The sequence below is a fragment of the Patiria miniata genome, unplaced genomic scaffold (assembly GCF_015706575.1).
Source record: "Patiria miniata isolate m_02_andy unplaced genomic scaffold, ASM1570657v1 HiC_scaffold_7, whole genome shotgun sequence".
Taxonomy (NCBI): Eukaryota; Metazoa; Echinodermata; class Asteroidea; order Valvatida; family Asterinidae; genus Patiria; species Patiria miniata.
In genome coordinates, this window is record NW_024037074.1 from 3905632 (window position 1) to 3977403 (window position 71772).

General features: G+C 42.5%; 5 protein-coding genes across 5 annotated transcripts; 1 reads left to right on the plus strand and 4 right to left on the minus strand.

Moving 5' to 3' along the window:
* Positions 1-1544: 1544 nt before the first annotated feature.
* LOC119746530 lies at positions 1545-16126 on the minus strand. Its single transcript, XM_038223511.1, has 7 exons — positions 16106-16126; positions 15146-15163; positions 13592-13695; positions 8634-8692; positions 6404-6564; positions 5690-5788; positions 1545-5556 (listed from the first exon to the last, which is right to left on the minus strand). Exons 2-7 carry the CDS (start codon positions 15159-15161, stop codon positions 3209-3211), a joined length of 2787 nt encoding a protein of 928 aa, XP_038079439.1. The 5' UTR covers positions 15162-15163; positions 16106-16126; the 3' UTR covers positions 1545-3208.
* Positions 16127-16654: 528 nt separating this feature from the next.
* On the minus strand, positions 16655-25546 carry LOC119718866. The gene is made up of 3 exons (XM_038188290.1): positions 25320-25546; positions 17276-17558; positions 16655-16713 (listed from the first exon to the last, which is right to left on the minus strand). Exons 1-3 carry the CDS (start codon positions 25344-25346, stop codon positions 16655-16657), a joined length of 369 nt encoding a protein of 122 aa, XP_038044218.1. The 5' UTR covers positions 25347-25546.
* Positions 25547-29088: 3542 nt separating this feature from the next.
* LOC119718868 lies at positions 29089-29619 on the plus strand. The gene has a single exon (XM_038188291.1). It carries the CDS (start codon positions 29089-29091, stop codon positions 29617-29619), a length of 531 nt encoding a protein of 176 aa, XP_038044219.1.
* A 6432-nt stretch (positions 29620-36051) lies between these two features.
* LOC119746395 lies at positions 36052-56218 on the minus strand. The gene is made up of 9 exons (XM_038223308.1): positions 56074-56218; positions 50193-50475; positions 49405-49431; positions 48982-48999; positions 44990-45093; positions 43561-43619; positions 40964-41124; positions 40249-40347; positions 36052-40114 (listed from the first exon to the last, which is right to left on the minus strand). The coding sequence occupies exons 1-9, from the start codon at positions 56098-56100 to the stop codon at positions 37725-37727; spliced, it is 3168 nt and encodes a 1055-aa protein (XP_038079236.1). The 5' UTR covers positions 56101-56218; the 3' UTR covers positions 36052-37724.
* A 6440-nt stretch (positions 56219-62658) lies between these two features.
* Positions 62659-64579, minus strand: LOC119744411. The gene is made up of 2 exons (XM_038220335.1): positions 64386-64579; positions 62659-63687 (listed from the first exon to the last, which is right to left on the minus strand). The coding sequence occupies exons 1-2, from the start codon at positions 64386-64388 to the stop codon at positions 63106-63108; spliced, it is 585 nt and encodes a 194-aa protein (XP_038076263.1). The 5' UTR covers positions 64389-64579; the 3' UTR covers positions 62659-63105.
* Between the last annotated feature and the right edge of the window lie 7193 nt (positions 64580-71772).

Below are 71772 nucleotides of genomic sequence, written 5' to 3' on the forward strand. Positions count from 1 at the left end.
CTGGAAAGATGTCTTAAGGACCTTAAAACAATTCTATTCGATTTCTGGATAGATGGGCTTCTCAAAATGAAATGTCGACGAAACTTTGGGGTAAAGTCAGTCAAAAATGATGATTTCTTTTCTCTAAAAATCGATGATTTTCCCCAAAATATTGGGTGTTTGAAGGTTGATTGATGCTCCTCTTGCCATGACAAGAATTTCTTCATTGTTTTGAGGAAAGTTTATTTTTGGACAAACTTTGTTAAAAAAGTAAGGCCTCGTTTTTTTTTCTTCAATTTTTGCCAAAAAAAAAAAATACTTCAAAGTTGCTGAGAAAATGCCTAAAGGACCTTAGAACACAATTCTATTCGATTTCTGGACAGATGGGCTTCTCAAAATGAAATGTCGACAAAACTTTGGGGTGAAATAATAATTTGTTTATTCGTGCTAAAGTATGATAATAAGGAAATTATAATAGAGTACAGGAAAAATCTAAAATTAATATGTACAATGCATACATCTGGATGAAGTGGACTTACAACCTTGTTTAGGCCAAAAAAAGTCTCCGGTTTCTGGTATGGAGCTTGCCCAAAAATTGGTGCGGCAACGCGGCTTTTTTTTTTTTTACCCTTTTTTTTTGCTTCAAATATCGGCTGATGACTGCAAATGGTGCCCGACTATACTTAGTGAAAATATATGGGAGTTCAGAGAGGCCACATAAAGCTTATTCTCGATCATAACCCCATCTAAAAACACGTTAAAATTGTGCAGCAGCAGGATTCCAGTCAAACCAGTGAGGTTGGCGGTTTTGAGACATCATCTTTCATGGAAATTTTTTTTCTCATTTTGCCGACGCGCATGGCTACGGCGACGCGCGCGCATACCAGAAACAGGAGACTTTTTATTTGGCCTTACCCCTTGTGGCCTAATGGGTCAGAGGAATATACGCTACATTATCATATTTCATATATAGTATACATATTCTTTAACACATAGACATAATTTCAAGATAATGATGTAATAGATTAAATTCAGCAGACACTCAGTTTTTCATCATTTTCAGGACCTACTCTGAGTGCTTTTTTTTTCGACCCCCTCAAACTGAAAAGGAAAAAAATAACAATGATGATTTCAAAAAATGAAAGGTTTGCGGAAACACCATGTGCAAATAATTTCTCAACTAAGAGAATGGTTCTGAAAAGAACCAGAGGTATAAACTCGACGTTCCGGTCAGTATGCTCTGACCGTCTTCAGGAGAGTACCTAAACTCTTAGAAAGTAAGTGGTAAGTGCTATCACCTAAGACTTATGGGTCTCCTATACCCTAGGTCCTTCCTCTACTGAGACTGCATCCACACCAAGCTTACTCTAGGCTCCCAGCTACTTGGCATCCACTAGGATGCAACTTCACACTCCATTGATTTCGCTTTTACTACTTAGGTGTTTACTTTCTTAGAATTTTGGCACTCTCCTGAAGACGGTCAGAGCATACTGACCGGAACATCGAGTTTATACCTCTGGTTCTTTTCAGAACCATCATTCTTAGTTGAGAAATTATTCGCACATGGTGTTTCCGCAAACCTTTCATTTATAAATATCTCCACCATGCAAAGCCTCAAATCTCACTTAATGAAGATTTGCCTGCTTATCACGGAGTTAAACGTTATGATCATTAATATTTATTTTTGACAAGCGTAAACAGCCCCTACCCCCTCCCCGGTCCCAGCGTATGGTTTTGATGACAAAAATGGATGGCTATACATTGTAGTCCAAGAAAGAATGCATTTCTACAGAACACCTTCGGTGTGCCATTTATATTTTTTAAGTATTTAAATCCATTAATTCGATTATTTTTTTTTGGCACTAAACTTGGATTACAAGAGTATTTCATACCTCTTAGATACATATACCAATTATACCCTTAATTTCAGTGTTAATGAACTTTTTTTCAAAATTATTGTACATACCCGTTACCTTAAACGATGCATACACATATAGTGCAGTCTTCCCAAGCTGCGATTATAAAACTGAGTACAAGTCATTGAAAAAAAAACTGTACAAGAATACCACCACACACTATGGCACGGATAAGCTTTCGCGTATACATGCCGAGTTATCAAGCGTATCAAGCTTGTGACGCGCAAAGTGCATAGAATTAACGTAATTCCAATTCTACCCAGGTTCAGCAGTAGCGCAATGTAGGAATCGTAATTTCAACTCCTCTTTACAATAGAAATTACATCAAATTTGACAGAAATTCCCACTTTGCCCAGGTTCAGTAGCAGCGCAATGCAGGAATATTAACCATGTGTTATTTTAACACCCCTGTTTTATTGCAAATCAATTCAACATTTTACGAAATTCCCACTTTACCCAGGTTCGGTAGAAGCGCAATGTGGGAATAAAACCCATGGGTCATTTCAAAACACCTTTACTTTGGAAAAGTACATCAAATTCAGAAATGTTCCACTTTGCCCAGGTTCAGTAGTGGCGCAATGTAGGAATATTACCAATAGGTAATTTCAACACTCCTTATTTATAGCAGTTATATCAAAATTGAAAGAAATTCCCAATTTGTCAAGGCTCAATGGAAGCGTAATGTAGGAATAATTAGCAATGTGTAAAGAAAAGTAAAAAAAAAATGACCAAAATTCCCACTTTGCCCAGGTTCAGTAGTAGCGCGATGTAGGAATATTACCAATGGGTGATTTCAACACTCCTTATCTATAGCAATTACAGCTATATTTGGCGCAAATTCACGCTTTGACCAGGGTCAGTAGCAGTGCAATGAAGGAACATTAACAATGGGCTGTTTGGCTTGGGCACAGTATGCTTCTGTGTATATAAATGTTCGCACGACAATACTCAAAGTACGATGAAAACCTCGTACAATTGTCAATATGTAAGTTTTGGCTGCATTTCTACTTTGCCAGGTAGTATTAAAATTAACTTCTCCATTGTAACCGACGCTAGATACACGACACTTTTCAACGATGAGATTTCACGAAAACTGATTAAAATTGATTAATCATGTCAAAATCTTAATAGAAAGTCATGAGCAATGTCATCGATACCATCAAAAACAACAAAAAAAAACCAAAAAAATCCCACAATTGTTTCGTTTTAAATAATGTTTTCATCAGTGATCACTATATGGGTATTTTGGGTACATTTTCATGTCTATTCCAGTTGATAATTCCAAGTCTGGAAAGGATTTGAGAGGTTGCAATCTAATGTCCGGTAGGCATATTACAATCAAATGTTGGCACATCGTCACCCATAAACGTGTCCACAAACACCTCGATTAATTCGTCCTGTGGCGGGCATTCTCTGTACAAGGGTGCCGAGTAGTTCCCAAAATAAAACTCAAAGCAGCCGTGAAAAGTTTCATAAAATTGAGCCGGACAAGGGAAGGTCCCGTTGTTAAAAGTCGTCGACGGATCCTCGACGCAGTCTTTGTACCTATCCACGGCGAACTCCAGCTCGTCAAACTTCTCCCCGTCGAAGCTTTCATTGCCGAAGCAGACACATCCACGGTTGAGTTCGTTGACGAAGTTGACAGGAAGGTCATAACCAAAGGTGTCGTAAAGTTCCTGGTACAGCTCGCCGGCACAAGGGCACGTTCCGTTCCACCCATCCGGCGGATCACGCCTTCCAAACAGGATGTCCAAGCAGATATCGAAGTAGTCCAACACCTCCGGCTCTGGGCAAATGAAGGTCTCGTTGGTGCTGCTCGGTAGCAAGTCACTATACAGCTCAATCAGGCAGTGGGTTAAGAGCGGGAAAGGAAAATCTTGGAGAAGCCCACACAGGTCCATAGAAGATATTCCGCTGAGACTCTCAGCAGAATTGTTGCCGACGAAGTAGCGGCGGTCGTTGCAGACGCAGTCTGGAGGCTCCTCCCGCCCAAACGTCGCCTCAAGCATCTCCAGAAAATCGTCCAAACATGGACAATCCTCGGGAGAGAGTTCAGACTCACTGCTGGTGTCGGGTTTGCTAAAATGGTACAAAGTACAAAGCCACATCTCTTCGGTCGTTTCCTCATCGGGACATATTGAATCATCGCTTGGATTGTCCAAGCAATACAGTAGCCGGGGGTAAGCAAAGCCGTCATAACAGCCACGACGTCCTTGTACACCAGTTAATAACGGAAAAAGTTCTATTGCTAGAAACGATTCAGAACTGGAAAAACCATGGTCACGTTTACGTCTCCTCTCATCGCAACCGCAGCCGCCAATAAGATAGTCGTAAAAAACAAAATCATAGAAATTAATAAAAGACGGGCAATACGTCGGCGGTGCCTTGCAAACACCGCTTGCGTTTCCGGTAAAAGTCTGACCATTCAAGACAACACTACCGAAATGGTAATCTAAACACTCAGCTTGGTCTTGTACAATGTCGGCGGGTGGACACTCGATTCCGTCTGAGACGGTTCGAGTGGCGTTGTCACCAATCGCCAGGCACTCACGGAATGTAGTTGTCGTGAATATTTCGAGTACGATGAAGAAAGTGGGGTCATCGGTACCAAACGTATCGTTGATTTCGCGGTATAATTCTTCCAGGGAGGGGCAAGATGTCGACTGTGTAAGGTTACAATGACTACTGCTCTCAAGAATTCGATAGTGGTGCTCCAGGCATTCAACGTAGTAATCTAAGGTAGTGGGATTCGGGCACTCAAATCCATCCGGACCCGCGGGAAAAGGCTCATCGATGTAATCCAGACAAAAAGGAAACCTTGGGTAGGGGAAATCACGATGCCAATAGTCCACTATTTGGTCGTTATGTGGAAAGTCTAACTTTAACTTATTACGCCTGTACTCAAATGCATGACAATGTAGAATCGGTCCCGGAACCGTTGACAGCTCAGCAGTGGTAGGAATTTCCGTGGTTGTTGGCATCTCCGTAGTGGTGGGAATTGCCGTGGTTGTTGGCAACTCCGTGGTGGTAGGAACTTCTGTGGTTGTTGGCAATTCCGTAGTAGTGGGAATTCCCGTGGTTGTCGGCAACTCCGTAGTGGTAGGAATTTCCGTGGTGGTGGGAATACCTGTGGTTGTTGGCAATTCCGTAGTGGTGGGAATTCCCATGGTTGTTGGCATTTCCGTAGTGGTGGGAATTTCCGTGGTTGTTGGCAACTCCGTAGTGGTAGGAATTTCCGTGGTGGTGGGAATACCTGTGGTTGTTGGCAACTCCGCAGTGGTGGGAATTGCTGGGGTTGTTGGCAATATTGCAGTTGTAGATAGCTCCGCTGTTGTTGCCAACACGGTTGTGGTTGGCATTGCCGTGGTTTGAGGCTCCTCGGTTGTCATCACCATTTCGGTGCTTATTGGCGCAACTGTGAGGTTTGACGTGGTTTCTGACAGCTCGACTGCGCTGGTCTTTGGAGCGGTGACGGGCAACTCGGTGGTGGGAGACATTTTCGCAGTTGACGTGATAGCGGGTAGTGCAGCTGTGGTTGGTTTTTCAGTGGTGGTGGATATCTTAGTTGTGGCAAAGACTCCTGTGGTTTGGGATATTGTAGTGGTCAAGGGCTTTCCAGTGGTAGTGGCAGGCTGCGTCGGTATCATTGTGGTGGTTGGAGCTGCAATAAAAAAAGAACAACAACGCAATCGTACTTGAAATAAAATGTAACATTTGATAGATTCAGAAATTGTTTGAAACCAACGTAAAGATATCCTTTGTGGCTTGAAAGGCTCACTCCCGGAAGTACATACCTTGGCATGATGGTGGTAGGAAGCCGTCTGGACAGCTGCAAGCACACACATCGATCGCTCTGTTCACCGTTCCTCCGTTGAAACAGTACAGATTACACACTGAAACAGGGACAGGGTTTCATAATATCAACGGGTATTAATTCCAGACGGAAATACCAGCAAACAAAAATAACGAGACCTAATTTGAGCTGGCCTACTACTAAAGGACGGTCATATAAAAAGGACATAATGGAAGTCAAACAATTATGAAAGCACGGTTTTACAGAATCAGTTGCCGGGTGTAGGTTTAAGTTAAAATGCTAAGCGGCCACTATCTCACCGTTTTCTTTTATTCTGAAGGTTCCTAGTTTGTCTGGCATTAAATGGATGGACAAGCATACATTCGTATAATATCAAAGCTGTACCATCCTTTGAAACTAAGTTCTGAAAAGTTCCGGGTCATTTTGATCCGACCTGATTCTGTTTGGCCTGATGATTTTTAGGGTCAAAATGACAGTTTTCTGGGCCAAAATAACACTCTTGCCAAGATCATTTTGACCCGGAAAGGTTCCATTTTGACCCTAAAGGGTACCAGGTCAAATATAGAAACCGAGGATTTCAAGTCAGATCTAATCCGGACGTTTTAGAGTGTATACCCAAAGGCTTGAAGAATCGGCAGCACAGCTCAAAAGACAAATCCTCACTAGGCCCGGAAGAAAAGTTGTCAAGAATTACCATCAAAGACGACAAGCGTGGACGGTACGAACACAAATTGGCCGAGGAAGCCGGTTTGCGCCTCTACCTCTAGCTTTGCTCGGAAGGTCTCTTTAAAGGGTATGTTGGCGTCCGTTGCCTGCGTGTAAATGCTTTCGAAGCGGATCCTGACGCTCCCGGGTCTATTGAAATGACATTAACGATGTTATGTGAGATTGCGAAAGCAGAGGAACATGTGCCACCATGACACAAAGAGCTCATCAGGCCCGTAGCCAGAGTTTTGTTTCGCAAAATATAGGTTTTCCCGGCTATTTTTGAAACAGTTTACATTCAAATTCACAAACTCTTGCATTTAATTTCGCCCTAGAAAAATTGCACATGCTTTTGGCAAAACCGATTTATTCATTTACCATCCTATTTCAAAGTTTGGTCAACCTCGTTAGTTACCGGGTCGAGAATATTCGTCATTACATATCAAATTCGTCTAAGCTGTTTCCGAATGGCAGCATTCAGAGATCGAATTCGTCTTATATGAATCAATTAGACGAATTTGATTTCTGATTAACAAGGTTTGGCGTGGACGAGACGAAATCGAATACTCCGGGACGAACACGTATAACCCTTGTTAGAATTTGCTTGAAATGAATTTAAAATTGTCTGACAATTCAAAAGACGAAATTAAACACTGAAAGGACTCTTAATCGAAGTTGATGGACGAATTTGAACATTAGAAACGGTGAATTTGAATGATAAACGTTTTAAAATAGCCGGGAAACCTATAGAATTTTCGTCCTGTTTATATTCAATCCATTTTCGTCGTCCCAATTTTGCTTCTATCGGTGTTTTCTGTATTTGGTTTTTGTCTTTCGCCCTCGTGTTTTATAAACAATGTATAATAGGCCTATACTCAGTATTATCCGAAGGCTTGCGAGAAAAATATATTACACGCTTACTTGGGTGGAACTCGAACCAACGACTTCATGCTTACTAGTGCAGGACAATTCACAAGCTTACTCGGTGGGATTCGAACCCACGACCTCCTGCTTACTACTGCAGTTTGGTCGAGGTACCCGCTGCCACATCAGACTCGAACCGGCCAATCGACCCCAGAAAGCTCTGTGGTTGAGTGGTATAAGTCTGCACTAGTAAGTAGGAGGTCGTGGGTTCAAGTCCCACCGAGTAACATTTTGATTTTTGTCCTCGCACGCCTTGGGACAACGCTGAACATGCACACAGTTCCTTAAGGGGTTAAGAGGTAGGAAACACAATGGAACAATAGAGTTACCCACGGCGAAAATCTTTAGAAATCAATTTACCCCATAAGGAAAACGCTTTTGAGATTGCAATAGGAACAAAAGAAAACAATACAAGGGTAAAAAAAAAAGTCTACCCCATAATTATAGGTGTACAAGCATTACATTCACTATGGGGACTTCCGAACAAAAGATGTCCACATAAACCAAGTAACAGGACTTGCCCACGTCCACACAAGGTATTCCCCTCTCTGGAAAACAGGTTTAGAGGCATTTTGTGTAAGGTTTATTTGTGGCAAATTGAAGAGAAACAGTAAAGGGAATCATAGAAAAAAATTGGGTCAAAAGAGTTGTTACAGTTTGAGTAAAATGATTTTTTTCACTGGTTTTTCTTAACTACACGAAAACGAAGGAATGTCCACACTGGGTATTCGAAACAAATATGGGTGTGTGAGGCTGTGGGAGTATACAGTGTTTATAAAATACGTCGGCGAAGGGCAAAACCCAATAAAACCTAACCTGTTGCACTCTGCAACGCATTGGCTATGGCACTAAGTTAAGAGCTACCGCCGGATTATCAGCTCTGAATCAAAATGAGGACCCCAAACCTGTCCTGAGACAGTCTGAGTCACTAAGCATGACCACAAAAACTACAGATCTCTGAATAAACCAAAATAAATATTCAAACAGGAGGACACTTCCCTTTCGGAGTAAACATTCTGTTTCGGAACAAATAATCACTTGTCTCACTAGTCCTGGGTCGATATAAAATTTCGCAAGTTTTTTTGCTACAAAAGTGGAAACCAAATTTTGCGAGATTCTCTTACACTGCTCAATGAAAGTAGACTTCTGTAATTCTTATGTTCAAGATGTATATAATCATGCCGATGTATATACTCATATAATGATTGAAATTGGGACTTGTCGCCAGAGAGTGAAAGATTTTCTTGTTTGCTTACTCGTCGCTAACGATTGCTAAAGTTCTGAATACTACTTACGTAACTTCATGTACGACAGTTTGCAAGTAACCCTCATCATTCATGAAAAGGTTGTCCATCTTTGAAAACGGGAGGGGGGGGGAAGAAAAAATATACAACTGAATTTAATTCCAATAGGCATGCTTCCTGTTTATCTTTCGAAAATGAAATGCAATTCGATGCCCTCCCCCCCCCCGAAAGTCTACTCAAGTATCCATAAAATTGTTCTCTAAATTCCACAGAGTGAAATTAGGGACTAGAGTGAAAATCACTCTCATTTTCGATTGACAAAGTCTAAAAAATGAACCACTTCAATCGAAGCTCGAGTGAAACCTCGATCTCTACGATTAAAGAAATTTCACTCTGAAGCGTCTAGTCCCTAGTTTCCGACTGTGGGAGTGAATCTTCACTCGAATGGAGTGAATTTTCACTATTTAGAATTTAGAGAGTGCGACCAAGTGTTTATCAAACAACTGACAGCAAACAGTTTTAGGTAATCCGGATGCAAATGTTCATTAGCTGTACAGAGTAGGTTGCCTTTAAATTTTAATGGCGTCCTCTCTGATTATATCAAAACAAAATACAGCCTCACGTCGGCGCTTCTAAGAAAAACAAAAGCGGAATCCGGAGACCAGAAAAAGCCAGTTCGATGAAGAAGTCCATGTCAAAGGTCATTCGGGATAAATTCGCTGACGTGGTGACACGCGATGTTATGAGAATGCTGCTTGTAATGGGCCTTATTCACGAGTCGGCCATATTGAATTGAAAGTAAGATAAAATCCAATCTCGTTCTCATGGGTACGAGATCTTGCTGCGCCATGTTGTATCCCATCATGCCTTGCTCGATCTAGTGAAGGAACGCGCACGCTCCAATGGAGTCGAGGCTGGGTAAAATCTTAATTTTTGGGACTTGCGAAGAGAAATGAAAGCAAGTTCATTTATAATAAATTCCAGTCTGCTTCAATGAATAATTTAAAATTTGTAATTAAACATTTTCTAATGTTTAAAAGCCATATTTAAAAACAAAAAAATGACAGTAAAATAAGGCTGCATTGTGCCTGCATAAATAGTCTGGCGCCATCCCATTACACAGTTAAAAATTAATGAAACACATTCAGAGAACTCGACAAAAATGGCCAACTCGTGAATAAGGCCCATTATAGGGTGCAGACCAGTAAATCGGTCCGAAATTGCCTGCGCCGGCCAAATCACGATTTGCATGCCCTCAAAATCTTCGGTATTTGAGCATGCTGTGGGCCATGAACTTGAGGGTTTGTAAAAAATATGGGTGGAAGCTGTGCACAGGACTGGGAGCTTGCAGTTCTGTGTAATTTGGATGTAATTTGGACCCTAAAAGCGCTCTATTTTGCAATGGAGTGTAGGCATCGTTTTTCAAAATGGCGATGGGCTTCAGGACTATTTTCAGGGGTGATCATCTTCAGATGGAAATTTCTCCTAAAAGTCATCAGTTGACCCCACGAAAATTGAAAAGAAAATGAAAGATGATGAAATAAGCTTTAATTTGATGTGTGTCTCGAACACCTTGGAGAGTTGTGATTATTTTTCCCGAATTTTTTAAGTGGGAGCATTTACCATTGGGGTCTATGGAAGTTTATTTACTGGTCTGCTACCATTAACACGCGAGCGTCGTGCACCCAGCTCCGTGCGCGTTCATGCGCCTTCCATAAACGTTCGATTATCCCGAATGACCCCTGACTGTGTATATAGGAGATCGATGCCCGCAGCCTCGACTCCAGGGGCGCGTGCTCGTTCCTTACACTAACCCCTGGCTGTGATGATGACGTAAATGACACTGAATGGCTATTCACAGCGTCCAGCGCGGGCATTTCGAAGATTGCACGCCGGGCGCGCCCATAATGCGCTCGCGCTCGCGTGCTTAGCTTTGCACGTGACGTCAAGTACGAAAAAAAATTATGATTCAAAAGTCGCAAAGCCTGTACGATATGGATTATGTCAGCCGCGTTTTTCGCTAAAAAAACCGTGTATCTGTGGTTGTAAAGGCACGCAAGGGGTACGCACATTTAATACAAATCTTTGCTAATTAACACAACGTCCAAACGTTGTGTTTGAAAGGATTGATTCTTCAAAATCACAACTTTTAACATTTTAAAGATGGCGCCGGCACTTAAAACGGATAAAATGCAGCCCTAATTATAATGTACCGTATTTTGGTATATTTAAATTACACAATGCCAGGGGTTACGATCGCGCAAGGCATGATGGGAAACAACATGGCGCTGCAAGATCGTACCCACGGGGCACGAGGTTGCGATGCCCGTGACCCATATCATTGTGCGCATGCGCAGTTGAAATACCGAACTGGCTTATTCGAAGTTGTTACTGCGGTGCTGCCACGCTCTCGCGCATGGTGCACGCGTTCGTAAAGACGAGGAGCGCCCGCATTTTGGCAACTCTATTGGTCGAAGGAGCCCAAAGTGCGTGCGGAAATACCTGAGCGCGGCTCGCGCGAGCCTGATGCCACCAGCCTCGTGCCCCGTTGGTACGATCTTGCAGCGTCATGTTGTTTCCCATCATAATTTTTTTTTTCGTACGTGACGTCACGTGCAAAGCTAAGCACGCTAGCGCGAGCGCATTATGGGCGCGCCCGGTGTCACGGTCTCACTTCTCCGGCGTGCTAGATTCTCCGGGTGAACGCGGCCGATAATTGAGCACGTTACGGTGCACATTACATGAGCACGATACATGCTCATGTGTCCGCTGTGCTTACTTTTCCTCGGGCTGTGTTCTGAAGTCTACCAAGTCCATAAATAACACAGTAAGGTAGCAGACCAGTAAATAAACTTCCATAGACCCCAATGGTAAATTCTCCCACTTCAAAAATTCGGGAAAAATACTCACAACTCTCCAAGGTGTTCGAGACACACATCTGCACCCTATAAGGAAGCGAGGTTTTGAAAAATTTCTCCAAACCACTTGTACGGCACGAGGAAGGATGGATGACTCATATTTCATCAAAAAATTGCGAGAAAAAAAATCTCTGACTGCGATTTCTGGCCTGAAAACAAGCCCTCTGTTTGTGGCTACCTTACTGTAGGGCGCCCCCAACGGGCGTGAATTGAGTTTCTGCTCCTTCCGACCCCAAATTACCCCCCCCCCCCCTTTGTTCGCTCGAAATTGCTGTGATCCGAGGACGGTCCATCGGCCCTATTCAGATTTTGGGCGCATTTGTTGCGGAACCGCCATTGGTGACCGCTTTTGAAACGCTGCCCCCCCCAGGTTCCGCCCCCCTGAAAAAAAAAAAAAACACTCCGCAAACATTTGACAACAAACGGTGGAAGGCGCCATTTTGAAACTATAAAGAAGCGAGGTTTTGAAAAATTTCTCCAAACCACTTGTACGGCACGAGGAAGGATGGATGACTCATATTTCATCAAAAAATTGCGAGAAAAAAATCTCTGACTGCGAATTCTGGCCTGAAAACAAGCCCTCTGTTTGCGGCTACCTTACTGTAGGGCGCCCCCAACGGGCGTGAATTGAGTTTTTGCTCCTTCCGACCCCAAATTACCCCCCCCCTTTGTTCGCTCGAAATTGCTGTGATCCGTGGACGGTCCATCGGCCCTATTCAGATTTTGGGCGCATTTGTTGCGGAACCGCCATTGGTGACCGCTTTTGAAACGCTGCCCCCCCCCCCAGGTTCCGCCCCCCTGAAAAAAAAAAAACACTCCGCAAACATTTGACAACAAACGGTGGAAGGCGCCATTTTGAAACTATAGGTAGCAGACCAGTAAATAAACTTCCATAGACCCCAATGGTAAATTCTCCCACTTCAAAAATTCGGGAAAAATACTCACAACTCTCCAAGGTGTTCGAGACACACATCAAATTAAAGCTTATTTCATCATCTTTCATTTTCTTTTCAATTTTCGGGGGGTCAACTGATGACTTTTAGGAGAAATTCCTATCTGAAGATGAACACCCCTGAAAATAGTCCTGAAGCCCATCGCCATTTTGAAAAACGATGCCTACACTCCATTGCAAAGTAGAGCGCTTTTAGGGTCCAAATTACATCAAAATTACACAGAACTGCAAGCTCCAAGTCCTGTGCACGGTTTCCACCCATATTTTTTACAAACCCTCAAGTTCATGGCCCACAGCATGCTCAAATACCGAAGATTTTGAGGGCATGCAAATCGTGATTTGGCCGGCGCAGGCAATTTCGGACCGATTTACTGGTCTGCACCCGTAAGGGACACCCAAGAATGTGTTATGTAACACTTCCTGTGGGTCAAGCTATTGAGCTTATAGAGAGGAGTATGGTCATTTCCTAGGTCTTGCAAGTACTCTGATTTGCGTTCCCAGCTTGAGTACGAACTCCTTGGTCTGTGCATGGTCCGTGTTCCTTGCTCGTTTAGATCGTGGTTGTCTATATTTTTGTAACCATGGTTTTAAATAAATGTGTATCCTTAAAACCTTTTGGTTACAGCTCCATGGTAACATGTATTGGGAGTTACGCGCGCCACTAAAATTCTGGATTCGTCTATATCCTATCTCACGTGCTCCAGTGCAGTACAACCCCAAATAACTCAGCACACAAATAAAGTTGGCGAAAATGTACACTACTGCGCAATTTGAACATGCGTGTTGAGGCGAAATGTCCTTCTGTGGAGAAGCTAGCACGCCGGAGAAGTGAGACCGTGACACCGGCGTGCAATCTTCGAAATGCCCGCGCAGTACGCTGTGAATAGCCATTCAGTGTCATTTACGTCATCATCACAGCCAGGGGTTAGTGTAAGGAACGAGCACGCGCCCCTGGAGTCGAGGCTGTGATGCCACCTCAGAAAAGGGCTGTCGCCGGATTAATCTACAGACTAATTCTGCTCCTGTTATGTACATTCATTTCATTTTTTTCTTAAATCGCTATAAGTTTCTACGCTGATGGCTATTATTGCTCAAAGCCTCGCAAAGAACACAAAGATAGAGTCTGAAGGTTAGCCTACCTCCGTGATGAAATTTTGAGCCAAGGTCTGGTACTCCACCGTAGTTGGGTCGTTGTAGGCTGGCACGTACGGAATGTCAAAGGTCACGTTTCCGCCGACAAACTCTGTGATAAAATAATAGTCGCTTACAGTCAATATATCGAGTTTGGCATCGTGCTCAAGTTGTTTTTTTTATACAATGGGGCATGCGAAAATAATATCTTCGCATATTAGTATACAGGGTGGGTCAAATAGAAAGTGACCTAATGAGAAAAACCATTTACGAAAATATGTGGCTCGCTTCATTTAAAGGGGCATTACGTCCTAAAATGCGCCCAGTTTGGTTGCAAAACGTAGTTTAAATGAAACGGAAAGATCATTTACAAGAAGGATGTAAGCGTCTACGCAACTATCCTTTAAGAGCTAGGCGTGTTTGTGTTGTTCTTAATACGAGAACTAAAATTGTGACTCTCAAAAATTGAGCTATTGGGTGCTAGATGTAAATCCAGCCGCACAGTGGTTCGCATTCTGTGGACGTGCGAGAATCATCATTTGTGTGTTCCTACATTGATGGGACACGGCTGGAAATACGTATGCGTATGCCACAAAATGTCCGCCACGTCCAATGTTAACAACCGGTTTTAAGTCATTAGGTTAGTTTCATTTCAAATAAATCTTTAAAACAGGATAAGTGAACAATCAAAAACATAACATTTTCGGGGATTTCATGCCGCAGTGCCCCTTTAATTGTCACCATAACTCGAGACTGGATGACTCAGCGTCTGATTAACAAGTAATCACAAATACCTAAGACAGTTTACCCATTTCTATTGGCCGAGAGCCCGTCACGTGGATGGTTTTCAACTGCTGATAAAACACTGATGTTTTTTTTGACATCGCTGCGTTCTGCGCCACATAAGCAGATTTTTTTTAAAGTACTACTCGTGCGAGGCACAACCACGTAGCTAGAGGGGTGTTTAAAAAAATGTTAAGTAAACTAGTTGAATAAAATCGAGATCCGCCACTCACTGCGGGGTTTGAAAATGTACAGTCATTTGATTCGTCTTTTTGATCGCGTGCGTTTTTGCGTTACACCCCGTCGGAATTGTATTCTTTTCTTCCCCAGTACAAAGTACACAGGGTGATTCAGTGGTTGTGGAGGTCATTGACCAATATAATAGGCCACCCTCACTGCGTTTTCAGTTTACCATATTCCATTAAGTCAAGTACGTGCCGTTGAAATTGACGAAGTGTCGCTTCAGCGGATCTCCAAAGATTGTCCTTGTCAAAATATCAGAAACGCCCAGCAAAGCTCTACTGCGATGCTGTTGTTACTCAGTCGGCCATGAGGAAAGAGACAAAATACCCAGAGATTTGAATGCTTGGGTAGGAGAGATTTTTATCCCCCAATTTTTCCAGCAATGTCCACCTGAAAGAGTTGTTTATCACTGTACTGTCACAAAGATTGACAAAGCGGCCCGGAGGCCGGATGGGAACTGGAGAAACTTTGGCACGAACAGTTTGAACTCGGTGACGCAAAGAGTTTGAAAAGCTATAAATAAAGAAAATACTTACCACTTTCAGGAGTCATCGCTAGAAAAAAAAGACAGATGAAAAAAAAAATCAAATTGAAATTCAAGCAAAGAAGATTTAAATCTTATTCATTTATTCAATGATTCAACGATTCATTTTCTACGGTTTCTGCTTAATACGGGACGATCCCTCCAACAGTGGCGTAACCACTAACAATATATATACGTTGCTCTCAGTGTCCCCCTTGAAAAATTGGTAAACCAACCCCCAGGTGCCCCCTAGCAGCTTAACCCTATACACCGCTGCCCTACACACCTGATAAAACATATATTTTGGATACATCTCGTCACCGACACCACGAAGTAACACTCTATCGTGTTAAACCATATTTTTTTTCGATTTTTAAACATTATTCATCAAGGCCTACCATTGCACGAAGTTTCAAAGCTTCAAGAGCTTTACTTTAATAATTACGCTAAGTATCCATGGCAACGTTTGCGCAAAAGTGCTAATTTTCGTTTTCACGAAGTAACACTCAAGTTCCATTTACCATTGCAATGCATGGCGCTCACTCTGTTCATAAGTGAGCAAAAACGTTTTCACGAAGTAACACTCTTCTTGTAATGACCTGAAGTTTTACTTTCCTCGTGTTGTATACATTAAAGAGTGTTACTTCGTGAAAACGAACATTTACAGTTTCGCAGCTTTTTCGGTTTTACGAACTAACACTCATCTTTTTTCTCTTATTTCTTGTTTATTTAATACACAAACGGGTGAAAAACAGCAAATTTAATAAATTCAATTCATCAAGTGTCCACAACGAGAAACCCAACTGAAAATACTCTGTCGTTTTGACGCAAAGTGTTGTTTTAGAAGGCGTTCAACTTTAGTTGCCGTTTTCTCCGATTGCTAGTTTTTACTGGTATGTAGATGGGTGTTACTTTGTGGTGTTGGTGACGATTTGTAAACAAAAAGTAAATGGTCTATACGGTGAACACGCACCTGCTTGTTCTTGAGCCGTCAACTGGGCTGTAAGAAAGAAAAGAAAGAACACTGCAGATGAGTGAAAATTACCAACAGGCGCCGTAGAAACACACTCTTTTAAGAATACTGAAACATACTTTTGGAAAAGAAATTCTCTATGAGCAGAGTGAGTCAAAAAGAAAGTGACCTGGATTAACTATTTTTGTATTTAACAAGCATGTTCTTCAACTCGTGAAAAAACAAACAAACAAACAAAAGAATTACTGAAATTGATCTATGCAATCGACAGTTATGCATATCGTACAGGTGTCCATTGAACATCATTTTTGAAACCATGTTGAAACTTTCAGCTAAATGACAACCAGAGATTACGCACAGATTTTCAAATACAAATGAGACGTTAACTGTTTTGAGTCAAGACTGAAACACTATTTGTACTGTCATATTTTGTGCTTTGTATATGAGGAACAAATCAAGTATTTTTTTAATCTGAAATGATGATGGTGACTTTTTGTCTTTTTTTCCTTTGCAAGTTTTCGTTTATTCATGGTTCGTTGTGTTGAAAGGTTATTCATCTATGCGTGCATCGGTGAGTGATGAGTAGAGGACAGCTGAATTTGTGTAATCTGTAATAAAATATATAAAAAGTACTTGTAAATAAAGTAAGCATATTAGGCCAAAAAAAAAATAAGTCGATCTTTTTTTTTTCCAAAATGTTCCGCGGTAGCTCCGACAGCGCCCTTTATTTCCGCACCTCCTCAATTTTTTTTACCAAAGAGCACCAAGGAATGGGAAATTGCACCAAGGCAAATGATCGAAAGCACCAAGGCAAATTATGGAGGACACCAATGTACATGAGGACACCAAAAAAGCAAAATAGTACCCACCTTGTCTGTACAATCCAAGCTTGAAGGAAAAAAAAATGAAAAAAAAAAAAAAAAGCCGCGTGGCCGCGTCAATTCCGGAACTTTGGTCTGACCAGAGACCGAATATTTTTGTTTTTGGCCTTAGGTGAAATTTTCACAGTAGCTAGTCAATAACATAAACTGTATTCCTAAGTTATTTCCTGAATACATGGGCGAGCCACAAAACCTACAAAACCATTGCCCTCTAACTCCGCCTTAACGCACAAGGGCTATTGGTGTGAGTTCCTCGAAAATTAGGTTGAATACATGTATAAACACTTACTGCTCAAGAAAATGGCGGGAAATATCCCTCCCACCAATAGCACGATCACCACGATGACAACTATGAAACACAGGATGACGCGCTTGGTTCTCTCCTCCGGTGTAAAGCCACGCCTCTTGCCGTACATGGAGCGTCTCCTGCGCCCCTCGTGACCCAAATCCTCCAATGGGATGTCCAGGACGTCCTCGTCCACCCCAAAACGAGGCCAGTGGTGAAACTGGCGGGTTCCCTGCAGGCCATCGGGCTGTGTGAACCCGTACACGATGTCATCGCTGGGGTTGTGCTGTGTGATCACAAAGTCATTAATTGATTAATATTAGCTGCTTTACCCCTGCGATGATGGGGCCTGGGGAAGGGGGGGGGGGGACACCGGAACTCCTGACGTGTGCACAGGACAGGTCCACCGTTGGAAACTCGGGAAAGGCCTGACGATTTTTCACGTCACCCGCCCCTGCGAATTACATTGCGGGATCGTGTTTACACGGCCTCCGGCGTTAACTGTTTATAGACGCCATTTAAACAGAATTAGTTTGCGTATTCAAGGATCAACAATACAATAACTCCGAAGCAGGTTATTATACAAATATAACATGGTTTGAGGGTGGACAGTCGATATTCGCTCCCCGAGGTATTGGAAGTTGACAAACTAGTTCCCGAGGCGAAGCTGAGGGAACTACTTTGTCAACTTCCAATACCGAGGGAAGCTAATATCGACTGTCCACCCGAAATAAACCATGTTATATTTGTTTTACTATACCTCATACATATTCAGTTGACGATTTTTTTTTTATTTATGCACCTAAAACAAAATTCGGGGAAACTTGCACATCTCACCAAAAGAATATTTTGGTTGCTCAACTTCAATTACTAGTTCGGTTCGTTTGCAATATAATACAGTTACTACAGTTGTAAATACAGTTGTTTGTGTACAACCTTCTTTGGTAAACTTTCTCCAGTACGGCATCATTGAGCGCTGGAAATTAACATTTACGCGAACCGTGCAACCATGCATGGCGCTCCCTCCTGGGCTATGTTCGCGCGTGCGTACTGCACCCGTGCGACAGTTCCTCGATTGCTCTGTAAAGCGCATGCGTAGTAGACTGTCGCACGGGTAACCCATGCGACAGTCTACTACGCACGCGTATTTACCCTGTGCGTGAATCCTCGCGCGCGCGTTTGGTAAACAGCAAGAATAACATCTGGCACGTGATGGTGAATTGACCAGTGAGAGTTCGGCTCTCGATCATGAATATGTATGAGGTATAGCTACATAGTAATAAAAACTGACCTGTCGAAATTCAGCTCAGTAGATATTATCATACTTTTGAGAAAACTGTAAAAATGAATCGATGCAAAGCCAATAGGTAATTCCGTTGAAAGCGTGATGTTAGGTCCTCACCATCGCGAGGAAATGATGGTTATTCATCTTTTCTAAAAAATGACAGCCTACTAAGCCCAATGATTTCACAAACATGTAGAATATTTTCATGATGCTTTGACAGTTTCACTTTTGAATATACAGGGTGACTCCCTAAAAATGCAACCATAAAAAATAGCCTTTATAAAACAAAGGGATCGATGGATTTTTTTTTCTGTTTTGGGAATCAGGTTAAAGCAGAGAGCTTGTTTTCAAATACTGAAAAAACCATGTTAATTGCACTTCGGATTGCCGAGAAAATGCCAACATTAAAAAGTAGTTATTTTTTCATCCTGTGCACAAACAATTACCGCAGTAAGGGATTTACATTGTACCTATTTGTGCATGTCCTTATCCATACAAACACCACGGCACATATGACAAGATTACAAAATTTGTTTGATGGTAATTTTCCGCCTGAACAGATATTTCATCCTTTTAAGTCTTGTTTTAAACCCTTCAGCATCATAAATATGTCAAATTATCAATGAAATTGAACTGTAACGTGAACGTATTGGGTTCTTGTCCTCCGAGTCCGGCCAAACGCAAGAAAAAGGGGACAAACACACAGGATTTCCAACTTCTGAAGAAACTCTCATTTATTCAGCACAACAACTCTGTGGTCAACCTGCCACACTGCTACCAGTACCACGACTACTGATTCCCAGCATAGAAATACACACAGTCTGAACAAATGTATACAATTGTAACAACTAAATTGCAATGACCCCGGCGTCTTGCCAAACCTTTCCCGCGTCCCCCAACAAAAGAAACCCACTTAAGCAACCTATTTATAGAGCCTATTTCCGGAGCCAGACTAGCCAGACTCAGGTGCGCGCCGCCGGAGCCCCTCCGCCGGAGCACTAGTGCTAGAAGCAATGACATTAAAAGTACTGCATAGACTGTCCGTTACGCTGCCCCCTCCCAAGAATTTGCCTATTCTCCTGAATAGGGGCACAAATACAACACATTTTACATGAACTGATATTCACAATTTTCCAAAACCTCTTTTTTGCCATATATGTAGAGAACAAAACACTCATTTGTATTTTTTTTTACAGGGTTTACATGACTAGCACTGTCACTTGTTTTAGAAACAAAGAAACTTTTTTCTTTTTCAAGTGATGTTTACAAGATTCAAAAAGGTAATCAAAAAGAATTTACTTTGCATTGGTTTTACATTACTTTATTTTCTGGAACAAGAATCACAAGAGTTCACTGTCTATGATTTTATTAATTTATTTTTTGGGATGTCCTCAAGAATGGTGGTTAATGATGTTTTAGGCCCCACTCTGGTTCCTTAATCAAACAAAAACACAACAATCGGCGAGGACTATCCCCAACTCGTCGGTCCCCGATGCTGGGCCCTCATGTGCCGGGTCAAGTAGTCCGACCGTCCGTAGGACTTCGGGCATTCCCGGCACTGGTAACTTCGTTCTTCATGCGCTGCTTTTTCATGCCTCCTCCGAGTAAACGAGGAGACATACTGCTGACCGCAGACCCTGCATGTGTACGTCGCCTTGCCTTGAACTGGCTGACTGTCTTTCGTCTCACCACCGCTGACTTGTCGCAAACATCCCCGTCTTCTGACCGCCCTGCCACGGCGGTTGCGGGGCGAGCTGGTGCCTTGTGTCGTGTGGTGTCCAACGGCGGCAGTGGGACTGCCCACTCCGACGGCGGGACTACCTGTTCCAACCTGATTGTCTGTCCTTGACTGGCGTACTGACCCCAGCGCTGGTTCTGCATTAACCGCCGGTTGAGTGGCCCTTGGCAATGGGGAATCTACCGAACCAAGTGATTCGGTCGCAGGCACCGACAGTGGGGATTCCCGTACTGTTGGTTCGGCATTCCTTTGTAGCGGAACTCTGTGCTTACCGACAACAAAGCATTCTTCGTCCCACATCAGCTGGCATTGATGCTGTCGCATAAAGTCCAGTCCCAGAATGGCATCTACGCTGATGTCTGCGACCCAAACGCTGTGTAGCACCTCGCTTCCCCCAGTTTTCATCGGCATCTTCGCACGTCCAGCGATGCGCAGCTCACCCCCTCCCGCTTGGCGGAACCTGTGATCTGCGTCGACGAGCATGGGTCTTAACTTCGTGTCTGTCATGTCAAACAGCCGAGTGGAAACAAAAGTCTCTGTGGTTCCAGTGTCGATCAAGAAACTAACTGCCGTGTCCATTATTTCCCCTCGGATGTAAAGTCCCAACTCTTGAGATGAAGCAGGTTGTTTCCTCAAGCCAGACTTCGGCGGGACTGCCTGCTCCTGCGGCGAGGCTGCCTGCACCGTCGGCGAGACTGCCTGCGCCGGCGGCGAGGCTGTCCGTGCCGGCGGCGGGACTGCCTGCACCGGCGGGGAGGCTGCCTGCCTCATGCTGGTCTTCAGTGGGCACCGTGCTCGGAGATGCTCCAGACTCCCGCACTTCCAGCAACCTGCCTTCCATTCCTTGGGTTTTCTTTCCACCAGGCTGCGGCGCTGCATCTCCAAGAGCTCCCGCAGAATCCACAGTATCTGGTCAGTGGCCGTGGATCTAAGGGTTTCCTCCTTTTCGGGACAAGGAAAGATTGCACGCGACCACCCAACTTGTTCTGCCTTGCATCACGCCTCTTCTTCGGCCGCGATTTCAACTGTTTCATCGAGGGTCGAGGGCTTTCTCCCATCAAAATGCACCAAGTAATCCTCAATGTACGATGACCCATCGTACTCCCGAGCTCTGACACACGACGTCGCTCCGGTACGTTCCACGTCAGCGTGCTGGCCATCCCCATGAAAAGCACTGGATCCGCTAGCAGCAGTATCAGTGTGCACTGCTGTGTGCCTGCCCACATGACGAGGCTCGCAACCGCTGCGTTCTCCGGTAGGACTCGTCGGGGATCGACGGCAACTAACGTCAGGGCGGTGCTCACCTTCGCTGTCCGACTCACTGCACGCCGCCCGCCACTGTGCCTGAAGATCACCCACTACACTGCACGACTTTCTCCGCCTTCCAGTATCGTCCCTAGTCGATAGGCTCGGCGTCACTGGCACAACATGCCGAGGCTGATGTCCGGTCGTGGACCCGGTCGTATTTCTGCGTAAACTGTCCAGCAGGGACCGCTGCAGCCAATCGATTTCCATAAAAAAATGGCGCCGATGGCTTCATCGATACACCGTGCCGACTCCGTGTAGCTTGCCATACTTCTTCCTCGAAAATCCTGTAGAAAATCCTGACTCTGCCACCAATTGTAACGTGAACTTATTGGGTTCTTGTCCTCCGAGTCCAGCCAAAGGCAAGAAAAGGGGACAAACACACAGGATTTCCAACTTCTGAAGAAACTCTCATTTATTCAGCAAAACAATTCTGTGGTCAACCTGCCACACTGCTACCAGTACCACGACTGCTGATTCCCAGCATAGAAATACACACAGTCTGAACAAATGTATACAATTGTAACAACTTGCAATGACCCCGGCATCTTGCCAAACCTTTCCCGCGTCCCCCAACAAAAGAAACCCACTTAAGCAACCTATTTATAGAGCCTATTTCCTGAGCGCGCGCTAGCCAGACTCAGGTGCGCGCCGCCGGAGCCAGACTCGGGTGCGCGCCGCCTGAGCCGGCCTCCGCCGGAGCACTAGTGCTAGAAGCAATGACATTAAAAGTACTTCATAGACTGTCCGTTACAGAACGAATGAAGGATAATTGCACACAAGGCTTACAGTAAAAAGTTTCGCTGTTTGAAGTACTTGACTGTTTACATGATGACAAATGACTACTTTTACATAATTGGCATTTTCTCAGCAGCACACAAAAGTGCTTTTTTTCATGATGATTTTTTCCCGTATTTGAAAGAAAAAGCTCTCGGCAAAACATAAGAATCCACCCATCCCTTTTTGTTTTTAAAGCGAATGTTTTAGGGTTGCATTTTTTGGGGTCACCCTGTGCATGTACATGCATGCAAATGGCATCTATTCCCCTTATGATTTCATTTTACTTGGCCGTATTCGGTTGGGTTGGTTGGAGTTGGTTGGCGGTGGGTTAGGTTGCGTTCGCTTTGGTTGTGAGGGGTTGAGTGAAATGGGCTTGGTTAGGTAGGGTTTGGATTGGTGGGTTGGGCTTGGTTCGGCTAAAGCCTATAGGCTCGAGCCAGTTTGGCCTTGGGTTTAATCAAACATGAAAAGGAAACGCATGTAGCAGACCTTTGAAAATACAGCATTGGAATTGGACATAGGCCTACATGTACCCGATACAAAAATCCCCAAACCCAGCATATACTGTGTGGGTTGAAGGGTTGAGTAAATACCTGTTCAATGGCATGAAATTCTATAGGGCTAGAAACGCTGAAGCGCAACAAAACAACCGACAAAAATAGTTCATTGAATTAGCTTGCGGGGTAAAGACCTTTTCGTAGCTATGGGGGAAAAAAGCCCGAACAATCAGTTACCGAATAGTGATAAAGAGATGCCCTTTTGCCTCTGTTGTCCAGCGGTCACACAATGGCATGACCGGGGATCACAAAGGGAGCAAATAATCCAGAATTCCTTGACACATGTGATGCAGGGGTTTGATTACATGCCAAAAACTGCCGAGCTGACTAACCAGCCATGAAGAATTTCAAGGTTCTAGTTGTTGTTTTTTCCTTTTCTCGTGCCACCCTTCCGGTAGTAGGTGCGTACTTCCGGCATCTGTGACGAAGGTTGTGGGCGGAAACTTCCTCTCCTGTGACTTAATATTGCAGTTTTCGACGAATTCTCTCGATGATTACTCAGCGAATTTGGAAAACTATAACTGCTCGCCTCGAAAGAGTAGTAATTAAAGTGTAATTACCAACTGCAATGTAATCTGGCGTCTTAAAACGGTCCCGTTTTGTTAAGACCGACCTCTAAATTCTGACACATTTCGCTGAAAAAATGTGAAAAAAAGAAAATTGGGAGTCCGAAAAGTATTTATCGAGAAACGAGAAATTCTAGTCCTCGATCTCAATCTACGCCCTGCTTAGACAGAAACAATAACTAGGAAAAGTCAACCTAAATGAAGGAATCAAAGTTGAAGATGAGTTAAGAGGATGAGTATTCATTCAGGGCTCACCAAAAGGGGGGGGGGGGAAGCGGCGTAAAACACACTCCTTCTTGATTTCACCCCACTGCTTATAACACCTGCTTTTGATAGGGGGACGGGCCATTAGATTGACCCTCCCCAACCTTTACACTAAATAATGCAAACTTCCGTCTGAAACCATGACCTCACTAAGAAAGTAAAATCCTCATTAGAAAAGGTGATTAAAGAACAGAATCGCATAATATGGCAATTCTGAGGGGTCTTCCGGTATTCTGTGATGTTATTCTATACAGTCAAAGCATATGGGGTTGAGCTTTTTCACAGAAGATCCCCTTAAAAATAATAGACTAACTTCAAAGCAGAGGCCATCGCAATAACCTTTTGTTGGTTTTGGCAATACGTTTTTTTTATCGGCAACTCACGTTACTAGAAAAAGACATGGCATAAATTTAAATACCCTACATTTGAACGTTTCCTGAAACTTTGCACGGATGGAAAATATTTCCAGTGTCCTTACATCATTAGGGTGTATTAAGTTATCTGCTTCTATTTCAATTATTAAAAAGCAACAGTGACTTCAAAATTCTTACCCAGTCATTGGTGTTGCGTCAAAATTGTACCCTACAAATGACCACCCTTTCGTTTGACCCCCAGGGGCTCTGCTTACAAATAGTGCTGTCATGCAGGCCAAGAGACTGGCCGTGTTTGAATGTTACAAATGTCATGTCGTATATTTGTACACGTACCATACACACAACACACATCGCGACATTGCAATTCAATCATCGACCTATTTGTCACAAATATCCAATGCTGTAAATGCCTCATACAGCTCACGTTTTCTCAATGGCGTATTTTATTAACCAGTGCATCTTGAAAGGTAAATAATTACTTCTAAATAAAGGTATCGATCGGCGATTTCGAATCCCACTCTCGCAGCACGTTCGTTAGTCCTCTAACAACCATCTTGAATGTTACTGTCGATTTAGAGAACGTTCTTTAGGCAACATTGGGCAATGTTTACTCATTAGGGGGTAATATTTACCCATCTGAGAGCACATATGCCTGTTTTGTTGTACGTTGCAAGGTCAAATGTGCTTTCTTACACTACGTTGTTTACAATTTGAACTTTTTCGGTTGCACAATCAAAGGGTCAACTTTCGCTTTGGAAGGGTACTGGCAAAATCGTCACTTAACCTATAATTGGGTAAGAAAGTACTCAACTTTTGTACGCAACACATTTACTCAGCAATTTCTGACACTTCTTTTTTTAGAGTGCATCTTTTGTACAAGTAAAAACACATGAAAAAAAATCAATAAAAAGAAATCTTTGCACACAAAATGTGACCTTTAATTCTTAATTAAATACTCTGCCTTAAATACTCTGCCTCGCATGTTCAAACATTTGCCACAAGGACTACCAAAAATCTATAATTGGACCCCCCCCCAAAAAAACACTGTTTCTTTGGACAAAAAAGTACGCTCACTGCCAAATCGCTCATGAAAGGTCATAAGACTCGGCTTTTAAGCGGGCGGAGTATACGTACGACCAAGAATACCTGTGAGTCTAGAAAAAGGAAACCTTTCTTACCAGATCTGCCAGGGTGTTTCGAAACATGGCGGCGGTGTCTAGCAATTCATCCAAGAAATTCTCCTAATAATCTCACAGTTTGACGATTGACCAGTTCTCGAGGCCCAACCCTTCTCTGTCAGAAACAACACTGACAACTGCACACAGCGTTATCCTATAAATGTGTGGGAACCGGCTTGATACTTTCACGATCAGTTGCTAGTGCGCATGTCACTGCGTGGTTTTTTTTACACGGAAGGACACGCTCACATGCCCGTCTTGAAAAAAAGGTGACATGGTCCAGTGCCGCGATTACAATGTAAACACCAACAGGGGTACAGAACCGGTGGGAATTTCTGAAAAAAACCCAACCCACCAAAACCCTCACTGGAAAGAAATTTTGTTCAATGAATTCCAATTTTATCTACACTCAGTGCAATTTCCCCGTCAGACATTTTGAAAGTCAGAAATGTTCTCACGAGGCTCGGTGTCATAACATGAAAAATCTAACGGCGACTGGTTAATTATTGTGGACTGCTGTGATATGTGGGATATGACGTTCTGAACACCCGAGGGGCGCATAGCACCCAAGGCGAATTCTTTGGATTTTGATGTAAAAATGACGAAAACAAACAGCAGTAAACACAACAATCATGACAAACGAACGTCAACTCACATGCATGTAGCGTGCTCTAAACAGCTGATCGTCTGCTAGTTCGCTGCTCCCACTCATGTGTGAAAACAAGGTGAAGTACAAGCTCATCATGCATTGTTTAACAATAGTTGTCCGTCAATCTTGTCAAAATTGAAAGCATATTGCCAAACGTTAATGACTCTTCCCTGGATCTTTTTTTCCCAGGACAGTCCGAGCATGGAGTTTTATTTGTCAGAGTGTATGGAGCATTGTGTGCATGACATATGGGGTATGTTTCGGTTCACCCATCGCAGTGGTCGGTTGTATATACAGTAGCTACATCGCCAACAAATCATCAGCCACATGTAAGTCAGAGTACCTTCAAGCCAAGCATGTGGTTCAAACCAAACCCAGACAGATGAAGGAATCATGATGGTAGAAGAAAGCCCAAGAGTTGCAGGAAGCTGCAGACACACACAACTCCAAGCTACTTAGCAGAAATCCTCACTCGCTGGGCTGAGCACTTCAACTGCCTCCTAAACCGGCCATCATCTATGTCGGTAGATGCACTGGATGTTATACCTCAGAGATAGATCCTCGACGACCTGGACCTGCCCCCTTCATCGCATGAGGTCTGCAAGGCCATCAAACAGACTTCATCAGGCAAGTCCCCTGGCGCTGATGGAATCCCTGCCGAGATATACAAACATGGAGGTGATTACCTGAAGAGGAAACTTACTCATCTGTTGGTGAGTCTTATCTGGAAACAGGGCTCAGTCCCCCAGGACTTCAAAGACGCATCAATAGTACATCTCTACAAACGCAAGGGTGACCGCACTTGCTGCGACAATCATCGGGGCATCTCCCTTCTCTCGATTGCTGGAAAGATCCTGGCACGTATCATACTCAACAGAATGACAGAGCAACTGGTAGGCACCATTTACCCCGAATCACAATGTGGGTTTAGACCAGGCAGGGGCACCACAGACATGATATTTGCTGTCAGACAAATACAAGAGAAATGTCAGGAGCAAAATCAAGACCTATACATGGTATTTGTGGACCCTACAAAGGCGTTTGACACCGTGAACCGTGAGGGCCTCTGGAAAATCCTCCTCAAGCTTGGATGTCCTGACAAGTTTGTCTCTCTCATTAGATCCCTCCATGAAGGGATGTTGGTTAGAGTGTAGAACGTCATCAGACCCATTCCCCGTCACAATGGAACCAAGCAGGGTTGCGTCCTTGCCCCTACCCTCTTCTCCATTGTGTTTTCACTCATGTTGTTCGATGCATTCCACAACATGGACAAAGGAGTGTACATACAGTTTAGATCTGATGGAGGGTTTTTCAACCTTAGACGACTACAGGCTCGCACTAAGGTGCTGGAGATGCTGATAAAGGACATGCTTTTTGCAGATGATTGTGCACTAGTGGCCCACACTCTTGAGGACATACAATTCATCACAGACATGTTCTCTCGTGCATCTAGCAGATACGGACTCACAATCAGCATAAAAAAGACCGACGTGATGTACCAGCCTGCTCCAGGTAAGAACCACTATCACCCAGTTGTAACTAGTGGCGGAAAGTGTTTAGTTGTGACGTCATACCATAGCACTAACGCTTAATCACTTGTGTGCAGTGACCGGGCGGAGCTTACGAGCTCCGTGGGCTGCTGCGCGTACATGATTGGCCAAGTACTCCCATAGGTTTAGCGCACCATAGGGTTAGTACATGCACGTGGTTTGTAGACATGACGTAGCGTCTACATGTACCTGGTATATAAATGCGTGCCTTGCAAGCACACTCTGTGGTTTAGCGGTTTGGTTTTAGAAGGCGCTCTGTTTTGTTGTTGGGACTGATTGATACAGTTGTGGTGATCGTTGTTAGGTGAGATACTACAGCTGGTTGTGTGTCTAGTTTCGGGGCTCAGCTGTTTTAGGTGTTGAGTGCCGGGTGTCTGGAGATAGCGGGCAAGAGCGTAGCTGCGACAGCGGGCAGAGAAGTAGGTAAATTGCTTGTACTCTGCATGTGTAATTGCTGAGCGAAATTACTCAGCAAACCTGAGCGAAATTACTGTGTCACTCGTAAAGAGTTGTTGGCTGTGGTTGTGTACTTGAAGTATTTCAAACAATACTTGTACGGCCGCAGGTTGACGGTCAGAACTGACCATGCCGCATTGCGGTGGGTACTTAATTTTAAGAACCCCGAGGGTCAGCTGGCGAGGTGGATTGAGGTCCTGTATCAATATGACTTGGTCATTGAGCACAGGAGTGGCAAGAAGCATGGTAATGCTGGTGGGTTGTCGAGACGGCAAGGCAAACAGTGCGGCCGTGAGGAGGTGGTCAAGGAGGATGAGGCAACCGGTGTGGTACCCGAGGTTCAGCCTCAGGGGAGTGAGTTTGTGGTTAGGGCCGTAGCTGCCCAACCAACCCTGTCCCGCAGTGCTTTAAAGGAAGCACAGTCACAGGATGACACCATGAGTTGGCTCATGAAGTTGAAGGAGGACGGTGATAGTCGCCCTGAGTGGAAGACGGTCTCGCACTTGTCGGCAGCCTGTAAGACCTATTGGTCACAGTGGGACCAGTTAGAGGTCCGGGAAGGAGTTCTACATAGGAGGTGGGACTCCGACGACGGAAAGTCCATCCGGTAGCTGTTGGTTTTGCCACTGAAATTTAGGAAGAAAATTCTGTCAGAGTTGCATGGTGGGCAACTTAGTGGTTATTTGGGGATCAGCAAAACTCTGGCCAAAGTCAAAGCCAGGTACTTCTGGCCAGGCATGTCTGCAGACGTGCGGTCTTTTCTCCGAGGTTGCAATGTCTGTGCCAGGAGAAAGTCGGCTGCCAAGAAGAGGGTTGCGCCCCTACAGCAGTATCGAGTTGGTGTTCCGATGGAGCGAGTAGCAATATACTTGCTCGGGCCATTGCCCGTCACGGACAATGGTAATCGTTGGGTGTTGGTGGTTGGCGACTACTGCACTAAGTGGATGGAAGCATTTCCGCTTCCTAAACCTACTACAGTTACCGTCGCGCACACTTTGGTGACTGAGATTGTCTGTCGATTCGGGGTGCCCCAAGAACTTCACTCTGATCAGGGCACAAACTTTGAGTCAGAAGTGTTCAGGAAAATGTGCCAAATTCTCGGCATATCGTGGCGATGCTGATTGACCCTAGGCGTAGGCAGAAGGACTGGGATGAGTTCCTCCCCTTTGCGACCTTCGCTTATAGGTGCACGCCGCAAGACTCGATTGGGGTATCGCCCAACATGATGAAGTTGGGGCGAGAGGTGAATGTCCCAGTGGATCTGGTGACAGGGTGTCCTGAGGTTGAGGTTGAAGCCACTGCAGACTTCGCTGAAACATTGCGAAGTAATATGCAGGAGGCCCACAATGGGGCGAGGAATTGTCTCAGGAAAAGTGCCCGGAGGCAAAAGAAGAATTTTGACAGGAGAGCGTTTCAACATGGGTTGAAGGAGGGCCAATTTGTGTGGCTACACAACCCTGCGAAGAAAAAGCACTTGTCCCCCAAACTCCAACTTAGGTGGGAAGGACCATGGCTTGTTGTCAAGAAGTTGTCAGATGTGACAGTTCGCATCCAGCTTAAGCGTAATGGCAAGCCAAAGGTGGTCCGACTAAAGCCATATGTCGGTGAGGCAATCAAACCGTGGGATTGTCATTCCAGGGAATAGGTGACGGAAAGCCTCCCCATGGATGAAATCCCCGAAGTTCATGATGACCAAGAGTCGTCAGATGAGTTGGCCGAAGTGGCCGAAGATGAGGTTCCTGTCATGGAGGATTCCATTACAGAGGAGTTCAATCCGGGTAGTCCAGCCAGTTAGGCAGAACGGTCAGATGAGTCACCACCAAGACGGTACCCAAAACGTGCATACAAATTGCCCCTGCGGTATCGTAAGTTTCCAGATTTGCTGTTGAGGTCGTCTAAGGGATGAGGCTCCAGTCTCCCCTGTTTCATCCCCCGCATCCTCCACTCCCCCACTGGAAGAGGTGGCGAGACAATCCCAGCCACGCCCCGAAGTGTCCCACGCCCCGAAGTGTCATGAGAGCTATCAACAACAAACCTCTTTAATTGGTAGAGAAGTTGTGCTACCTTGGCAGTGTCCTCTCAAACACAGTATCCCTCGATGAAGAAATCACTCAGCGGATCTCTAAGGCCAGCTCCTCATTTTGAAGACTCCGTCATCGTCTCTTGGCTGAGCATGGTGTGAAGCTAGCAACCAAGATTGCAGTATACAAGACCGTTGTCCTTACCTCCCTTCTTTACGGCTGTGAGACGTGGACTACTTACCGACGACACGACGACGCTTGAGATACAAGGACACACTCAAGCAAAACCTCATGGCTTGCAATATCGATACCCATGACTGGGAGGTGATAGCCCAGGAGCGAGGCGACTGGCGCCACACGTGTCATGAGGGCATAAAGACATTTGAGGCTAACCGAACAAGACAACTTAGAGAAAGGAGGGCAAGGAGAAAAGCCAACACTGGTACCACCTCAAGCAACGGATTTCCCTGCCGTACCTGCAACAGGGTCTGCGGATCCAGAATAGGTCTCCTTTCTCATGAAAAGACACACCGATGAGGACACAAGATGCCGCCGAACACCCATCCGTTGTCATCGACGAGGGACTCCATATATATATACAGGTACAATGAAAATGTAGACCAAGTGTATGAAGCCCGGGAAGGGACAGGGTGGATTTTTTTTTTGTAATTTGCGCACGAATTGCTAATACGTTCCCACGAATTACCAACTCGTTCCCACGAATTACTAACGCGTTCCCGGATGCGCGAGTTAGCAATTCGTTCCCACGATTTAGGAAATCGTGCGAACGAAATAGCAATTCGTGGGAACGAATTAACAATTCGTGCGAACGAAATAGCAATTCGTGCGAACGAAATAGCAATTCGTGCGAACGAAATAGCAATTCCTGCGAACGAGTTAGCAATTCGTGTGAACGAATTAGTAATTCGTGGGAACGAGTTAGCAATTCGTGGGAACGAATTAGCAAATTACAAAAACAAATTCCACCCTGTCCCTTCCTGGGCTTCATACAAGTGCGTCAGCCCAGGTGTGTAAGTTGTTAACGGCACACGGAACCCAAACGACTGTTGCCTCGAAGCTGTATCATATAAATCCTTCACACTTCACTGACCGTTCAAAGAACAACTTGGCGCCCACACCAACAACGCAACGTCGCGTTGGAAACATCTCTTATATTATTGAATTAAACAAATGGTATAATCGGGGCTGGTTTAAGGGTTGTGTGGCCCAGAGGATGCGGGGGCCCAAGTAGCGCGGAATCCTGGCTGCCTAGACGAGTAAAATTGCCGTATAGTCACTCACATTTTGTCAAGTAAAATTTTATTATAAAGTGTAAACTTCATTATTTTGGCCATCCAGATAATATATATACCATCTGCATCGCCCTTTATCCTTACTGTTGTAGAAAAATAATCAACACGTTATTAATTAAAGTTCAAATGAAGAGGAAAATAAATGGTAACATCTTAAAATTAACGTAACTACACGGGAGTTGTAATGCTCCGACAGTCTCGAAACATGTATAGACAATTACAGGCACGACATGATCACGGTACACACATGCAAGCATATTTTTGCATGTGATTTTGCTGACATTAAGCCGTGTTAAATGTCATTAAATTTAAACCATTGGTATTGCAACAGATGCAGTGCAGAAGGGACTGAAAGATGGCATCACGTGACCACATAACATCCAATTTTGAAAACAAACGTCACACGAATGTGTTTTGTCCAGCTGTCCGTCCGTCCGTTTTGTCTTGTATGGCATCCCCAGCTCAAGCAACCGCTTACCGTATTGGGATAGCCTCCATTTTCGCCTTTAATTTCAAGTAAATTCCACTTAATTGTTATTCACCGAGAACGTGTTAATTATTTACTTCGTATTTTATGAAATGTAAAATGGAAAGAAATGTGACATGTGAATGAAGGAATGAACGTAAACTATCACAATATGCATTTGCCACTGAAGGGGCCTGTATGATAGATGTGCCAGCGTGTCCAGACTGGCCCACTGATGCCTACACTAAAGGCTTTCAGTTTCAAGGTAATACATACTTAATACTACCCTGAAGGTCCTGGCCTAGTTCGGGTCCAATGCACCCCTCTCCATGTGAATGTTCAGCTGTCGACGTCAAGGTAGTTTACGAGTTAGCAGTATTGACCCTTTGATCCTTGCCATGTTTTTGTTCTCCCTCGTTTGAATTCGGTTTTTTGAAATTCACAAACTCCAAACCACCCACATTATATAGCAGATTGTCGTAAAAGTTGGTATCTAAAAATTATCACACAAATTCCTAAAAAACAATAAGTCGAAGGGCAAACTTAACCTGGGCAAGTCCACACAAGATCTTGTTGTCCTGCATTGCGTTGACATCTTTTGTTCAGAGGTCCACACAAAGACGGCAATGCAGGCATCCGGAGAGTCATCACCCGTTAGTGTCGACGAAAAAGTGTTCGGAAGAACTTCGGATTTGTTTCGGGAACAGGATGGATCCTGCCCATTTCCCCCACATGACATTGACGCCTGTAGGACCAAAAAATAGTCAGACTCTTTAGGCCTGGGATCCAGACTTAAATGCAGTGCATTAACATGCAATAGGCCTATTATTGTGTGTTTTCTCATGCGCTCAGCCAATCTGCGCGAACAGCTGAAAACGTCACGCAACGTGAAAACAAATGAAAACACAGAAGCTAGGAGGTCGCGTTCCAAGGGCAGTTTTCGATATTATTGTATTATTATTATTATTATTGGTTTATTAACACTTTAAACATCACAGCCCTAACTTAATTACGTTTAAAATACATTTGACATTCACAAAACCAAAATTAAAAGTTTTGTAGCAGTTCATTTAAATAAACAAAAAGGAAAAAAAAGACAACGATTACAGAGGACAGAAAATACATGAACAGTAAATGAACCATTTCAAAGTGATTATATCTGCTACGGGCTGTTAAAAAAGTAAGGCTTTACCCCTTGTTTTTTTTTTCAATTTTGGACAAAAATCAAACTGCTTCAAACATTTAAGATGCCTTAATGACCTTAGAACACATTTCAATTCGATTTCTGGACAGATGGGCTTCTCAAAATGAAAAATTCGGGGTAAAATCAGTCAAAAAACGACGATTTTATTCTCTAAAAATCGATTATTTTCCCAATTTTGTTTCCTTCAAAATATTGGGTGTTTGACGGTTGATTTTTGACAAAATTTTGTTAAAAGAGTAAGGCTGACCTCTTGTGTTTTTTTTTAATGTTGGCCAAAAATCAAATTGCTTCAAACTTGCTGAGAAGATGCCTAAAGGACATTAGAACACATTTCACGAAAATTCGGGCTAAAATCAGTCAAAAAACGATGATTTTATTCTCTAAAAAGCGATTATTTTCCCCAAAATCTTCAAAATGTTGGGTGTTTGAAGGTTGATTGATGCTCCTCTTGCCTTGAAAAGAATTTTTGCATTGTTTGGAGGAAAGTCGATTTTTGGCCAAATTTCGTTAAAAAAGTAAGGCTTACCCCTTTTTTTTTTCTTTTTTTTTTAAATTTTGGTCCCAAAATCAAATTGCTTTAAACTTGCTGGGAAGATGCCTTAAGGACCCTTGAACACATTTTAATTTGATTTCTGGACAGATGGGCTTCTCAAAATGAAATGTCGACGAAAATTCGGGGTAAATTCAGTCAAAAAACGATGATTTTATTCTCTAAAAAGCGATTATTTTTTCCCCAAAATTTTTCAAAATATTGGGTGTTTGAAGGTTGATTGATGCTCCTCTTGCCTTAAAAAGAATGTTTGCATTGTTTTGAGGAAAGTCAATTTTTGGCCAAATTTTGTTAAAAAAGTAAAGCTTACCCCTTGTGTTTTTTTTTTATTTTGGCCAAAAAATGAAATTGCTTCAAACTTGCTGGAAAGATGCCTTAAGGACCCTAGAACACATTTCAATTCGACTTCTGGACAGATGGGCTTCTCAAAATGAAATGTTGTCGAAAATTTGTGGTAAAATCAGTCAAAAATTATGAATTCTTTTCTCTAAAAATCGATGATTTTTCCCAAAATCTTTTCAATATTTGGTGTTTGAAGGTTGATTGATGCTCCTATTGCCTTGACAAGAGTTTCTGCATTGTTTGGAGGAATGTCAATTTTTGGCCAAACTTTGGTAAAAAAAAGTAAGGCCTTGTTTTTTTTTTTTTTTATTTTGGCCAAAAAACCAAATGGCTTCAAACTTGCTGGGAAGATGCCTATAGGACCCTAGAACACATTTCACGAAAATTCGGGCTAAAATCAGTCAAAAAACGATGATTTTATTCTCTAAAAAGCGATTATTTTCCCCAAAATCTTCAAATTGTTGGGTGTTTGAAGGTTGATTGATGCTCCTCTTGCCTTGAAAAGAATTTTTGTATTGTTTGGAGGAAAGTCGATTTTTGGCCAAATTTCGTTAAAAAAGTAAGGCTTACCCCTTGTTTTTTTTTTTTTTTTAAATTTTGGCCAAAAAATCAAATTGCTTTAAATTTGCTGGGAAGATGCCTAAAGGACCCTTGAACACATTTCAATTTGATTTCTGGACAGATGGGCTTCTCAAAATGAAATGTCGACGAAAGTTTGGGGTAAAATCAGTCAAAAATCGATGATTTTATCCTCTAAAAATGAATTATTTTACCCAAAATCTTTAAAGTATTGGGTGTTTGATGCTTGATTGATGCTCCTCTTGCCTTGAAAAGAATTTCTGCATTGTTTGGAGGAAAGTCAAGTTTTCACCAAATTTTGTTAAAAAGTAAGGCTTACCCCTTGTTTTTTTTTCAATTTTGGACAAAAATCAAACTGCTTCAAACATTTAAGATGCCTTAATGACCTTAGAACACATTACAATTCAATTTCTGGACAGATGGGCTTCTCAAAATGAAATGTTGTCGAAAATTTGGGGTAAAATCAGTCAAAAATTATGAATTCTTTTCTCTAAAAATCGATGATTTTTCCCAAAATCTTTTCAATATTTGGTGTTTGAAGGTTGATTGATGCTCCTATTGCCTTGACAAGAGCTTCTGCATTGTTTGGAGGAATGTCAATTTTTGGCCAAACTTTGGTAAAAAAAGTAAGGCCTTGTTTTTTTTTTTTTTTTTAATTTTGGCCAAAAAACCAAATTGCTTCAAAGTATTGGGTGTTTGACGGTTGATTTTTGGAAAAATTTTGTTAAAAAAGTAAGGCTGACCCTTTGTGTTTTTTTCAATGTTGGCCAAAGATCAAATTGCTTCAAACTTGCTGGGAAGATGCCTAAAGGACCCTAGAACACATTTCAATTCGAGCACATTTCAATTCGATTTCTGGACAGATGGGCTTCTCAAAATGAAATGTCGACGAAAATTTGGGGTGAAATCATAAATTTTGTATTTGTGCTATTTCTATGAAGTGAAAGTCTGATAATAAAGAAATGATAATAGAGTACAGGAAGAATCTAAAATCAATATGTACAATGCATAAATCTAAATATAAAGTGGACCTACAACCTTGTTTACCCAATGTACAGGCTCTGTCCTAATGCATTACAGAGGAATATACGCTACATTATCATATTTCATATATAGTATACATATTCTTTAACACATAGACATATAATTTCAAGATAATGATGTAATAGATTAAATTCAGCAGACACTCAGTTTTTCATCATTTTCAGGACCGTACTCTGATGTGCGAATAATTTCTCAACTAAGAGAATGGTTCTAAAAAGAACCAGTGGTATAAACTCGACGTTCCGGTCAGTATGCTCTGACCGTCTTCAGGAGAGTACCTAAACTCTTAGAAAGTAAACACCTAAGTAGTAAGTGCTATCACCTAAGACTTATGGGTCTCCTATCCTTCCTCTACTGAGACTGCAACCCTACTGTTCCACTAAAGACGGCACACCAAGCTTGCTCTAAGCTCCCAGCTACTTGGCATCCACTAGGATGCAACTTCACACTCCATCGATTTCGCTTTTACTACTTAGGTGTTTACTTTCTTAGAATTTCGGCACTCTCCTGAAGACGGTCAGAGCATACTGACCGGAACATCGAGTTTATACCTCTGGTTCTTTTCAGAACCATCATTCTTAGTTGAGAAATTATTCGCACACGGTGTTTCCGCAAACCTTTCATTTATAAATATCTCCACCATGCAAAGCCTCAAATCTCACTTAATGAAGATTTGTCTGCTTATCACGGAGTTAAACGTTATGATCATTAATATTTATTTTTGACAAGCGTAAACAGCCCCTACCCCCTCCCCGGCCCCAGCGTATGGTGTTTATGACAAAAAGGGATGGCTACCTTGTAGTCCAAGAAAGAATGCATTTCTACAGAACACCTTCGGTGTGCCATTTATATTTTTTAAGTATTTAAATCCATTAATTCGATTATTTTTTTTTGGCACTAAACTTGGATTACAAGAGTATTTCATACCTCTTAGATACATATACCAAAAATACCCTTAATTTCAGTGTTAATGAACTTTTTTTCAAAATTATTGTACATACCCGTAACCTTAAACGATGCATACACATATAGTGCAGTCTTCCCAAGCTGCGATTATAAAACTGAGTACAAGTCATTGGAAAAAAAAAACTGTACAAGAATACCACCACACACTATGGCGCAGATAAGCTTTCGCGTATACATGCCGAGTTATCAAGCGTATCAAGCTTGTGACGCGCAATGTGTGAATCTGGGTTAATTTGGAATTTGCCCCAGGCAAAGTGGGAATTCCAAAACTGCGCGACATGCAAAGTACATAGAATTAACGTTATTCCCATTCTACCCAGGTTCAGCAGTAGCGCAATGTAGGAATCGTAGTTTCAACTCCTCTTTACAATAGAAATTACATCAAATTTGACAGAAATTCCTACTTTGCCCAGGTTCAGTAGCAGCGCAATGCAGGAATATTAACCATGTGTTATTTTAACACCCCTGTTTTATTGCAAATCAATTCAACATTTTACGAAATTCCCGATTTGCCCAGGTTAAATAGTGGCGCAATGTAGGAATATTACCAATAGGTAATTTCAACACTCCTTATTTATAGCAGTTATATCAAATTGAAAGAAATTCCCAATTTGTCCAGGCTCAATGGAAGCGTAATGTAGGAATAATTAGCAATGTGTAAGGAAAAGTAAAAAAAAAAACGACCAAAATTCCCACTTTGCCCAGGTTCAGTAATAGCGCGATGTAGGAATATTACCAATGGGTGACTTCAACATCCCTTATCTATAGCAATAACAGCTACATTTGGCGCAAATTCACGCTTTGACCAGGGTCACTAGCAGTGCAATAAAGGAACATTAACAATGGGCTGTTTGGCTTGGGCACAGTATGCTTCTGTGTATATAAATGTTCGCATGACAATACTCAAAGTACGATGAAAACCTCGTACAGTCGTCAATATGTAAGTTTTGGCTGCATTTCCACTTTGCCAGGCAGCATTAAAATTAACTTCTCCATTGTAACCGACGCTAGATACACGAGACTTTTCAACGATGAGATTTTACGAAAACTGATTAAAATTGATTAATCATGTCAAAATCTTAATAGAAAGTCATGAACAATGTCATCGATACCATCAAAAACAACAACAAAAACCCCCAAAACCACAATTGTTTCGTTTTAAATAATGTTTTCATCAGTGATCACTATATGGGTATTTTGGGTACATTTTCATATCTATTCCAGTCGATAATTCCAAGTCTGGAAAGGATTTGAGAGGTTGCAATCTAATGTCCGGTAGGCATATTACAATCAAATGTTGGCACATCGTCACCCATAAACGTGTCCACAAACACCTCGATTAATTCGTCCTGTGGCGGGCATTCTCTGTACAAGGGTGCCGAGTAGTTCCCAAAATAAAACTCAAAGCAGCCGTGAAAAGTTTCATAAAATTGAGCCGGACAAGGGAAGGTCCCGTTGTTAAAAGTCGTCGACGGATCCTCGACGCAGTCTTTGTACCTATCCACGGCGAATTCCAGCTCGTCAAACTTCTCCCCGTCGAAGCTTTCATTGCCGAGGCAGACACAGCCCCGGTTGATTTCGTTGACGAAGTTAACAGGAAGGTCATAACCAAAGGTGTCGTAAAGTTCCTGGTACAGCTCGTCGGCACAAGGGCACGTTCCGTTCCACCCATCCGGCGGATCACGCCTTCCAAACAGGTTGTCCAAGCAGATATCGAAGTAGTCCAACACCTCCGGCTCTGGGCAAATGAAGGTCTCGTTGGTGCTGCTCGGTAGCAAGTCACTATACAGCTCAATCAGGCAGTGTGTTAAGAGCGGGAAAGGAAAATCTTTGACAAACCCACACAGGTCCATAGAAGGCATTCCGCTGAGACTCTCAGCAGAATTGTTGCCGACGAAGTAGCGGCGATCGTTGCAGACGCAGTCTGGAGGCTCCTCCCGCCCAAACGTCGCCTCAAGCATCTCCAGAAAATCGTCCAAACATGGACAATCCTCGGGAGAGAGATGAGGATAACTTTCGGCGTCGGGATTGCCAAAATGGTACTCAGTACAAAGCCACATCTCTTGGGTCACTGCCTCATCGGGACATATTGAATCATCGCTTGGATTGTCCAAGCAATACAGTAGCCGGGGGTAAGCAAAGCCGTTATAACAGCCACGACGTCCTTGTGCACCAGCTAAAGATGGGAGCAATTCTATTGGTAGCAATGATTCAGAACTGTATGAGAAACCATGGTCACGTTTACGTCTCCTCTTACCGCAACCGCAGCCGCCAATAATATAATCGAACAAAAAATCTCCATCAAGGAAGGTCAAAAACGACGGGCAATACATCGGCGGTGCCTTGCAAACACCGCTGGCGTTTCCGGTAAAAGTCTGACCATTCAAGACAACACTACCGAAATGGTAATCTAAACACTCAGCATGCTGTTGTACAACTTCGGCGGGTGGACACTCGACATCGTCTGAGACGGTTCGAGTGGCGTTGTCACCAATCGCCAGGCACTCACGGAATGTAGTTGACGTGAATATTTCGAGCACGATGGGGGAAGTTGGGTTATCGGTACCAAACGTATCGTTGATTTCGCGGTATAACTCTTCCAGGGAGGGGCAAGATGTCGACTGTGTAAGGTTACAATGACTTCTGCTCTCAAGAATTCGATAGTGGTGCTCCAGGCATTCAACGTAGTAATCTAAGGTAGTGGAGTCCGGGCACTCAAATCCATCCGGACCCGCGGGATATGGCTCATCGATGAAAACCAGACAAAAAGGAAACCTTGGGTAGGGGAAATCACGATGCCAATAGTCCACTATTTGGTCGTTATGTGGAAAGTCTAACCTTAACTTGTTACGCCTGTACTCAAATGCATGGCAATGTAGAATTGGTCCTGGAACAGTTGACAGCTCAGCTGTGGTAGGAATTTCCGTGGTTGTTGGCATCTCCGTAGTGGTGGGAATTGCCGTGGTTGTTGGCAACTCCGTGGTGGTAGGAACTTCTGTGGTTGTTGGCAGTTCCGTAGTGGTGGGAATTCCCGTGGTTGTTGGCATCTCCGTAGTGGTGGGAATGTCCGTGGTTGTTGGCAACTCCGTAGTGGTAGGAATTTCCGTGGTGGTGGGAATTCCTGTGGTTGTTGGCAATTCCGTAGTGGTGGGAATTCCCATGGTTGTTGGCATTTTCGTAGTGGTGGGAATTTCCGTGGTTGTTGGCAACTCCGTAGTGGTAGGAATTTCCGTGGTGGTGGGAATACCTGTGGTTGTTGGCAACTCCGCAGTGGTGGGAATTGCTGGGGTTGTTGGCAATATTGCAGTTGTAGATAGCTCCGCTGTTGTTGCCAACACGGTTGTGGTTGGCATTGCTGTAGTTTGAGGCTCCTCGGTTGTCATCACCATTTCGGTGCTTATTTGCGCAACTGTGGGGTTTGACGTGGTTTCTGACAGCTCGACTGCGCTGGTCTTTGGAGCGGTGACAGGCAACTCGGTGGTGGAAGACATTTTCGCAGTTGACGTGATAGCGGGTAGTGCAGCTGTGGTTGGTTTTTCAGTGGTGGTGGATGTCTTAGTTGTGGCAAGGACTCCTGTGGTTTGGGATATTGTAGTGGTCAAGGGCTTTCCAGTGGTAGTGGCAGGCTGCGTCGGTATCATTGTGGTGGTTGGAGCTGCAATAAAAAAAAGAACAACAACGCAATTGTACTTGAAATAAAATGTAATATTTGATGGATTCAGAAATTGTTTGAAACCAACGTAAATATATCCTTTGTGGCTTAAAAGGCTCACTCCCAGAAGTACATACCTTGGCATGACGGTGGTAGAAAGCCGTCTGGACAACTGCAAGCACACACATCGATCGCTCTGTTCACCGTTCCTCCGTTGAAACAGTACAGATTACACACTGAAACAGGGACAGGGTTTCATAATATCAACGGGTATTAATTCCAGACGAATATACCAGCAAACAAAAATCACGAGACCTAATTTGAGCTGGTCTACTACTAAAACACGGTCATATAAAAAGGACATAATGGAAGTCAAACGATTATGAAAGCACGGTTTTACAGAATTAGTTGCCGGGTGTATAGGTTTAAGTTAAAATGCTAAGCGGCCACTATCTCACATATCTTTTATTATGAAGGTTCCTTGTTTGTCTGGCATTAAATGGATGGACAAGCATACATTCGTATAATATCAAAGCTGTACCATCCTTTGAAACTTAGTTCTGAAAAGTTCCGGGTCATTTTTGATCCGTCCTGGTTCTGTTTGGCCTGATGATTTCCAGGGTCAAAATGACAGTTTTCTAGGCCAAAATAATACTCTTGCCAAGATCATTTTGACCCGGAAAGGTTCCATTTTGACCCTGAAGGGTACCAGGTCAAATATAGAAACCGAGGATTCCAAGTCAGATCTAATCCGGACGTTTTAGAGTGTATACCCAAAGGCTTGAAGAATCGGCGGCACAGCTCAAAAGACAAATCCTCACTAGGCCCGGAAGAAAAGTTGTCAAGAATTACCATCAAAGACGACAAGTGTGGACGGTACGAACACAAATTGGCCGAGGTTGCCGGTCTGCGCCTCTACCTCTAGCTTTGCTCGGAAGGTCTCTTTAAAGGGTATGTTGGCGTCCGTTGCCTGCGTGTAAATGCTTTCGAAGCGGATCCTGACGCTCCCGGGTCTATTGAAATGACATTAACGATGTTATGTGAGATTGCGAAAGCAGAACATTTGTCACCATTATTAGGACACAAAGAGCTCATCAGGCGCGTAGCCAGAGTTTTGTTTCGCAGAATATAGGTTTTCCCGGCTATTTTTGAAACAGTTTACATTCAAATTCACCACCTCTAACATTCAATTTCGCCCGAGAAAAATTGCACACGCTTTCAGCAAAACCGATTTAGTCATTTACCATCCAATTTCAAAGTTTGGTCAACCTCGTTAGTCACCGGGTCGAGAATATTCGTCATTGCAGATCAAATTCGTCTAAGCTGTTTCCGAATGGCAGCAGTCAGAGATCGAATTCGTCTTATATGAATCAATGAGACGAATTTGATTTCTGAATAACAAGGTTTGGCGTGGACGAGACAAAATCGAATACTCCGGGACGAAAACGTATAACCGTTGTTAGAATTTGCTTGAAATGAATTTAAAATTGTCTGACAAAAGACGAAATTAAACATTGGAAGGGCTCTCAATCGATGTTGATGGACGAATTTGAATATTAGAAACGGTGAATTTGAATGACAAACGCTTTAAAATTGCCGGGAAACCTATAGAATTTTCGTTCTGTTTATATTCAATCTCCAATATTTTGTCGTCCCGATTTTGTCTCTATCAGTGTTTTCTGTATTTGGTTTTGTCTTTAGCCTTCGTGTTTTATAAACACTGTATAATAGGCCTATACTCAGTATTATCCGAGGGCTTGCGAGAAAAATATATCACATGCTTACTCGGGTGGGACTCGAACCAACGACTTCATGCTTACTAGTGCATGACAATTCACAAGCTTACTTGGTGGCAGTGGCGTAGTCAGGAATTTTCAGTGGGGGGGGGGGGGGCGCTGTGAGGGGGGGGCTGGAATATTTCATGGGGGGGGTCATGTAGATCAATGATAATTTTTTTAGAAACTCAAAATCTCAGTAAAGGGGGGGGGGGCGCGATTTGGGGGCGACAAGGTTTCACGGGAGGGGGGAGGGGCTGTCGCCCCCACGCCCCCCCACCCCAGTGGCTACGCCGCTGCTCGGTGGGATTCAAACCAACGACCTCCTGCTTACTACTGCAGTTTTGGTCGAGGTACCCGCTGCCACATCAGACTCGAACCGGCCAATCGACCCTGGAAAGCTCTGTGGTTGAGTGGTATAAGTCTGCACTAGTAAGCAAGAGGTCGTGGGTTCAAGTCCCACCGAGTAAATTGTAATTTTTTCACTCGGAAGCCGTCGGACAACGCTGAACGTGCACACAGTTCCTTAAGGGTTAAGAGACAGGAAACACAATGGAACAATAGGGTTACCCGTGGCGAAAATCTTTAGAAATCAATAACGCTTTTGAGATTTCAATAGGAACAAAAGAAAACAATACAAGGGGAAAAAAAAGTCTACCCCATAATTATAGGTGTACGAGCATTACATTCACTATGGGGACTTCCGAACAAAAGATGTCCACATAAACCAGGTAGCAGCGACGCTGTGTGGACTTGCCCACGTCCACACAAGGTATTCCCCTCTCTGGAAAACAGGTTTAGGGGCATTTTGTGTAAGGTTTATTTGTGGCAAATTGAACAGAAACAGTAACTTAAAGGGAATCATAGAAAAAAATTGGGTTAAAAGAGTTTTTACAGTTTGAGTAAAATGACTTTTTTTACTGGTTTTTCTTAACTACACGAAAACGAAGGAATGTCCACACTGGGTATTCAAAACAAACATGGGTGTGTGAGGCTGTGGGAGTATACAGTGTTTATAAAATACGTCTGCGAAGGGCAAAACTCAATAAAACCCAATAAAACAAATAGCATTGGCTACGGCACTTATTTAAGAGCTACCGCCGGATTATCAGCTCAGCATCAAAATGAGGACCCCACACCTGTCCTGAGACAGTCTGAGTCACTAAGCATGACCACAAAAACCACAGATCTCTGAATAAACCAAAATAAATATTCAAACAGGAGGACACTTCCCTTTCGGAGTAAACATTCTGTTTCGGAACAAATAATCACTTGTCTCACTAGTCCTGGGGCGATATAAAATTTCGCAAGTTTTTTTGCTACAAAAGTGGAAACAAAATTTTGCGAGATTCTCTTACACTTCTCAATAAAAGTAGACTTCTGTAATTCTTATGTTCACGATGTATATAATCATGCCGATGTATATACTTATATAATGATTGAAATTGGGACTTGTTTTCAAAGAGAATAGTTGCTATATTGAATAGCAGTATAAACAATACAGGCATCATTGCATGTACATGTATATTATGTGTTACACCGCTGAGGTGCATGTGTCCAGCGAACTGCATTGGATCGGCCGGTTATGTTCAATTTTCGGTCGCCAGAGAGTGAAAGATTTTCTTTTTTGCTTACTCGTCGCTAACGGTTGCTAAAGTTCTGAATACTACTTACGTAACTTCATGTACGACAGTTTGCAAGTAACCCTCATCATTCATGTAAAGGTTGTCCATCTTTGAAAACGGGAGGGGGGGGGGAAGAAAAAATATACAACTGAGTTTAATTCCAATAGGCATGCTTCCTGTTTATCTTTCGAAAATGAAATGCAACTCGATGCCCTCCTCCCCCCCGAAAGTTTACTCAAGTATCCATTAAATTGTTCTCTAAATTCCACAGAGTGAAATTAGGGACTAGAGTGAAAATCACTCTCATTTTCGATTGACAAAGTCTAAAAAATGAACCACTTCAATCGAAGCTCGAGTGAAACCTCGAAATTTACGATTAAATAAATTTCACTCTAAAGTGTCTAGTCCCTAGTTTCTGACTGTGGGAGTGAATCTTCAGTCGAATGGAGTGAATTTTCACTCTTTATAATTTAGAGAGTGCGACCAAATGTTTTCAAACAACTGACAGCAAACAGTTTCAGGTAATCCGGATGCAAATGTTCATTAGCTGTACAGAGTAGGTTGCCTTTAATGGCGTCCTCTCTGATTATATCAAAACAAAATACAGCCTCACGCGATGTTATGCGAACGCTGCCATATTGGATTGAAAGTTAGGTAAAATCCAACCTCGTTCCCATGGGTACGAGATCTTGCTGCGCCATGTTGTTTCCCATCATGCCTTGCGCGATCTAGTGAAGGAACGCGCACGCGCCCATGGAGTCGAGGCTGGGTAAAATCTTAATTTTTGGAACTTGCGAAGAGAAATGAAAGCAAGTTCATTTATAATGAATTCCAGTCTGCTTCAATGAATAATTTTAAATTTGTAATTAACCATTCCCTTATGTTTATTTAAAAACAAAAACAATGACAGTACAAAAAGGCTGCATTATGCCTGCATAAATAGTCTGGCGCCATCCCATTACACAGTTAACAATTAATGAAATACATTCAGAGAACTCGACAAAAATGGCCAACTCGTGAATCAGGCCCATTAACACGCGAGCGTCGTGCACCCAGCTCTGTGCGCGTTCATGCGCCTTCCATGAGCGTTCGATTATCCCGAATGACCCGTGACCCATATCATAGTGCGCATGTGCAGTTGAAATACCGAACTGGCCTATTCAAAGTTGTTACTGCGGTGCTGCCACGCTCGCGCGCATGGTGCACGCGTTCGTAAAGACGAGGAGCGCCAGCATTTTGACAACTCCATTGGTCGAAGGACCCCGAAGTGCGTGCGGAAATACCTGAGCGCGGCTTGCGCGAGCCTGATGCCACCTCAGAAAATGGCTGTCGCCGGATTAATCTACAGACTAATTCTGCTCCTGTTATGTACATTCATTTCATTTTTTTCTTAAATCGCTATACGTTTCTAGGCTGATGGCTATTATTGCTCAGAGCCTCGCAAAGAACACAAAGATAGAGTCTGAAGGTTAGCCTACCTCCGTGATGAAATTTTGAGCCAAGGTCTGGTACTCCACCGTAGTTGGGTCGTTGTAGGCTGGAACGTACGGAATGTCAAAGGTCACGTTTCCGCCGACAAACTCTGTGATAAAATAATAGTCGCTTAAAGTCAATATATTGAGTTTGGCATCGTGCTCAAGTTTTTTTTTTATACAATGGGGCATGCGAAATAGTATCTTCGCATATTAGTATACAGGGTGGGTCAAATAGAAAGTGACCTAATGAGAAAACCATTTACGAAAATATGTGGCTCGCTTCATTTAAAGGGGCATTACGTCCTGGAATGCGCCCAGTTTGGTTGCAAAACGTAGTTTAAATGAAATGGAAAGATCATTTACAAGAAGGATGTAAGCGTCCACGCAACTATCCTTTAAGAGCTAGGCGTGTTTGTGTTGTTCTTACGAGAACTAAAATTATGACTCTCAAAAATTTGAGCTTTTGGGTGCTAGATGTAAATCCAGCCGCACAGTGCATCGCATTCTGTGGACGTGCGAGAATCATCATTTGTGTATTGGCGCCCTGTGATTTATGTGACATACACACAACGTCTTCCTACATTGATGGGACACGGCTGGAAATACGTATGCGTATGCCACAAAATGTCCACCACGTCCAATGTAAGCAACCGGTTTTAAGTCATTAGGTAAGTTTCATTTCAAGTAAATCTTCAAAAGAGGATAAGTGAACAATCGAAAACATAACATTTTCGGGGATTTCATGCCGCAGTGCCCCTTTAATTGTCACCATTACTTGAGACTGGATGACTCAACGTCTGATTAACAAGTAATCACAAATACCTAAGACAGTTTACCCATACCTATTGGCCGAGAGCCCGTCACGTGGGTGGTTTTCAACTGCTGATAAAACACTGCTGTTTTTTGTTTTGACATCGCTGCGTTCTGCGCCACATAAGCAGATTTTTTTAAAGTATTACTCGTGCGAGGCACAACCACGTAGCTAGAGGGGTGTTTAAAAAAAATGTTCAGTGAAAATAGTTGAATAAAATCGAGATCCGCCACTGACTGCGGGGTTTGAAAATTTACAGTCATTTGATTCGTCTTTTTGATCGCGTGCGTTTTTGCGTTACACCCCGTCGGAATTGTATTGTTTTTTTTTTCCAGTACAAAGTACACAGGGTGATTCAGTCGTCGTGGAGGTCATTGATCAATATAATAGGCCACCCTCACTGCGTTTCCAGTTTACTAAATTCCATTAGGTCAAGTACGTGCCGTTGAAATTGACGAAGTGTCGCTTCAGCGGATCTCCAAAGATTGTCCTTGTCAAAATATCAGAAACGCCCAGCAAAGCTCTACTGCGATGCTGTTGTTACTCAGTCGGCCATACAGAAAGAGACAAAATGCCCAGAGATTTGAATGCTTGGGTAGGAGAGATTTTTATCCCCCAATTTGTCCAGCCATGTGCACCTGAAAGAGTTGTTTGTCACTGTACTGTCACGCGACGATGCCGAATTTCGGGGCCAGATCCACCAAAGATTGACAAAGCGGCCCGAAGGCCGAATGGGAAGTGCGTCATTCCATGTCAGTCAGACCAACGCACTTTTTTACCTCATGTCTTCCAATTTTGATAAAAATTGCTGTGCTTGTAAGTCATGATGAGCATGGGCGTCGCGAGGGGGTGGGGGCAAGGGGGGCGCTTGCCCCCCTGGAAAAAGCAAAAAGAAAAAAGAAAGAAAAAGGAAGAAAAAAGAAAAAAGAATAAAGAAAAAGAGGCGCGAAATAGTCGTGTAAATTCAATGGGTTGTGGGGGGTGGCCCAAAATGTTCCTGCCCCCTCTAAAACTGATAAATCAAGAAAATGTTGAGAAATACAAGAATTATTTTGGGAAAAACATGTTTTGCCCCCCTCTAGAAAAAAATCATGGCGACGCCCATGCTGATGAGCAATGAATGCACACCAATTTTTAGCCCGATCCGACCTACCATGTGGTCAGGGCAGAAACCATAAAAACATTGACATTTTTAGAATAAAATACCACCCTTTTGGTAGAAATATGTCAAAACTATGTCAATTTTCATCGAATATATGCACATTTCGTATTAGAATAATAAGAATTGCATGCTCAAATCAACTCTTTAGTCAAAATTAAATTTTGAGAAAAGTAAGTCATGTGACCTTCAATATGTTATCGTGACCTGTGACCAAATTTATGTAATAATGTATCATTCCGAAAATCAACGAAATGAAAATGACTTGATGGAACACGTTTTCTTCTATCAGAATCCACTAAAAATCAATTGGGATCTTCAAAATTTACATCTTTATGACTATTTTTTGTACAGTTTGTAGGTTACAAAATAATGAGTCAATTTATAGACTTTAAATTAGAAATCCACCAACACAACTAACTATTCTGTTTCTAAAGCTACTTAAATTAATCTTGGTTTGGGAATTTCTCATGTTTAGGGCTGATGAGGTCTAACCAGGCTCATAATTTAAATCATCAGCAGTGGCGCACCCAGGATTTTGCTTTTTTGGGGGGGAGTTCATAGTTTTTGTTGTCAAATTTCTGTAGAAGATTGAAAAAACAAAAAATACTCAAAAATCAAACAAACAAATTGACAACCTTGGAGGGGGTTGGGTTCAAGCCCCATGAACCCAATGTATATGTACATTTGATATCCGGGGTGCAATATAGCTGTGCAATATATAAAATCGCACTGTTGTTGCTGTAGATACATGTAGACTAATCAGGGTCTAGGATTCAAGTTTGCTTGAAGATGGTACTCGATATCGCAATCAAAGTTACCTTACTCATTCAACACTGCGTTTCTTGAAATTTAATGACTCTCACAGACTTGGCATTTTGTTCCTTCGAGATAAATTTCACCTGGATGTGTGTCCGCTGTACTGGATGCGGGTAGAAAGCATAGAGCTGTTGCGTACCCTAAACAGTAACTGCTGATGACAATCGACTCTTAAGCATTCGGCGTCAAGTTTGCTTGAAGAAAAATTCGTTATCCCACTTGCGCTCGTGGAACACGGAATAATGTAGTGCGTCGGGTGGCATATGGGTCACAGCAGCATTGCATTGTTTCATATTCCTAGCGCGCTCGTGGGATAACTACCGGGTAATTATCAGTGGGGCTTGAGGGGCTTGAACCCAACCCCCTCCAAGGTTGTCAATTTGTTTGTTTGATTTTTGAGTAATTTTTGTTTTTTCAATCTTCTACAGAAACTTGACGACAAAAAACTATGAGCCCCCAAGCAAAATCCTGGGTGCGCCACTGCTGATAATTTATATTGTGAGTCATGTTAGACCTCATCAGCCTTAAAAATGAGAAATTCCCAAACCAAGATTAATTTAATTAGCTTTAGAAACAGAATAGTAAGTTGTGTTGGTGGATTTCTAATGTAAAGTCTATAAATTGACTCATTAAACCTACCAACTGTACAAAAATAGTCATAAAGTTGTAAATTTTGAAGACCCCAATGGATTTTCAGTGGATTCTGATAGAGGAAGACATGCTCTATCAAGTCATTTTCATTTCATTGATTTTCGGAATGATACATTGTTACATAAATTGGGTCAAAGGTCACGATAACATATTAAAGGTCACGTAACCTACTTTTCACAAAATTTAATTTTGACTAAAGAGTTGATTTGAGCATGCAAATCGTATTATTTTAATACCAAATTCGCATATATTCGATGAAAATTGGCATGGTTTTGACATATTTCTACCAACAGGGCGGTATTTTACTCTAAAAATGTCAATTTTTTTTGTGGTTTCTGCCCTGACCACATGGTAGGTCGGATCGGGCTAAAAAGTGGTGTGCATTCATTGCTCATCAGGACCTACAAGCACAGTAATTTTTATCAAAATTGGAAGACATGAGGTAAAAAAGTGCGTTGGTCTGACATGGAATGACCCAACTGGAGAAACTTTGACACGAACAGTTTGAACCTGGCGACGCAAAGAGTTTGAAAAGCTAAATAAAGAAATACTTACCAGTTTCGGGAGTAATCGCTAGAAAAAAAAAGACAGATGAAAAAAAAAATCGTTATTTTATAAAATTGAAATTCAAGCAAAGAAGATTGAAATCTTATTCATTTATTCAATGATTCAACGATTCATTTTCTACGGTGTCTGCGTAATAGGGGACAATCCCTCCAACAGTGGCGTAACCATAGGGGAAAGAGGGAGGGGGGGGGGGAGGGAAGTGCTCGAAGGCCCCCATTTGAAATCTTTAATTGCACACTAACAATATATATACGTTGCTCTCAGTGTCCCCCTTGAAAAATTGGTAAACCAACCCCCAGGTGCCCCCTAGCAGCTTGACCCTATACACCGCTCCCTAATACACCTGATACAACATATATTTTGGATACATTTGTATACAAAAAGTAAAAGGTCTATACTGTGAACACGCACCTGCTTGTTCTTGAGCCGTCAGCTGGGCTGTAAGAAAGAAAAGAAAGAACACTGCAGATGAGTGAAAATTACCAACAGGCGCCGTAGAAACACACTCTTTTAAGAAGATTTACTGAAACATACTTTTGGAAAAGAAATTCTCTATTTGTATTTAACGAGCATGTTCTTCAACTCTGTGAAGAAAACAAACAAAAGAATTACTGAAATTGATCTATGCAGTCGACAGCATATGTATATCTTACAGGTGTCCATTGAACACCATTTTGAAACCATTTTGAAACTTTCAGCTGAATGACAACCAGAGATTACGCACAGACTTTCAAATACAAATGAGACGTTAACTGTTTTGAGTCAAGACTGAAACACTATTTGTACTGTCATATTTTGTGCTTTGTATATGAGGAACAAATCAAATATTTTTATTCTGAAATGATGATGGTGACTTTTTGTCTTTTTTTCTTTGCAAGTTTTCGTTTATTCATGGTTCGTTATGTTTAAAGGTTATTCATCTATGCGTATATCGGTGAGTGATGAGTAGAGGACAGCTGATTTTTTATGTAATCTGTAATAAAATATATAAAAATTACTTGTAAATAGAGTAAGCATATTACGTGAAATTTTCACAGTAGCTAGTCGATAACATATACTGTATTCCTAAGTTAATTTCTGAATACATGGGCGAGCCACAAAACCTACAAAACCATTGCCCTCTAACTCCACCTTAACGTACAAGGGCTATTGGTGTGAGTTCCTCGACAATTAGGGTGTGTACATGTATAAACACTTACTGCTCAAGAAAATGGCGGGAAATATCCCTCCCACCAATAGCAGGATCACCACGATGACAACTATGAAACACAGGATAACTCGCTTGGTTCTCTCCTCCGGTGTAAAGCCACACCTCTTGCCGTACATGGAGCGTCTCCTGCGCCCCTCGTGACCCAAATCCTCCAATGGGATGTCCAGGACGTCCTCGTCCACCCCAAAACGAGGCCAGTGGTGAAACTGGCGGGTTCCCTGCAGGCCATCGGGCTGTGTGAACCCGTACACGATGTCATCGCTGGGGTTGTGCTGTGTGATCACAAAGTCAATAATCGATTAATATTAGCTGCTTTACCCCTGCGATGATGGGGCCAGGGGAAGGGGGGGGGGGGGAAACGGAACTCCTGACGTGTGCACAGGTCCACCGTTAGAAACTCGGGAAAAGCTTGACGATTTTTCACGTCACCCGCCCCTGCGAATTACATTGCCGGATCGTGTTTACACGTCCTCCGGCGTTAACTGTTTATAGACGCCATTTAAGGTTATAGACGCCATTTTAAACAGAATTGGTTTGCGTATTCAAGGATCAACAATACAATAACTCCGAAGCTGGTTATTAAAAACTGACCTGTCGAAATTCAGCTCAGTAGATATTATCATACTTTTGAGAAAACTGTAAAAATGTATCTTAATTTTTCTCGATGCAAAGCCCATGGGTAATTCCGTTGAAAGCGTGATGTTAGGTCCTCACCATCGCGAGGGAATGATGGTAATTCATCTTTTCTCAAAAAGGACAGCCTACTAAGCCCAATGATTTCGCAAACAAGTAGAATATTTTCATGATGCTTTGACAGTTTCACTTTTGAATATGCAGGGTGACTCCCTAAAAATGCAACCATAAAAAATTGCCTTTTCAAAAAGAGATCGGTTGATTGTTGTTCTGTTTTGGGTATCAGGTTCAAGCGGAGTGTTTTTTTTGTCAAATACTGAAAGAAAACATGTAAATAACACTTTGGGTTGCTGAGAAAATGCCAACATTTAAAAGTAGTCATTTTGTCATTCTGTGCACAAACAATTACCGCAGTAAGGGATTTTCACTGTACCTATTTGTGCATGTCCTAATCCTTACAAACACCACGGCACATAATATGACAAGATTACAAAATAAGTTTGATGGTAATACTTTTATTTTCCGCCCGAACAGATATTTCATCCTTTTAAGTCCGATTTTAAACCCTTTTCAGCATCATAAATATGTCAAAATATTAATGAAATTGAACAAATGAAGGATAATTGCACACAAGGCTTACAGTAAAAAGTTTCGCTGTTTGAAGTACTTGACTGTTTACATGATGACAAATGACTACTTTTACATAATTGGCATTTTCTCAGCAGCACACAAAAGTGCTTTTTTTGATGATGATTTTTTTCCGTATTTGAAAGAAAAAGCAAAAGCTCTCGGCGTTTATCTAATAGCCAAAACATAAGAATCCACCCATCCCTTTTTGTTTTTAAAGCGAATGTTTTAGGGTTGCATTTTTTGGGTCACCCTGTGCATGTACATGCATGCAAATGGCATCTATTACCCTTATGATTTCATTTTACTTGACCGTATTCGGTTGGGTTGGGTGGAGTTGGTTGGCGGTGGGTTATATGTTGGGTTCGCTTTGGTTGTGAGGGGTTGAGTGGAATGGGCTTGGTTAGGTAGGGTTTGGATTGGTGGGTTGGGATTGGTTGGGCTATAGGCTCAGGCCAGTTTAGCCGTGGGTTTAATCAAACATGAAAGGAAAGCGCTTGTTGCAGACCTTTGAAAATATGGCATTGGAATTGGACATAGGCCTACATGTACCCGATACAAAAATCCCCAAACCCAGCATATACTGTGTGGGTTGAAGGGTTGAGTAATATACCTGTTCAAGGGCATGAACTTCTATAGGGCTAGAAACGCTGAAGCGCAACAAAACAACCGACAAAGTAAAGACCTGTTTGTAGCTATGGGGGAAAAATTCCCGAACAATCAGTTACCGAATAGTGATAGAGAGATGCCCTTGTGCCTCTGTTGTCCAGCGGTCACACAATGGCATAACTGGATCATCACAAAGGGAGCAAATAATCCAGAAATCCTTGACACATGTAACGCAGGGGTTCGAATACGTGCAAAAAACTGCCGAGCTGACTAACCAGCCATGAAGAATTTCAAGGTTTCTAGTTGTTGTTTTTTCCATTTCTCGTGCCACCCTTTCGGTAGTACGTGCGTACTTCCGGCATCTGTGACGAAGGTTGTGGGCGGAAACTTCCTCTCCTGTGACTTAATATTGCAATTGTTCGACAAATTCTCTCCATGATTACTCAGCGAATTTGGAAAACTATAACCGCTCGCCTCGAAAGAGTTGAGTAGTAAAGTGTAATTACCAACTGCAATGCAATCTGGCGTCTTAAAACGGCCCCGTTTTGTTAAGACCGACCTCTAAATTCTGACACATTTCGCTGAAAAAATGTGAAAAAAAAAGAAAACTGCGAGTCCGAAAAGTATCTATCGAGAAACGAGAAATTCTAGTCCTCGATCTCAATCTACGCCGTGCTTAGACAGAAACAATAACTAGGACAAGTCAACCTAAATGAAGGAATCAAAGTTGAAGATGAGTTAAGAGGATGAGCATTCATTCAGGGCTCGCCAAAGGGGCGTAAAACACACCCCTTCTTGATTTCACCCCACTGCTTATAACACCTGCTTTTGATAGGGGGACGGGCCATTAGATTGACCCTCCCAAACCTTTACATGAAATAATGCAAACTTCCGTCTGAAACCATGACGACACCAAGAAAGTAAAATCGTCATTAGAAAAGGTGATTAAAGAACAGAAAAGCATAATATGGCAATTTCGTGGTGACGTAGTCACGTTACATTAGGTGGGGTCTTCCGGTATTCTGTGATGTTATTCTATACAGTCAATGGGCGTCGCGAGGGGGGGCAAGGGGGGGCACTTGCCCCCCCCCCGGAAAAGCAAAAAAAAAAAAAAAAAAAGGAAGAGAAAAAAAAAGAAAAAAAAAGAAAAGAAAAAGAGGCGCGAAGACAAAGTGGTGTAAATTTAATGAGTCGGGGGGGGGGGGGGCAAAATGTCCCTGCCCCCTCTAAAACTGATAAATCGAGAATGCGTTGAGAAATACAAGCATTTTTTGGGCAAAAAAAAATTTGCCCCCCTCTAGAAAAAATCCTGGCGACGCCCATGCAGTCAAAGCATATGGGGTGGAGCTTTTTTCAGAGAAGATCCCCTCAAAAATAATAGACTAACTTCAAAGCAGATGCCATCGCAATAACCTTTTGTTGGTTTTGGCAATACGTTTTTTTATCGGCAACTCACGTTACAAGAAAAAGACATGGCATAAATTCAAATACCCTATTTGAACGTTTCCTGAAACTTTGCACGGATGGAAAATATTTCCAGTGTCCTTACATCATTAGGGTGTATTAAGTTATATGCTTCTATTTCAATTATTAAAAAGCAACAGTGACTTCCAAATTCTTACCCAGTCAGTGGTGTTGCGTCAAAATTGTACCCTACAAATGACCCCCAGGGGGAAGGGGAAATCGTAGATATAATTCATCTTGCATAAAATATACCTTTGCAAGTTTACAAACTTCCACAAAACGTATTATTTTGCAACATTGGAACGTATAATTGGTTTGAACATTCTACCTTTTTATTGCTTATGTGAACTGTTACTATCAGGACAGTATTTCAGGACAGTCATCATGGATTGGACTGCTTGCATTATCTGCATGCAAACTACACCAGAAAAACTACGTTGTCTACAAAAAGGTTTAAATTGTAACGCCAGAGAAGTATATGCTCAATTCCTGGCTAATGTTGAAGGGTTTAGGGCAATAAATGCATTGCCAGTTGATGTAGAATACGAAGCCGAAGGGACAGTAGAAACTTTTGTGGAAAATAATGCCTCGTGGCATCATTCCTGAGGTAATCATTTATGAGATAATCATGACGTAAGACATTGCATTTTAACGAATCATTGATCACAACAGGGGATAGGAGCGAGGGTCAAATGTACATGTACATACATGTTTAATTTAATACATTAAATAAGGAAACATCCCTCATTTTATCAAACTATTTGTATTTAAATCTTTTAAAGATAGTCTAAGAACAAAGTTGGCAACTGCACTGATTTCCTTGATCTCAGAAACGTATATTAAATGTAAAAAAACCCCGATCCATGGCTTATTCCTAACTAATATCTCAATTTTAATGTATAAGTGTGTAATAATTAGCCGATGACGTCATAATGATGTCATAAATGGCCCTTCCCATCATCCCATTTTTTGCATCCTACCTTTTTTCGAAAAGGTAAACAATGGAGATGCTTTGGTGTGAAAATGGTGCTTTTGTCCACCCGTGTCACGATTTTATACTAAGGTACCTCACTTTTCCGCTTATCTTTGGAACAAGTTTAAACATTTAAGATACTAATAATCAATTACAAAAATTCTTTGGAATAGAATTTGAGCATTTCTTTCTGACTTAAAAATAACATCTCACAATACCACATACTGTTTGCATGTTAAAACAAAGTGTCAAAGTGACTACCCAAAATCCATGATTTTAGCCGGAAAAACTTGTTTTTTTTTACCAAAAAGGTTTTTTTTACCCACAAAATCACCCTCAACTATATTCCATCCCAATGACATACCACTCAAATGAAAGATCTTGTTGTCCCCTTTAATTTGATACCAAATGTTTTGTTGAGATGCTTGTAGTTCTGAAGATTATTATCAATTTATATTTTTTCATGTAATCATTAGCTGATGACGTCATAATGACGTCATACATGCCCTTCCCATTATCCATTTTTTTTCGTTTGTCTTTTTTTCGAAAAGGTATACCATGGAGATGCTTTGGTGAAAAAATGGTGCTTTTGTCCACTGTGTAACGACCCTTAGCACTTTTGTTACTAATGTACCTCACTATAACAAAAAGTGCTGTCATGCAGGCCAAGAGACTGGCGGTGTTTGAAATTTACAAAGGTCATGTACATTTTGTACACGTACGGTACCATACACACAACACACATCGCGACATTGCAATTCAATCATCGACCTATTTGTCACAAATATCCAATGCTGTAAATGCCTCATACAGCCCACGTTTTCTCAGTGGCGTATTTTATTAACCAGTGCATTTTAAAAGGTAAATAATTACTTCTAAATAAAGGTATCGATCGGCGATTTCGAATCCCACTCTCGCAGCACGTTCGTTAGTCCTCTAACAACCATCTTGAATGTTACTGTCGATTTAGAGAACGTTCTTTAGGCAACATTGGGCAATGTTTACTCATTAGGGGGTAATATTTACCCATCTGAGAGCACATATGCCTGTTTAGTTGTACGTTGCAAGGTCAAATGTGCTTTCTTACACTACGTTGTTTACAATTTGATTTTTTTTCGATTGCACAATCAAAGGGTCAAATTTCCCTTTGGAAGGGTACTGGCAAAATCGTCACTTAACCTATAATTGGGTAAGAAAGTACCCAACGTTTGACGCAACACATTTACTCAGCAATTTTTGACACTTCTTTTTTAGAGTGCATCTTTGGTACAAGTTAAAACATATGAAGCAAAAATCAATAAAAAGAAACCTTTGCGCATAAAATGTGACCTTTAATTCTCTCCGCCTTAAATACTCTGCCTTGCGTGTTCAAACAAGTTGCCACAAGGACAACCTAAAATCTATAATTGGACCCCCCCCCCAAAAACCCCCCCCCAGTTGTTTGACAAAAAAATACGCTCACTGCAAAATCGCTCATGTAAGGTCCTAAGACTCGGCTTTTAAGCGGCCGGAGCACGTACGACCAAGAATACCTGTGAGTCTAGAAAAAGGAATCCTTTCTTACCAGATCTGCCAGGGTGTTTCGAAACATGGCGGCGGTGTCTAGCAATTCATCCAAATTCTCCTAATAATCTCACAGTTTGACCATTGACCAGTTCTCGAGGCCCAACCCTTCTCTGTCAGAAACAACACTGACAACTGCACGCAGCGTTATCCTTTAAAAGTGTGGGAACCGGCTTGATACTTTCACGGTCGATCAGTTGCTAGTGCGCACGTCACTGCGTGGTTTCTTTTACACGGAAGGACACGCTCACATGCCCGTCTTGAAAAGAAAGGTGACATGGTCCAGTGCCGCGATTACAATGTGTAAACACCAACAGGGGTATAGAACCGGTGGGAATTTCTGAAGAAAAAACCCACCAAAACCCTCACTGGAAAGAAATATTGTTCAATGAATTCCAGTTGTATCTACACTCAGTGCAATTTCCCCGTCAGATCATGGGCGTCGCCAGGATATTTTCTAGAGGGGGGCAAAATTTGTTTTGGCCAAAAAAATGCTTGTATTTCTCAACACATTCTCGATTTATCAGTTTTAGAGGGGGGCAGGGACATTTTGCCCCCCACCCCAACTCATTAAATTTACACCACTTTGTCTTTGCGCCTCTTTTTTTTTCTTTTTTTCTTTTCTTTTTCTTCCTTTTTTTTTTTTTTTGCTTTTCCAGGGGGGGGGGGGGGGCAAGTGCCCCCCTTGCCCCCCCTCGCGACGCCCATGCGTCAGATATTTTGAAAGTCAGAAATGTTCTCACGAGGCTCGGTGTCATAACATGAAAAATCTAACGGCGACTGGTTAATTATTGTTGACTGCTGTGATATGTGGGATATGACGTTCTGAACACCAGAGGGTGCATAGCACCCAAGGCGAATTCTTTGGATTTTGATGTAAAAATCACGAAAACAAACAGCAGTATAAGCACAACAATCATGACAATCGAACGTCAACTCACATGCATGTAATGTGCTCTAAACAGCTGATCGTCTGCTAGTTCGCTGCTCCAACTCATGTGTGAAAACAAGGTGAAAATGGCATGGTACCAGCGATACAAGCGTTTCACACCGTGGGATATCAGAGTGTGTGCCATGACTTTTTATGAGCTAATCGTGATCGTTCTATAGGCCAATACAGTATTAAAACAGAGGTATAACAATATCACTTGAAATTGTTATCACCGAATGCTGACCAAATCGGTATATTTTTTTTCGAATGAGAATCGATTGAAAAAAAAATTAATAAAGTCTTAATACAACATCGACTTGTGAAGCTTGCAATCTCCAAGAGAGTTTTTGAATCCGAAGTTAGAACGAGTTCTGACCCAAACGTTTCAACTCGTGTACTCTGACTTTCAGTGGAGTACATCATGCATTGTTTAATAATAGTTGTCCGTCAATCTTGTCAAAATTGAAAGCATCTTGCCAAACGTAAATGACTCTTCCCGGATCTTTTTTCCGGGACAGTCCGATCATGGACTTTTATTTGTCAGAGTGTACGGAGCTTGTGTGCATGACATATGGGATATGTTTCGGTTCACCGATCGCAGTGTTCGGTTTTATAGAGTGCGTATATACAGGTACAATGAACGTGTTGACCAAGTGCGTCAGCCCAGGTGAGTAAGTTGTTAACGGCACACGGAACCCAAACGACTGTTGCCTCGGGGCCGTGCCATATAAATCCTTCACACTTCACTGACCTTTCAAAAAACTAATTGGCGCCCACACCAACAACGCAACGTCGCTTTGGAAATATCTCTTATATTATTGAATTAAACAAATGGTATAATCGGGGCCGGGTTAAGGGTTGTGTGGCCCAGAGGATGCGGGGCCCAAGTAGCGCGGAATCCTGGCTGCCTAGACGAGTAAAATTGCCGTATAGTCACTCACAGTTTGTCAAGTAAAATGTTATTTTAAAGTGTAAACTTTATTTTTTTTGGCCACCCAGATGATGTATATACCATGTGCATCGCCCTTTATTCTTACTGTTGTAGAAAAAAATCAACTCGTTATTAATTAAAGGTCAAATGAAGAGGAAAATAAATGGTAAATTCTTAAAATCAACGCAACTATATGGGAGTTGTAATGCTCCGACAGTCTCGAAACGTGTATAGACAATTACAGGCACGACATGATCACGGTACACACATGCAAGCATATGTTTGCATGTGATTTTGCCGTCATTAAGCCGTGTTAAATGTCATTAAATTGAAACCATTGGTATTGCAACAGATGCAGTGCAGCTGTCCGTCCGTCCGTTTTGTCTTGTATGGCATCCCCAGCTCCCGCTTACCGTACCGGGACATGCCTCCATTTTCACCTTTGTTTCAAGTAAATTCTTCATATCCACTTAATTGTTATTCACCGAGTACGTGTTAATTATTTACTTCGTATTTTATGATATGTAAATGGAAAGAAATGTGACGTGAATGAATGAATGAACATAAACTGTCACAATATGCCTTCGCCACTGAAGGGGCCTGTATGATAGATGTGCCAGCGTGCCCAGTCTGGCCCATTGTAATAGTTTGCCTGCACTGGGCTTTTCAGCTTCAAGGTAATAAATACTTAAATACTACCCTGAAGGTCCTGGCGTAGTTCGGGTCCAATGCACCCCTCTTCATGGAAAAGTTCAGCTGTCGACGTCAAGGTAGTTTACGAGTTAGCAGTATTGACGCTTTGATCCTTCCCATGTTTTTGTTCTCCCTCGTTTGAATTCGCTTTTTTGAAATACACAAACTCCACATTATATAGCAGATTGTCGTAAAAGTTGGTATCTAAAAACTTCTACGAAAAACCCCTACACTGGGGGATTTGTGTAGAAAATATCAAACAGTCGATTAACTTTGGCAGCGACACCAACTTTTACCACGAAAACGTGCTATTATTTCCGGACAATGCCAGCAGAACACATTTTTGTTGGCAGGGCCGGGGGGATTTTGTTTTTGTTCCCGAATAAACCAAATGTATTGCTGTTGTTGAGTTTTGTGAGTGGTGTACGCATTGTGAATATTCGAGAATAAAACTCGTTTGACGCGACCCACAAGGAATGCCGATGACGTAATTTTAACAGCGATTATAACAGCGATATCCGACTGAGGACGCCATTAATTCGCGTTTGATTGTGTTCAGTGGGAATTTCTGCGCGAGCTTAGTAGCATGAAAAGTACCCCCCCCACAACATTCTTTTGAAAAGAGAAACCGTTTGGCTTAAAAAAATTGTGTAAAATATAGCCGAGGATCAACTCCCTGGTTTTTGGGCTTCCATCTCCGGGCAGAATTGACAAAAGAATGGTTGAAATATGTTCCTATTTGCCTGAGAAAGTGAAGGGATGCCATGGTTGCGAGCTGCACACAGGGCCTAGGTCTTGGCCGACCATTAGGCCAAAAAAAAGTCTCCGGTTTCTGGTATTGAGCTTGCCCAAAAAGTGGTGCGGTGACGCGGCTTTTTTTCTTTTTTTTTACCTGATTTTTTTTGCTTCAAATGTCGGCTGATGACTGCAAATGGTGCCCGACTAAACTTAGTGCAAATATATGGAAGTCCAGAGAGGTCACATAAAGCTTATTCTCGACCATAACCCAATCTAAAAACGCGTTAAAATTGTGCAGCAGCAGGATTCCAGTCAAACCAGTGAGTTTGGCGGTTTTGAGACAACATCTTTCATTGAAAAAAAAAACCGTTTTCATTTTGCCGACGCGCATGGCTACGGCGACGCACGCGCATACCAGAAACCGGAATTTTTTTTTTGGCCTTAGGCTACTAACACTTTGTCGTTAAAGTTGGCGTCTAGAAATTTCTATGCAAAGCCCCTACTATACGGGGATTTGTGTAGAAAATATAAGACAGTAATTTATTACTCCCCAGCACGCTCAATCAACTTCGGCAGCAATCGCACGCCTTATTTTAAAGAATAAGTTAAGACAGGATCTAGGTACCAACTTTTACGACAACTTTTACGACAACGTGCTAATACTACAGTGGCGAATCTACGGGTGGTGAGTGGTCCAACCCTCCTCTTGCCTTGGGTAAAAAAAAAAAAAAACCCAGAGACGGAAGCCATTTTGCGACTGATTACCCTAACCCAAATTGTTGCTCAGAGATGGGCAAACTTAACCTGGGCAAGTCCACACAAGATCTTGTTGTCCTGCATTGCGTTGATATCTTTTGTTCAGAGGTCCACACAAAGACGGCAATGCAGGCATCCGGAGAGTCATCACCCGTTAGTGTCGACGAAAAAGTGTTCGGATTTGTTCCTGCCCATTTTCCCCACATGACATTGACGCCTGTAGGACCAAAAAATAGTCAGACTCTTTAGGTCTGGGATCCAGACTTAAATGCAGTGCATTAAAATGCAATAGGCCTATTATTGTGTGTTTCCTCATGCGCTCAGCCTATCAGCGCGAGAAGCTGAAAACGTCACGCCACGTGAAAACCAATGAAAACACAGAAGCAAGGAGGTCGCGTTCCAAGGGCAGTTTTCGATATTAATGTATTATTATTATTATTGGTTTATTAAAACTTTAAACATCACAGCCCTTAAGCTGATTTACGTTTAAAATACATTGGACATTCACAAAACAAACATTAAAAGTTTTGTAGCAGTTCATTTAAATAAACAAAAAGGAAAAAAAAAGACAACAATTACAGAGGACTGCAGAAAATACATGAAGAGTAAATGAACCATTTCGAAGTGATTATGGGCTCCGTGTGCAAAAAGGAGAGGGCGCTTATGAACCACATTCGAAAGCCCCACTCCCATAGATGCCCGGCCCCGTGGACGGGAAACACCGCGTGCGCGCACGAGAGGGCGCTATATACGCGCGCCAGGGACGTACGACTAATTATTTTCCGAATGTGCACAAAACCATAGCATCTGCGCTGGTCGGAATGCGTTCGAATGTCACTCCAGGTGGTCTCCCCGACTCTCCCTTCCTTACCGTTGAGGGGGTACTTGTGCACGGAGCCCACAGTCCAGGAGTCAATTTTAGTCAGTAACGACGTTCAAGAATGGAAAAAAAACAGCTAGCGTAAATTATCGTTCTCACAAAAACCCTAAATTCTTTAGGCCTATTCATTTCATGGGTTGTCTTGGTTTGTTTCGGTTTCAGTTGAGCTGTACCGTACAATTCAGACAGCAATCAAACAAATACCGACAAATTTTTTGTATTGCTTTATTTGAATTCGTGGCCATGCACAAAGTTATTGTTACTTGTTAGTATAAGGAAACCGACAAAGCTTTCATTATTTGTATGCGACCAAAAAAAATCCCGACAATGAATACACAAAACAAACAAAATACCGTTACAAATATTAACAAAGACGAATCTTTCTGAAATTGTGCCTTGTGTTCTGTTAAGCGCACTATAAAGTACATATAAATTGTTTCGTCTCCATGTCAAGCCGTTGTTAGGCCAAAAAAAAAGTCTCCGGTTTCTGGTATGCGCGCGCGTCGCCGTAGCCATGCGTGTCGGCAAAATAAAAAAGTTTTTTTTTCAATGAAAGATGATGTCTCAAAACCGCCAAACTCACTGGTTTGACTGGAATCCTGCTGCTGCACAATTTTAACGTGTTTTTGGATTGGGTTATGGTCGAGAATAAGCTTTATGTGGCCTCTCTGGACTCCCATATAATTATTTGCACTAAGTTTAGTCGGGCACCATTTGCAGTCATCAGCCATCATTTCAATGATTTGAAGCAAAAAAATCAGGTAAAAAAAAAAAGCCGCGTCGCCGCACCACTTTTTGGGCAAGCTCCATACCAGAAACCGGAGACTTTTTTTTTTGGCCTTATGTGAAACGTTAAACGCTTTCGTGTTGCAATATTTGAAACAAACGATGATGATGGGCACGTGATCTCTGCAGACTCAAGAGGACCCTTTCGATGGCGAGGGCACTGTACCGGCTATTATTCAAAGCTACTACTAGGCCATCAGCCTGGGGGTTTGGTCGGTATCAAATCAGGACATAAATGATTATAGTGAGCATGCGCAAGGTGTACAACCCCTAGCGTTGGTAACAGGCATTTTGACGGACATTTTGAGAAAAAGGGTGATAACACCCAAAAAGCTGCCACCGCTGAAATGCTTTGACATATTTTCCAACTTTGGAGGGGTATACCTTGCCAAAAATCGCTATGACGATTATTCCCCTCATTTGATACCGGTGGCCAAAATTTTGGACCGAGGCTGATGGCCTATACCCCGTTTGACGGATTATCTAAACCAATGGTTGCGAAGTGCATTCGCCATTGGAAGGGGCCAGCTGTACTGTGGGAAAGCATTGATAGCGTCTCCGCATTGGTCCATACGTACAAGAATACCAAGCTGTAAACACCGCAATGAAAAAAAGCAATCTCATTGGAGGGGTCTTAATTTTGAACCTGATCGTCTTTTTATGACGCCATTTGCATGGCCCTTTGGGGAATGTTGTTAGCTACATTTTGATACCCCGTTGGCGACAAAAGACCGTTGTCCAAATTGTCCAATATTGACAAAGGTTTATGAAAAATGATGCAGTTTGAAAAGTTGTAAATTTATAGATTACGCGAGGAGAAATTTGCTAAGCAATCTTTGCAATCTTAGTCTTTGGTAGCAAACGGGGTATCAAAATGTAGCTAACAACATTCCCAAAAGGTCTATCAATGACGTTATCATAAGACGATCAAATTCAAAATTATGACCCCTCTAATGAGTGTGCACTTTTTTTGGCACGGTGTTTATTTGTAACCGAGTATTTATTTCCCCGATGTGATTTACGCGTTTCTTGGTACTAGATACATTTTATAGTAAGTTAAATGAAATCTGCTTTCGAGTGATACCATCAGATCAATATTGATATAAATAATTTCAAAAGACGCTGGGAACAGTTCTAGGCTGCAATATGTCATTGTAGATGATGAGATAGCAATGTCTATATTATTTAAGTTTGGTTTTTGCTGAGGTCATTGTGACTGTGGCTAGCTGGCTATCAAAAATTATAAAAGAAGAATAAATCCTCCGACATAAAAAGAAGCTAAATCCTTACTAAAAGCCTTACTAAGAGTAGTTCCACTTCAGATGTGCATATTTTCAGTCAGTTCCATGTTCGATTGGGTGAGATTGGGAGGTCTGTCTCTCACGGTATTCTTCCTGTTCACTTGCTGATCGCCTCCAGAGGGCGTGCGCGGGTTATATATGTCCCACGAGATCAGCACCACGAAGACCAGGAGCAGGGCGATGCCGATGTAGCAAGCCATCTGGCCCTTCAGGTCCCAGGCGTCGAAGTAAGTGGTCACGAATCCGCACGTGTTGTTCCCCAGGCCGTTCGTGATGCTCGGAGCAATGCAGACGTGGAAGGTGGTCCCGCTTTCCACCCAGGGCGTGGCGAACGTGGTCTGGTTGGGCGGCAGGCCCCGGCTGATGATCTCGAAGTCGTAGATACTGGAGACGGCCAGGGAGAAGCCTTCCAGCCGGGAGGCGTTGTAGCCGTTGAGGCGGTACGCCCAGTCCGCGGTGAAGCTGTGCTGGGTGACGTTGGGGAAGGTGACATCGATGACCATGATGGCGCTGGTTAGGTCAAGGGTCACCGTGAAGAGGACGAATAAAGCTGGGACTACCTTTAGTGCCATGGCGGCCATCTTGTACTGCTCGAGTATCTGTTATTAAAGAAGAAGAGTGTTATTCATCAGATGGATTTTTTTTTTGCGTCGGGGTGATGTAGATCAAAATTAGGTTTTGCCCTTCAAGAATCGTATAAAGAGAGAACTATTTAATCTTGGTGTCTAAAGGGGTTAAATAATGCTTGTTTTCGGGACAGTTTCCAACGTCGGAGAGGAGGTTATCATTTTTACACAAGGAGCACTATTCATGGTACAATCCCCACCCCCTTTCCTTGTTTTGGAAGGTCTGGGAGATGAATTCTTGTCCCCCACTTGTCCCATTCTAACCTGACCAGTGTTGCTATGCCAATGATATCATGCTGTTTGTTGGAGGAACTTTTCTTAGTCTAACCAATGAAGGAATGGTCTCCAAAGATTAAGCCTGAGTCAGAGTGTAACCAGTTATAACCGAATGGTGTTCTTGATTTTGATTAGACAAAACCCGTGGCACGTTTTAAAAGGTTTCGCTTGGATAAAAAAAGAAATAGAACAAAAGTGTTCAACATAATTACCAGGTATTTGAATAACTTTCCATCTCGGGCGTTTTAATGGTGATATTCAGTGACGCAACAAAACGAGCAAGGGTGATACATACCGTACGTCCTAAGCGATACCATGTCCTCATTGATATTCATACACCATTATCTGTTATATTTGATTCACAAAATACAAGGGTTCCGTTGAATCAAACTCACCATTTTCTCCTGATTTAATCAGTCTTTTAAGAAATACAACATATCACGGCTCCAAGAAAACAGCAAAATGTCCACCGTTGCCCAACTATAGTATTCAAAATCTTTTTATATCCGTGTTTTTGTCGAAGGCGCAGATTTCTTTACCCGAAAACAGCTGAGTACGTGTTTCGGTTTCCGTCCGCCATGTTGGGCCGTATACTCAGTCCCGATTTATGGGCTCAAAGTCTGTTTCGCGACCCGGATAAGAAACGAACCCAGTGGATTGTTGTTCCCTGTGGCAACCACGATTAATGATTAAACTCGTTATCACGACGATAGTGAATATGCGACACTGACGTAGTTAAATTGCCGACTAAGTTTGCCCAAACAGCGCAGTTAAATAGTAACCAGCCGAATGTGTATAAATGTCCCGTCATGTAGCGCTTGCGGGAGCAAAGGGCGAATATGGTTTTTTTATACCTTGAAAAAAATCCTCGTTTATGTCGAATTAAACAATTGAATAACTACATATCGTGTAATGCAAGTTCCACTGGCGCATTCCGATGGACACTCCCAATGTTTTGTGTCGGGTGAATTCTGTTCCTCGTGTGTTTCTGATCTGCCCTTGACTCAATTTATTTTGTCCATTTACTAAGTTCCATTGTTTGTTATCCATTAATTTTTACCTTATTCTTTTTTTTTTACAAAAAAACTTATTTTTTTTTAGTCAATGAGACCCCTCTTCTTTCTTGAATTTTCCAAAATCCAAATCTTTTTCTCCGTCCATTCTTTGTACGTTTTTGTTCGCAACTGATATGTTGTTAAATATAGTATTGGCATGTCCTAAAGAATGGATTCCTAAATTTGATGTATCCTAAATTTGATAATAATTGATAATAATATAGCTCAAAAAGCTAATCTTTTTTTTCGATCCAAGTCTTCGCCTGTTATAATACGTTAGCATTATGTTTTCAAAATTGCCATCCTTTACATTGATGTTAAACTACACGTTTCTATGGTAGGGGTTTAAAGAGCGGCACTAAAAACAATTGAGAGAAAAAAACCACATGAATCTCGTAACACTGTTTGATGGACATGATGCCTGAATACAGCGCCCCCTCCTTCAGCGATCGTGAGGCTGTGGCTCACCAGTGAATAGTAATACCGCCCTCTAGAGGACATGGATGCACTGATCTCAACACAGTTTCAGCCGAGATCAGAAAATTGATAGCGTCGACTTCCATCGGTTTCGGTATTTATCTGGTATTTACTAAAAGGACATCGCGCCCTCCATCGAGAATTCACTGTTTATTAAAAAATGGCCCAGAACATTTATTTCTTTCATCGTGATTCAGTGCCTGAGAGAAAGTGCAATTATACCTTGTGCTTTGAAGTAAGATGGCTAAAGATGTCAGTATTTATTTGACTGTAAAACACATCAATAATAAAGAGAAATGGCTTCAACCAATCTCAGTGTTAACGTTACATCAATCAAACCATATTTCCTAAACTATACCATTTTAGGAAATATGATAATGTTGCATTGAATATTTATATCGTTTCAAGTTCGGGTCAATAAAGAGTCTTACAGATAGGAACCAAATTTTAAAGTTCAAATTTGAACTTATCATCATTTTGGAGCCGTGTCTCAAAGAACTTTCAGGGTTAGGAAGGTGGGGTTGAGTGAAGCCCTTGCTAGGGGTGTCCGGGGCTTGGCCCGGTAAAATCATGAAATCTTTTCTCCGGCATTCTAAGGCAACTTGAGAATAAATGTATGAACTTTAGCATTCCATTGATTATTTTTGGCTCCAGTTTCTTGTTTACATTTAGTCAGCGGTTGAACGGGGTGGCTGGCGGAGGGGGCGGGGGGGGGGGGGGGGGTGCGACCCTCACCCCCTCTATATCCGCTATTGATCGCAGAGGCAAATGTTGATTAATCGTACAAGATTAATCGCAATACTTATTCACAAAATTGTATCATACAAGAACACGTAACAAGGAAAGGAAGGGCAAAACCAGAACGACCGGCGGGAAAGGTTGCTCAAAACTGAACAAATAAACTTCATTCTTACTTCACGAGTCGGCCACCATTCAGTGGAAAGCGGGGTAAACTCTTCATTTTCGTAATTTGAGAGTCGAAATGAAAGTGATGAAATAAAGCTCGATGTTGATTAAACAAACGCTAATGTTTTAAGCCAAATTAAAAAACAAAAATATTGAAAGTGAGGCTTTGCTGTACTCCAATCATAAAATAGTACGCAGACGCGGATGGGGGGGGGGGGGGGTTGTTTCAAACCCCCTTCCCCCCAGCTCTGTCCAATTTTTTTTCATAGAATTTCCTTGAAACAATGCGACCCCCCTCCCCCGCTCTGACACCCCCCAAAAGTATACTGGTAATAATGTCCGCCTGTGCACAAAATACGGACAGAGCCAGCTTGGTTAGGGGGTATTTGTACACTATTCTGTAATATAGTGTTAATAATCGTCGGATTTGAACAACGCCCCCATTGAAAGTATGGTACGAGCCCTCCCCCCCCCCCCTCCCCCACTTGATTTTCGGAGGCCAAGTGAAGGAAAAAAAAAACCTGTCCACATTTCAGATTTTTTCTTCCAACAATTCACAGAATTATGAAATATAGATTCAGGAAGCACGATCGAAGATGGCTTCCTCACAAATGAGGTCTATTCAGTGTACTCGAAACCTTTAGTAATAATATCAACTACCGGGTACTTGAATAACAATGAAATGTACTTTAATAGATTATGACACTCAATCTCATTGGCATAGACACAAAACAAAGCCTCTTAACTGCTCAATCCGGATTCCTTGGATGTGCTAAACAGATACCGTCTTAATTAACTAAATGACCTATACTACTTTTCCGTTCATGGTACGAGATTTGCGTTTAGAGTAGCGGCAACACAGCCGACCCTACAATCGTACTTCGTCTGGCTCCGTCTAATCTCAAGCGTACGTAACAGCTCATATCATAATGGGTAGTCATCTAATCGACATCCCCCTGTATTATCGGTTTTATTTCGGTGCATTCATGTTGCGCCTATGCCAGACCGGACGGATTTGGCAAGATGCTCTCAATCAGACTAAAATGTTTATAGATCCCTACCCGAAAGGGGGCCGGGGAAATGAATGTTCGCTCCGACGCAGCCTATACACCTTCCAACCACTTACGGTGATTGTGTCTAAGACAGTGGAAGAAAATGTCACCCGTGGGACGGCCGACCGACGCGTTCTAAGCGGAGTACGGCTTATTTCTTCGACCTTCGGGCGGTAATGGAATTTGCCGCGGTCCAATTGTGATTCCTAGCTGTTTTGTTTAAATAAAAGTTCTTTGGTCAGTGAGACTATAAAACACCATCAACTTAGAAAAACAAAATGTGAGTGAGTGAGTCCTGCCTATAGGAGAGTGTTTTACTTGCGCAGAGCGTCACATTATGGTAGGGAACCACTGGTGTCTTAAGTTCTGGGAACTCCAGTTAGGCCTATATTACATAATTGTATAGTTCCCAGAAGCTCCTGGCAAATAGCATCTAACATCACGTGACCATACCGAACAGAATTCTGCACGATTACCGAGGGTACAAATTGTGCTCAATAAACCGAGGCGCAGTTGAAGTCAATTTTGGCCTTGTGGTTTAGACCAACATTCGGAACAGGCCTCTTTGACATTGGTTTCATCAATGGGAGGCTTTTGAGAAGAGTGGTGGCAGCAAACACACTGGTCCTTTTCTATTGTTTGCGTTATGTTAAAATTAATGTGCGCATGTTCAGAAATTATGCAACAAATAGAAACCGACCGATGTATGTGGTGCCACCAAGTGTCTCAAAAGTCTTAGGCTGCATCCGAATCAACTGTCTAGAGCTAGGTCTAGGTCTGCGCCCATTGAAAATACACGGGGACGCGCTGACAATAGACGTAGCCGTAGCTCTGGAAGCCCGTTTCGGACACGGCCTCACATCTAAAAAGCGACGGTCACCTGAGTTACAGTCTTTTAAGAGACGCCAGCGATTATTGGGTCAGGGAACCGGACCGCGAACTGCGTGCAAAAGTACCCCAAACAGTGACAATGATTTAGATATGACAGCGATTGAACGGCCAAATGAAATCCAAATTCTTGGTCAATTTGACCAGGGGCGTTTCATTTGTAGGAATACATGTCTTTATGAATCTATCAAAAACATTTGCCAGCAGTAAACCACTGACACAATTCTGTGCCTCGAAAGCAGAACTGGTATAGAAATGCCAAGTTATAAATATACAAGTGCCCCGATGCATCACGATCGAGCAAAACCAGCGGTTGATATGGGAGGATTTTGGATGGGATATAAGGCTTGGTGTTTGATGCGCAGTCGGCGCGGAAGACCCAAATTACAAAAAGAAGAAGAAGAAGAAGAAGAAATCTCTCTTCCACGCGAGGAAGGCTGCTTTAATTTAGCGCAATCCATTTGGACGGGAAATTGGAGCGAGTTATCAGCCTGCCTGACAGTCCACTTCGATCCCTTGCCTCCAACGGCCTTCATGATTTTCTGGGATATTAAAAGCCATTTACCGACATCTCCATTGATCCGACTGCTATATAGCCAGCCCCGGCGGTCTAAGCAAAGTGACGAAATGTGGAGTAACTGTTGAACCGCACTTCTCAGCGATCTGACAGTTCGAGCGGCATTTCGCACTTCCCACTTGCACGCTTTTCTCTTTATTTATTGGAGGACACAGTGCGAGGGAAAATAAGAGAGAAGAGGCCGCGTCGCAAGAAAAGAAAGAGGGGGAGAGAAATGGAGAGAGCTAGACGGGAATCCTTGGTACGACGACGGGTTTTGGAGGCATGCCACAGCAATGTGTGAGGCTCATCGGCGGAAAAGCAATCACGTCGCGCCTAGCAGCTCATTGCCATGCGGCTTTCGTAAACAAACCCCAACCAACCGTGAAGGAGATTTCAGCACCGCGACGGCGCAATGATTGTTTTGCCAGGGACGCGGGAGGGGAAAGTTGGAGGAGTATCGAGGGACTCGGGGCTAGGGAACGTGGAAATGAAAATTCACCTTGGTCATTGCGTGGGATAAGGATGAGTAGGTGCACTCCTCAACCAGCCATCTGGAGATTGCATCTCCTAGAACGGGCCGGATCTCCATACTTCACACGCCAATTTGACCGCGGTGTGAATTCGTTATTGGCAGAGGTCAAAGGTCAACCAAAATTTTTGAACTTTACTTTCCTTTCGTCAAGAACGAACGATCCATATATGAAAAGCTTAATTGGATCGAATCCTCCATTTTTAAATTTAGAGTTCTGCACAATGTTCTTCTTGTAACATAATAAATAACCATGGTGTCTTGAGCAGATATTATCCGTGTCGTGAGTGTGACGTCATTTCAACTCAAACCACGCCCACTACACACGGAGTAGCACTGAAAATCAATGGAGCCATTGGAACCGGAAGCAGTGCAAAGTGGCGAGTTTATCCAATGGGCACAACTAATCAGTGCCAGTGGTGCGTGCGCGTGCATGACGAAGTCACTTACGAACCAACCTCGTCCCTAGTGCTTACTTTATTTCAAACCTCGTTTCCAATCCCTGGATAGGAAACTTTGTTCCTGTATCCTGATTCGATACCGCAATTGGCTAGTAATGGATTTATATCGTATAGTTGGTGTTGTTATTTCCAACGTGCATTACGTGTTTTCGCGATCATTGAAATTATAACGTGCACGCCTTCTCAAAAATACTCATTTCCTTTCCAATTTGCTCATTTTAATATGAAATGTGATACTGCACACTGGCGGGATAAGATTATAACATTTTAACTTCGAAAACAATCGTGTTTTCGTAACGCACGGCGCGACGAATTGATGCTGTTTTTACCCCAGGCACCCTATACAAAAACAAACGCCAATGTAACGCACATGCAGGCACCAGACTATTCCTCATTTGCATACGTGTTCAAACATCTTGCACATGCAAATGATCCAATACCAAGTCTGGTCGAGAGGAAAATTGACGGGAGGGGGCGCTGCACCAACTGACCAGTGAATAGGCCTTGTTGAAAACTGTATTCCGAAGCTCCAAGCCCGCTGGCCATTCAAAAATATGGACAGTTTTTTTTCTTTTCATCACTCCCTCGAACCATGCTCCCACCATACCTGGGATGATTACTTGCGGAGAAGAAAATTAGCCAAGAAACCACCCCACACAAAACAGGTTCAAGGTGTGAGCCGGAGGCCCCTCTTCTTTCGCGAAGCCCGTTACGCAGGAGGAGATAAACCCACCAGGTTATGAGGCTAATAATGACCGAGGAGATGATCGCTTTTCCAGGCCGAAGAAAAGTCACCACACGCCATTAACTGCGATATGACCGTACAAGTGTAACTAATTAAACAAACTAAAACACAAGGTCAACTGAAGGCTTACAGATACAGGCTTACAAGAAATATGAACTAATGACTCACGCCTCGGTTACCTCTCCTAATTATTGGCCAATGCCGTGCCCTTTAATTGCAATTAAGGATTTGAAGCCATGATGGGTCCCAGGTCTGAACCAATCATGTAGCTTGTATTTTGGAAACACCATGAAGCTTGACCCGACATTTGCTCTATTTTACAATCAGGAGAGGGATCATTTTTAATTGGCAATTTATAACCTAAGACAGATTACCCATTCCTATTGGTCGAGAGCCGTCACATGGTCGGTTTTAAACGGTTGATAAAGACCGGCTGCCTGATCTGAAACACTTTTTCAGTGTCACATGAAATTTTGACTCCTGTGCCTTTGAAATTCGGTGCCTTTTAGTTAACGTTTTATTGGTTGAACGTTCACAATGCACACGTAGGCATGCGCAATACTATACCAGTATTTCCTAGTCATAAATTCACACTACACCGGCACTGCTGCGTTCTGCGTCACTCGCGCATAACGCGCAATTATTGTGCCTATATAACGTTTTGAAGAGTTACATTGTCCCGATACACTGAAGTGTCGGTATTTACCATCGGTGTCTGTTGCAATTCCTCATCAGTCCGCACACTAAGATGGCATTCTGTGGCTCACGGGTACAATGATAATGAAGTAGACAATCAGCTTGCTGCATTAAATTACGATGGAATGGGGAGTGCGAACTACCACATTTTGCTTTGCGGAAATTCATGTTGAGCTATTTTACCGAAGCTGCGCCTCGTAAGACTGTTTTTTTTTAGTGTATGTTCCACTGCCAAGACGTATCATCGAGCGTGAAATAGAACAAATCCATGACTGGTAATTGAGATCATTCTATAAATTTTGGGTTCACTTTTTGCTGTCCCTGTTACATCATCACCATGATAAACTATCATGTTTTTATATTAACTGTACAACTGATGAAGTTGACCTTCAAGAAACAGGACCACTTTCCTGG

Coding starts and splice junctions, on each gene's coding strand:
- LOC119746530 (XM_038223511.1), bottom strand. Junction 8,693..13,591: donor CTCAAAATTTCATCACGGAG/GTAGGCTAACCT, acceptor CCGTTTTCAAAG/ATGGACAACCTTTTCATGAA. Junction 5,789..6,403: donor CACGCTTGTCGTCTTTGATG/GTAATTCTTGAC, acceptor TCCCTGTTTCAG/TGTGTAATCTGTACTGTTTC.
- LOC119718866 (XM_038188290.1), bottom strand. CDS start 25,346: ATGTTTCGAAACACCCTGGCAGATCTG. Junction 17,559..25,319: donor GAAACACCCTGGCAGATCTG/GTAAGAAAGGTT, acceptor GTGATCACACAG/CACAACCCCAGCGATGACAT. Junction 16,714..17,275: donor TCCCGCCATTTTCTTGAGCA/GTAAGTGTTTAT, acceptor ATTTTATTACAG/ATTACACAAATTCAGCTGTC.
- LOC119718868 (XM_038188291.1), top strand. CDS start 29,089: ATGCTGATTGACCCTAGGCGTAGGCAGAAGGACTGGGATGAGTTCCTC.
- LOC119746395 (XM_038223308.1), bottom strand. CDS start 56,100: ATGTTTCGAAACACCCTGGCAGATCTG. Junction 49,432..50,192: donor TCCCGCCATTTTCTTGAGCA/GTAAGTGTTTAT, acceptor TCTTTCTTACAG/CCCAGCTGACGGCTCAAGAA. Junction 41,125..43,560: donor ACTGTCGTACATGAAGTTAC/GTAAGTAGTATT, acceptor TCATTTCAATAG/ACCCGGGAGCGTCAGGATCC.